General features: G+C 34.0%; 8 protein-coding genes across 10 annotated transcripts in view; 5 read left to right on the forward strand and 3 right to left on the reverse strand.

Annotated features, from left to right (window-relative positions):
• The first annotated feature begins 6,014 nt into the window (after positions 1-6,014).
• Positions 6,015-12,070, forward strand: LOC132312291 (probable amino acid permease 7). Of its 2 annotated transcripts, XM_059810599.1 has the most exons (8): positions 6,015-6,223; positions 6,481-6,591; positions 6,998-7,234; positions 8,504-8,597; positions 9,690-9,904; positions 10,081-10,214; positions 10,331-10,558; positions 11,521-12,070. In XM_059810599.1, the coding sequence occupies exons 3-8, from the start codon at positions 7,015-7,017 to the stop codon at positions 11,920-11,922; spliced, it is 1,293 nt and encodes a 430-aa protein (XP_059666582.1). In that variant the 5' UTR covers positions 6,015-6,223; positions 6,481-6,591; positions 6,998-7,014; the 3' UTR covers positions 11,923-12,070. The 2 variants fall into 2 exon arrangements, with proteins under 2 accessions (XP_059666582.1, XP_059666581.1); XM_059810598.1 differs by lacking the exon at positions 6,481-6,591.
• Positions 12,071-14,054: 1,984 nt separating this feature from the next.
• Positions 14,055-18,924, forward strand: LOC132312292 (probable amino acid permease 7). Its single transcript, XM_059810600.1, has 7 exons — positions 14,055-14,277; positions 14,505-14,741; positions 16,335-16,428; positions 16,554-16,768; positions 16,900-17,033; positions 17,124-17,351; positions 18,284-18,924. The coding sequence occupies exons 1-7, from the start codon at positions 14,172-14,174 to the stop codon at positions 18,683-18,685; spliced, it is 1,416 nt and encodes a 471-aa protein (XP_059666583.1). The 5' UTR covers positions 14,055-14,171; the 3' UTR covers positions 18,686-18,924.
• Positions 18,925-26,033: 7,109 nt separating this feature from the next.
• On the forward strand, positions 26,034-30,790 carry LOC132312293 (probable amino acid permease 7). The gene is made up of 7 exons (XM_059810601.1): positions 26,034-26,246; positions 27,128-27,352; positions 28,084-28,177; positions 28,813-29,027; positions 29,192-29,325; positions 29,421-29,645; positions 30,021-30,790. Exons 1-7 carry the CDS (start codon positions 26,165-26,167, stop codon positions 30,420-30,422), a joined length of 1,377 nt encoding a protein of 458 aa, XP_059666584.1. The 5' UTR covers positions 26,034-26,164; the 3' UTR covers positions 30,423-30,790.
• A 1,968-nt stretch (positions 30,791-32,758) lies between these two features.
• Positions 32,759-34,831, forward strand: LOC132312295 (uncharacterized). Its single transcript, XM_059810603.1, has 3 exons — positions 32,759-33,646; positions 33,820-33,890; positions 33,977-34,831. Exon 1 carries the CDS (start codon positions 32,948-32,950, stop codon positions 33,608-33,610), a length of 663 nt encoding a protein of 220 aa, XP_059666586.1. The 5' UTR covers positions 32,759-32,947; the 3' UTR covers positions 33,611-33,646; positions 33,820-33,890; positions 33,977-34,831.
• On the reverse strand, positions 34,618-42,761 carry LOC132312294 (THO complex subunit 3). The gene is made up of 11 exons (XM_059810602.1): positions 42,550-42,761; positions 42,232-42,327; positions 40,312-40,441; positions 38,667-38,758; positions 38,444-38,512; positions 37,852-37,909; positions 37,616-37,715; positions 35,789-35,875; positions 35,554-35,632; positions 35,105-35,237; positions 34,618-34,916 (listed from the first exon to the last, which is right to left on the reverse strand). Exons 1-11 carry the CDS (start codon positions 42,610-42,612, stop codon positions 34,882-34,884), a joined length of 942 nt encoding a protein of 313 aa, XP_059666585.1. The 5' UTR covers positions 42,613-42,761; the 3' UTR covers positions 34,618-34,881.
• Positions 42,762-51,524: 8,763 nt separating this feature from the next.
• On the reverse strand, positions 51,525-53,477 carry LOC132314427 (uncharacterized). Its single transcript, XM_059813295.1, has one exon. The coding sequence runs from the start codon at positions 53,475-53,477 to the stop codon at positions 51,792-51,794; it is 1,686 nt and encodes a 561-aa protein (XP_059669278.1). The 3' UTR covers positions 51,525-51,791.
• Positions 53,478-57,024: 3,547 nt separating this feature from the next.
• On the forward strand, positions 57,025-67,160 carry LOC132312296 (KH domain-containing protein At5g56140). The gene is made up of 7 exons (XM_059810604.1): positions 57,025-57,282; positions 59,671-59,756; positions 61,721-61,866; positions 62,751-62,870; positions 62,963-63,079; positions 66,279-66,422; positions 66,518-67,160. The coding sequence occupies exons 1-7, from the start codon at positions 57,173-57,175 to the stop codon at positions 66,665-66,667; spliced, it is 873 nt and encodes a 290-aa protein (XP_059666587.1). The 5' UTR covers positions 57,025-57,172; the 3' UTR covers positions 66,668-67,160.
• A 624-nt stretch (positions 67,161-67,784) lies between these two features.
• The window catches only part of LOC132312297 (probable calcium-binding protein CML21), a 9,935-nt gene continuing 6,641 nt past the window's right edge, over positions 67,785-71,078 (reverse strand). Inside the window, exons 2-5 of one of the 2 annotated variants that reach the window (XM_059810606.1) lie at positions 70,744-70,976; positions 70,176-70,387; positions 69,268-69,442; positions 67,785-68,416 (exon numbers count right to left, since the gene is read on the reverse strand). In XM_059810606.1, coding sequence (XP_059666589.1) covers positions 68,301-68,416; positions 69,268-69,442; positions 70,176-70,387; positions 70,744-70,933 — 693 coding nt within the window. In that variant the 5' untranslated portion in view covers positions 70,934-70,976 and the 3' untranslated portion in view covers positions 67,785-68,300. Of the gene's footprint in view, positions 68,417-69,267; positions 69,443-70,175; positions 70,388-70,743; positions 70,983-71,078 lie in introns of both variants that reach the window. The other variant, XM_059810605.1, reaches the window with a different exon arrangement.

Raw genomic sequence — 71,078 nt, forward strand, 5'->3', positions numbered from 1 at the left:
ACCTAAAAACATGATTCTGTCGAATTGGATGATAATCCTCCCACTACATCAATGTACCGATGCAAGAATCTGTGTAATAGATGATGCTAACGCATCAATAGGGAATTCATATATTATTCTCAATCTCTATAATAAGTGTGTTCACATGTGGTACATCTGGTACTCATACCAAATTCTCTAACATTATGCTACTAAGTATGTGATTCATAATATGATTCTCCTATAGATAAACAGTGAGTCAAAACAATTAACTTTTATCTTTGAGATCATAAAATAATCCATCCTAGTGACATTTAGAGTAGCTATCAAATCTAGCATGCCTATGATCTGCTTCCAACTTACTTGTCCATATCAAGCGCACATGTGCAAGACTACCCCATATGTGCATATGATTCAAACTAATATTTAGTCAAAAACACAGCTCAACGGTATCCTTGAGACAGACTAAGATGGAATGCAGTTCATAATGCGCATCGATGTCATTAACGCTAAACTCTTAAATGAAAGAGATAATGTAGCATAACTGATCATAGATCTACCCATGTTAAGTGGAATTCTGTTATTCCTATTTGACACCTAAATTAATTTAGCGTCAATTGCGGAAAACTGGTACACAACACCCTCATTGACCATATAGTCTTTGCACTATCCCAAGAAATACTCAAATACTCGATCAGATCGAAGTGTCTTGATAAGTTTACCTAATCTGTGCTCCACATCAGTCTTGACCCTCTCGGAATATACCAAAAGTATAAGACTTGTGTCGCAACAGGTAAATTTATCCAAAACGTGAGTAATCTTGATTGGATGTTCATAAGACTACACGTGTACGTGTGTACCGACTCCAATTGTTCTTTATGTCTATTTCATTTGGCTGATTAAGCCCTTAGAGTTATCTATCCTTCAAAACAAGATTCACAAGTTTGGTTTAGGCTCCTCTGCCTCACTAGGTAATAAACCTTCTTTAACCAATCTTTAAATCTCATTTTGATTGATTACAACCCAAAAATAGACACCAAAAATACAATGAGTCAGGAATAACAAATGTTCTCTTAACATTCAATCTAGAAGATGCAACATTAGTTTCTACATCCTGCAAATCTTAAGAGCTTGTGATTATAGTATATTAACCATCTTTCAATGCACCAGAAGCAATCGCATATCTATTCAATTTTATAAAACCAGTTTTAGAAAATAACAACACAGTTTTTATAAACCACAAGTGAAACAAAAATTAGATAGCGTCTAACCTCTGTGCATAAAGATAATTCTCTAATACTAATATCCTCATACTCTCTAATTTCAGATGTAATACTCCCACTGACTTAGTTACAACATTGACATCAGGTCAAGTACAAATATATTCCATATCATCGAGACTTCTGGATTCCTGAAATCCGTGCAATGAATTGCAAACATGTTTAGTGGCTCCAGAATCTATTCATCAGAAATTAATAGATACAACCACAGAACCTGGCTCAATGATTAAATATATATTTTCCTATGCCACGTCATTGCTTAGACAGTTTGTCCTTTAGTGTCTTAGTTAGCGACAAAAGAAACAGTTTTCTTTGCCCTCAACATACACTGCCTTATTCCCTTTAACCTTTTTGATACCTATGTTTTGTGCTAGCCTAGTCCTATTATCATCCTTCTTCTTTGCTTTGCCCGTCCACTTGGGCCTAGAAGAAGATGGTATAGACTAGGTTAGATTGATAGAAACGCCCATACTCTTGATTATCCCTTTATCTGTTACCAATTCTATAAGAATATCAGCGACTGTGAACTCAAACTGATTCCTTATTTAGTTCACTATAACAGAATCGAACGAGTTTGGTAACAAGACAATAATCATGTCAACTTGAAACTTACCACCCAAGTCAGCTCTATTGATCTCCAGCTAATTTTAAATAATAAACAATCATTTTTCAAAATTTGGTTTCATCCTGGAGTTCCTTAGGCTATCTTGATGCTATTCAAGTCTGACATAGTACTTTGGCATACTCTCTATCTAATCTCACCAAAACATTTTATTGACATTTAACATGATGCTTGAAAAAAAATAAAATAATACAAATGTTAGCTTTGGAGTATATTCGAGCTAAACTCTAGAATATTGCACCAAGTCATATCATTTGCCTTATCTAATTTATTAAAAGCATTAATGTCAAATTTGGTATCTCAAAGTAAAAGAGATAGGTATAGGAGTAATAAACACATTTTGTACCCTTACGTTGTGAATAAAATATCTAAGTTCATTTTCCAGTCATTATAAATAAGGTCCAATATCATAGAATATGTAAGCAAGCAGATAAACTGGATTAGACATAATTAATCTGAATATAAATGCATTCATACAATATGCAAGGTGAACTATTAATAATGTCATGCATATTTAAAATTAAAATGAGTTTGTTAACCACATAATATAATAAATCTCAATCGAACAAGAGATCATTATCATTATTGACAAACAATCCCTTTTAATTAATGCGGGTACCTCAACTCTGTAGCATAATAAATCAACCAATCAATATGTCAATAACTTATCCCATTGGAGGAGTTCATTATTACTATTGTTGAGATTCATTTACTATTTAGGTGAGCACTTCCATTAAAATAATAATATGTGGGTCCCTTAACCACTGCATGAAAAATCGAATAACCAATACGCCAATAACTTATTCGGTTGGCGAAGTTCATTATTGCTATTGGCGGGCAAATCCCATCATTTCCATATCTCTTAAGACAATGCCTTGTCTATCATATGAAATGATTCCTGATTTAATTTAGCCTTTCTAAAATCACCTAGTATAGACCACTTCGTTGGGAAGCTAACACTATTGATTTTAGATTGAGTGTATAACGTTATTAAAACTCTAACGAAAAATTAAACATTAAATATGTTGTCATTATAATCTAGACTCTTTAAATCATGCGTAGGGCCTTATTTTTAAAGATCTAATTACAATGAATATTTAATATTTGTATTTTCATGAGACAACCATTCTTGTAATATTAAGACTCTTCAAATCATGCGTGGGGCCTTATTTTTGAAGATCTAATTACAATGGTGTTAATAACAAAGGTCATGGGGCAATGTATAAAAATCCCCGCTCCCACTCAATTTTTAATCATTCATAATTAGGGTTTTCATCTTATTCATTTACATGATATAATGCATGCAAAACGTCTTGATTTTAATCCAATTAAATTTAGAAAATATTTGGACTTTCAACGATTCACTAATATTTAATTTGAAGTACACTTTAAAAATAATTTACAAAAACAATTTTTCGTTTCCCAATAAGTGCCCTCAAATTAATTAGTAATCTAATCCAATTAATTTTCATAATTTAATTAATATAAATCAAGCCATTTAAATAAATATCATGGATCCAATGCATGAACAATAATAATTAGCAATTAATTATTTCATGCATCACATACAACAATAAATGACAGATAAAGCAAATTAAATGGCCAATGGATTCAGCTTTTAACATTTAACTACTCTAACTATCACGGGAAGATCATCCATCGGCTTGCAAACACCCACATAAGGCTGGTACGCACCAGGAGAAGCAAAACGGCGGTCCGAATGCGCTTGAATGGTCTTACACGCACCAACACGCGCTTACCACGCGCCTTCCAACCTCTTCACGCGCCTGGACGCGTCTCTAGAGGTCTCCAGCGCGTGCCACGCGCTCCCACGCGCCTGCACGCGCTGGGAGAATGCTGAAGCGCGTGCCACGCGCTCCCACGCGCGGGCACGCGCGTGTGCGAATAGCCAGCGCGTTCCACGCGCTGGCACGCGCCATGCGCGCTGATGTGGTTCCGGCGCGTGTCATGCACGCGCCTTGCTACTGCTGGTGCATGGGGCAACTTCCAGCCGTGTTCCACTGGATCTTTGCCCTGCTGAACTTTGATCCGACGGTTGCTGATGCGTGCTCATGTATACTGCACCACACCGGATCATCCGTCCACCTTCCGGAGCTGTCCCTTGTCGCCGGCCATACTCCGGTGGCCGGAAAATCGCCGAAAAATCCAGAAAAATTAATAAAAATTTTCAGAAATTAAATTAGGCCTTAAAAAAAATTCCAGAAAAATTCCGAAAAATTTCTAAAAAATCCCAGAAAATTCCTGAAGCCTAATTTAACCCTCTTGGACCTTCTTGAAGCTTCATAGCACCCTTTGATGAAGATTACATGGCTTTAAAAATATTTACAATTTGAAATACAATGGAAAAAATTTAATTACATCATTGAACTTTCAAACGGCTAAATCAAAGCCTTAATTACATTCATCCAAAGATAAAATTACATTAATTTAACCTATAAGCTTCATCCATGGCCCAACCATACATCATCATTCATTCACAATCATTCATACATCATTATGTATCAATATGTATCAACATATTAAATCATATATCAACATACATCAATAAAAATATATATGAATATAATTTTGGATCCATGAATGATGATTTTCATAAAATCATGATCTCTAGTAATGAATCAAACCATGCTCTGATACCACTGTTGGGAAACGTGCTAATTTTAAAACCTTTTCGAGGGATTTAAATTCATAGATCTTGATTCATCACATAGAGACAAGTTTTATGCAAAAAAAAAATAAAATATGATGTATTATTCAACTAAAAGATTGAATACTTACATCAAGGTTTGAGTAAACCTCAGATCTCTCCTCTAAAGTGAATGTTCTCACTTATTGTAGATCCCTTTTGCTAGACATCTTTTCCATGGATCTCCATCTTCTTGGTAATGGTTTTGCCTTTAGGAATCACTCATAAGCCTCCATGAATGACCTTGGAAAACTAGGCTTGTGGGAGCCTCCATTAGATGAGAACATAAACCCTAATTTTCTAGAGAGAGAAAATTTATTCTTTTTTCCTTCTCATAAAAATCACCACCTAAAATATACATAGACCATGTATATTTATAGGCAACATAAAAATAAAGAAAAGGAAACAACAAATCCTTCTCCATCTCTAATTCATATGTCTCAAATCTAATATGATTCCAATATCAAGTTGGGCTATGAGTGAGAATCCATTAGGCCTATTATTTTATTGGCTACAATGAATTAATAATTGGCCCGGTCCATGGACCCAATTCAATTAATTTATAAATTAATTTCTACTCCACTAAAAGAAATTAATTGAACTCCAATTAAATAATAAATAACCTCTAAGTCAATATTGCACTTTGACCCCTCTATGCATAATTAGTTATCGGATAAATATAGCCATCAATCCGACTGCTAAATTAATATATTTATTTTGGTACCTTTGATTATTTCTGGCTCGATCACAATAAAACATTTGTTTGACAAAAATAATAATTTAAATAAATAAATATATAATAAATCATTTTGTCTAAAACCACACGAAGGCCTTCGAATTTACTTTGTGATCAACCATAATCAATACAAAATAAATACAAGTAGCAATGATGCAAATATTGAAAATATAACCCTCTAACTATTAATTACATAACTACCCAAAGTGTCGGTCTAAGGATCCCGAAGAATCCGCCGAACAAATCAAAGTAATTATTAATTAATAAAAGAGTCTATACTTTTCTCATGCTTAAGAGTCAAATGCCATGACGGTAATAGGGAGTAATTGCATACGACGGCTCTCGCAATATATCTCAACCTAACGCGGATCCAGTTCAAGTCTTAATTAATTATGAGTCCATCCATAATTACTGACTATGAATAATTTATAATTATTATTTATATATCATGCATTGATTGTCATCACATACATATATATAAATATTTCTTGTAATTAAATGGACACTATCAATTTCATAGTGAATCGAAACATAATACATTGAATTCACCAATTATATAAATCATAAATATTTCAGATATGTCAGGAACATATGTGAATACAATCCAGATAAGAATTTGCTATGCCAGGGCATATAAATCCCAACAGTACGACCAGTTTATATGCATATAATTGTTTAAAATGATGAACCTAGTTACCCAACAACTTACTTACAGAAACTGAACGTTTGACACTGAGAGAGACCAACTACTTATAGCAATTGACACACACACAAACACACACGCACGCACGCAGAGAGCTAGAGAACCATGGGTGGCGAAGATAAAGAAGATCAGGAGGGCCCATTACTGAGAAGAATCCAGTCATCTGATGATTCTCAAGAACCTCTCAAAAGAACTGGTTAGCTCCTCTTTAAAGCTGTTCGATCAACACCCAATTCTTCTACTTATATATATATATATATGGTTCTTATTTAATTTCTTGCTTTCTCCATTAATTAGCTTAAAAAAACATTTTTAATTACACAATTTTCTTATCATCGACTAAGAATATTTACTCTAGAAATATAATATATAGACTATTTATATATAAATATATGATGGTTTACTCCAAATGTTATATCGTGGTATACCTATGGTGGGATTGTTCTGGTTCAGAAATCCAACAAATTTGATTCGAATGTGAGAAGGGTTGGTGGGCTGGTGAGCACGAGCCCCTCACATTCAAGATCGGATTTTCATTATTTTCATGAAAATAATGATACAGAGGTAACATTATTTTTATGATTTTGACTACAGTTAATTTACTATGATTAAAGTGACTGATTACCTTGTTATTTTTATTTTCAAGAGATTTGCAATAGATTGAGGTACTGATAAAATAAATACAGATCTAATTTTTGCTGTTTCGAATTTAATAAAAAGGGCGTTTCGTCCATATTTATTTTTTCAACATCCATATATAATATTTAGTCGGAGAAGCGCTAAAATCATAAAATTGTACAGAAAGCTGTTTTACAGATAGTTTCAGCAAAATGTTTTTTAAAATATCAGTTAACAAAAAACATTTTCTGTAGTTATCGGAATACAATTTATAATTTGAAGCGCTTTTTAAATGGTAGATTGTTTAACAATTTTATTTAATTTAATTCATATTAACTATCTATATATATAGGGAACTTATGGACTGCAATGGCGCATATAATAACTGGAGTGATAGGAGCAGGTGTGCTTTCTCTTGCGTGGAGCACGGCTCAGCTAGGGTGGATCGCAGGTCCAGTGGCTATCATAGCCTTCGCGTTAACCACCATTGTTTCCACAAACCTCCTGTGTGATTGTTACAGATCTCCTGATCCAGACATTGGGCCCACCAGAAACAGGTCCTACATAGAAGCTGTCAAGTTCTATTTGGGTGAGAGAATTTTGTTTCTTCACTCCATAATCCTCCACATAGAGAGAGTCTAATAATCAGAGAGTCCCTTTCAACTAATTTTCGCCGTTCAATTTTTCCAACATAGCGGTCCATTTTACACCGGTGATTGGGCCAAGAATGTGGGCCCATTTGAAATATTGCCTGGTAACAACGCGGTTTGGTGTTGCGTGCAAGTCCGTCTTTGTTGCTATTCAAAACCAGTAAAGTCATCCATTGAATTTTTTTCTTAACGACTCTAACAGTGAAATTGAAATTGTGGATGCACAATAATAATAATAATAATAATAATAATAAATCAAAATTTTATTAACTATAAATTTTTTGATAATTCTCAATGCCTATATAGTAAATAATTATGTGCATAATCAGGGAGAGCCAGCATAAGCCCAGGGGGACACATGCTGGCCCATTAGTTTTAATTATAAATTGGCTTATAATTTATAAAAGTTTTCAAAATGCCCCCGTAAAATAATTTTTTTTTAGAAAATGGCCATTAATTTTTATTACACATAGGCCAAAATTTATATAAAAAATAAAAAAAAAAAAAGGTGAAAAATTACCCTTGGAAAAATTAATTTTTATTGCAAATAGGCCTATAATTTATAAAATTTTACAAAAATGCCCACTAAAATAATTATTTTTTAAAAATATCTTTAATTTTTTCTTTCTTTTCATTCTTACTCCTCTTCCTCTTCTTCTTATTTTTTTTTATTTGCTCTTATAAAAAAAGGTTGCATTCATTTATTCAAACAATTTTTTTTTTTTCTCTTCAAAGTTTGGTAATTAAATTTGTTGCCAAAAGGACTCTTAAGGTTGATATTTTATGTTTCCATTTTTTTATAAATAATTATTTTTCAAATTATTAAATGTTATTATTCCACTATTATTACAGTTTTATTTTTTGACTTATTGTCTTGCATCACTATTTGTTTGAAAAAAATATATCATCTTATAATAACAGTTTAGGGAGTGTTGTGGTTATTATTGCAAAAAAGATTATATATAGAGAGAGAGTTATTATGTGAGCGTTAAAAGTTAATGAATTCTTTTTGAAAATGGAAACAAGTAAATTTTTAAGAATCACACTTATATTATATTTGAGAGTGTCGAATAGGTGCTTTGGAATTCATGAAAATTTAGTTTAAAACTTTAATTTCCTCTAATTTGGGGGTAATGTGGCCACAATTCATTGTTATATGATGTTGTAATTAATTAAAAGGTGAAAATGGGTGTTAATATATATTTCAGGAGAGAAGAACAAAAAAATGTGTGCAATATTTGTGAATGAGAGCTTATATGGTTGTGGAATCGCATATACCATCACATCTGCTGCCAGTATGAGGTACATGTTTAACTTCTTCGAATGTTGCAAAAATTCCAACAGTACAATGTTTATTCATATTTATAGTTTGTTTTAAATGTTTAAAGAATTTTTGTGTAATATGAAATTGTAATCCTTATCAGTAATTGGGAGTTAGCACTCTATATGTATATATATATGCACATACACTTATTAGAGTTTTAGTTTATACTTTGAGAAAATGAGATTGATAGTGATGTAGTATTGTGAAGTAGTGTTGGAGCTAGAAATATTTATTTAGGAGGGCAAACTAGTAATATGAAATTAAGATTTTAAAAATTATAAATTTAATATAATATACACATATATATTAACAATAAAATTCTTACAATATAGTTTTAAGAGAGTGTCTATCATACTCGAGCTTGCCTCTTTATAACAAGTAGACTAATAATTGACCTCATAACCTCACCATCCAATGGTTGGTTATAAGGGAGATGAAGGAGGTCAGCTTAAGGAGACTCATTATTATCTTTTTTTTATTCTTAGTATAACCTAAAAAAGAATAATACAATTAAATAAACATAGACTCAAAATTGATATGACAATAAAGGAAAAAATCGAGAGAAGAAATTGTCATGTCAAGTGTCCAGAATTTTTTTTTTTTCTTTCTTTTGAATACATATAAATAACAAATAATGTATATGTGTATATATATGTATATATATATATATGGAGTTTGATATATTATAGCAAGAACTACGACAATAATGGATACTCTTTTTTTCACTAGATTTGAATTTTAAAAGCAACATTATTGTGTTGTGTGAATTGAGCTGAATTATATAAAATGCTGTGTGTTGTGTGATCAGTTTCTTTTTGTAATTTAAATCTGTATTTGTATGTAATCATACAACACTATGCACATAGTCTTAGCCGTGTAGTTACAATCATCTCAAATATATTGTTATTTTTTATTTTATTTTTACTTTATTTTGGAGGTACAAATCTTTCCAAAAGGAGGTTTTTTTTTTTTTTTTTTTTTCCCCTTCTTCCTGATAGATAAAGGAGAGTTCAAATTGATGGTTTTCTTTATATTTATTGTAACTATTTTTTCTTGTATTAATGATGCAGAGCAATTCAGAAATCAAATTGTTACCATAGAGAAGGGCATGATGCAGCATGTGACTATGGGGAAACTATATATATGCTTATATTTGGAGTCACTCAGATTGTGGTGTCCCAGATACCAGATTTCCATAACATGGCATGGCTCTCTATTGTTGCTGCTACCATGTCCTTCACCTACTCTATCATTGGATTTGCCCTCGGCTTTGCAAAAGTCATCGGTATATATGCCTTCGATTTATTTTTCTTTTTCTTTTTTTAAATCCGAAAGTTCAAGCAAACGCACATAAACTCGCAATATTACCCCTAATAGGGCTCGAACGCTTAACCTTTCCTATGGAGAATAGAGACCATACCATCTGAACTAATGTCAATTACTACGATTTTCCAATTTTAGAAAATGGGGAGATTAAAGGGAGCATTGGAGGAGTCCCAACTGACAGTATAATTGAGAAGTTATGGTTGGCGTTTCAAGCTCTTGGAGATATTGCTTTTGCCTATCCATATACAATTATCCTTCTAGAGATACAAGTATGGATTCATTTCCACTTTTCATTAACACTACATCTTTCAAAACAAAATATATATATATATATATATATATCAAACTCATTTTCAAAATTGAATTATGATTCTTGAACATGAAGGATACTTTGAAGTCATCTCCACCAGTAATCCAGACCATGAAGAAGGCCTCAGTGTCTGCAATCTTTGTTACCACTGCCTTCTACCTCCTCTGTGGAGGCTTTGGTTATGCAGCCTTTGGGAATGATACACCCGGGAACCTCTTGACGGGATTCGGATTCTATGAGCCCTACTGGCTCGTGGACTTCGCCAACGCTTGCATTGTTCTACATCTAGTTGGAGGATATCAGGTAACTTCTTATTTCACATCAATTAAGCTTCTCTAGTACCTAATTTAATTTGCACAACTTAACCTCCTAACAACACATTAGCAGCATAAAGCTAGTAACAGTTGTTATACTTGAACTTGTTATTTCACACTTTTACCATTAGAGATGCTAAATACACAGGGGTTTATATAGGAGACAACATGTGTGGAGAGCAAGTAATTAAGCTTAAATCATATATGCATAGTAGACCTAAACGCTATATGGTTAACTTATACATGTAGGGATAACAATTTGCCCCGTGGGACGGATACCCGCCCCACCCCGCCCCTTTTATAGCGGTTTTGGGGGATCGTTTAGCTTGGGCGGGGATGGTTTTTATTAATGAAAACTCGCCGACCCCGTCCCGTTTAAGTAGGTAAATTACTAAATTATTCTTATTTGATTAGTATATATAGTTAGCTCTAGAAACCCTACGTCACATTCACTCACTTTCTCAGCCGTTTTAGAGAACGGCAAAGCCCTACGAACTAAGAATGTTCATACCCTTGAATTTTATGTTAAATTATTGATTGTCTATTTTTTATGATTTTTTTCAGTAGTTGTATAATTGTATTTGAGGAAAAACATTTAAAAAGGAAGATAAATTTTATAACTAAACGAGGTTGGGCGGGGGTAAAAAAGTTAAACGGGCGGGAATGGGTTGAAAAGACTCCCGTTTCAGCGGTTTTGGGCGGGGACGGGGCGGGGTTTCTAAACTGTTGTGGGGGCGGGGGAGGGTACACCTGCCCAAAATAGCCCCGTTGCCATCCCTATATACATGGTAACAATATATATTCTAACAAGCAGTATAAAGCTAGTAACACTTGTTAACTTAAACTTTGTTCTTTCACGCTTCTTGTCAGTTTGAGCTTTTACCATTAGAGATGCTGAATATTGTTGTTGTTGTTAAATTTGCTTCTAATCACTAGCAATTTCTTGGTTAGGTATATAGTCAGCCACTGTTTGCATTGACAGAGAAATGGTTTGCTGAGAAGTTCCCGGACAGCGGATTCGTGAATAATTTCTACGCCTTCAAACTCCCATTGTTGCCGGTTCTTCAGCTAAATCCCATGAGGCTATGTTTCCGAACTGCATACGTTGTGTCAACGACCGGAATTGCCATGATCTTTCCTTACTTCAACCAAGTTTTGGGTGTGTTGGGGGCTCTTAACTTTTGGTCCATGGCTATATATTTCCCAGTGGAAATGTACTTTGTGCAAAAGAAGATAGTGGCTTGGACAAGAAAGTGGATTGTTCTTCAAATTTTTAGCATAGTTTGCTTTCTTGTATCAGTAGTGGCCTTAATTGGATCAATTGAGGGTCTTATAAGTGCAAAACTCAGCTAAAATTAAAAATGCAGGGTGATGCTCTTCAATTTTTTTCACTATTAATAGTAGTATTTGCAAATGCCAAGACTCGAGCCCAAGCTCCCAAAGACAACATTGCTCTTCATTAATTGATTATAGAATGAAATACATATTAGCGTTTTTTTTTCTTTTTCTTTTTCTTTTTTTATGGACAAGAAATTCACACATCCACTTTGGATAAAGGAGATACCACACTTAAAATATTCTTATTATTATTATAATAATTATCATCATCATTAAAGCCGTTTCTTTCTCTCCTAAATTATCCAAAAGACGTACTAAACACGCACTTTCATCTCCGTCCATTTTTTTTTTTTAGGTGCCATCTTGATATGATCCAATCACAAAAATACACATCATTTTTTATTACAAAATTTAAAAACATTAACAGGAAAACTTATTTATGGATAAATCACATTCTACATTCACCCATCTTCTTTATTTTCTTTATTTATTATTTTTTTATTGTGTAATTTAAGACTATGGGTATATTTGTAATTAGACTATGATTATGGAGAGTACCTTCTCATCAGCGAGTAGGTAGAAAAAAAAATTATTTTTTTCCTAACATAACTAATGTTACTTTACGTATTCGGATGAAAGTAACAATTTATTTATTCCTCCAATTTTTTATTTTTTACTTTTCCATAATTGGTGGGTCAACAAGGCATTCATTAAATTACATTAAGCACCAATGTTTTGTTACATTAAGCACTAATGGAAGAAAAGAAAACAAACGGATGGCTTACTGTATTCGTTAAGGAAAAAATATATATAAAATTTTAAATTATATTTATCATAATTTTGTAATTTAAAAATTTTTATGATAGTTTCAGATATCTTTTCACATTAAAATTTATAAAATAAGAAGAATGACTCATCCATCCTATTTATTATTCATACTTCCTTCTTTTCTCTCATTCATTTTTCGTTCCTCTTCTTTCCTCCAACCTAGCAGTTTCATATGCACACAAGACCATGACAATTCCTTTTCTTAGTCAGATAAATGATCCTCAATTAAAAATAGATTCAGAGTTGTACGTTCAATTTCGTGTACGACATCATCCACCCATAGAATTTGTAGCACGTATGTGTGTCTCTGTGTGTGAGAGAGAGCTTTGATATCAATATAACAAACATTTACGTAGACAAAGACAATGAAAAAGAAATGGCGTCCTTGGACTTTCCACTCTGCATAATAATTGTTGAATAAATAATTGAGGCAAGTTGAGTGTTCAATAGGCTATAAATTTTGTTAAGAAGCACCAATTTAAATATTTTTGTGTACTTTTAACTTTGTTAATTCAATCCTTGATTAATTTGTTACGTAAATAATCCAACTCAAACGAATTCATATATATTAAGATCGTGTTCGGTTAACTTCATAAAAAACACTTTATTAATTATTTGATTCAAAATATAAAAACTTATGTTTTCTTTGAAACAAACAAGTCATTCAAAAGGTCCAACCAAAATATGAATATTTAACTACTTACAATAAACTGCACATCTCAATATTTCCAAATTTAGAAATGATGTGAACCATTCAGCTCTTTTATTTAGGTGTTTTTGTCAAAACTAAGAACATCAATATTTTATAGCCACCTAAAAACCTAGAGCTCTACCAAATTTTGCTGTTGAGAATTGGGACCATCCATAATTCTAGAGGGGGACTTTTCTAACTTCCATTTTTGGGTTACCCAACCGAACTAACTTTATGGTATGAAGGGGTGTATTTGTCATTTCAATTAAAATCAAAACACCTTATATACTATCAAATTCATTCAATTTATATCTCAAATCAGCCTGTTTGTTAGAGAAATATAGGGAGATTAAATTTATGTTTAAAACTTTTTTAATCAATTAGTTGACTTCGAACGAGTTATTACAATCATGCTAAAGCTTGTAATCATTTTTACTTGTTATATTATTTCAACAAATAAAAATTAACAAAATAGAGAAGAAAAAGAAGGAAGACATAAGCACATAACCCAACTAAGATATGGTATCATATTTTGAAAAGTAACGCACTCCTAGAATATAAAAAAAAGCCACCAACCAGACTCTACCAAACATTCAAGCCGGCACTTATATAAATACGTTGTATACTTGTATCTCTCTCTTTTTCTCTCCACATATGTACACGTGCATATACATATATTATACAATCGTGTATCACATATTCTCTGAGTATTCAGGTGCCAAACTGGGAAACACTTTTGAAAACCATGGGAGAAACAGGAGGAGATGATCACCAGACCCCTCTATTGCATCCAGGGGAATCCTCACCTGATGAAGCAGTCCAAACACCACCCCTCACTCTCAAGAGAACTGGTTTGTTTCTCTTTTCCTTTCCTTTCTGATCAAAACCCAACTTGATTTTTCATTTTCCTGCTGTATTTTCTTCTTAGACAAACAAAATCTCCATCCAATGTTCCGATTCTTTAATGGGTTTCGGTTAATTTGATCATATATATATATATATATATATATATATATATATAAGTGTGTGTGTGTGTGTAGTTTGTACTGATGTTTAGAGTAATTGAAATGATGTGAAGGGAATCTATGGACGGCAGTGGCACATATAATAACGGGAGTGATAGGTTCAGGGGTACTGTCATTGGCTTGGAGTATGGCTCAGCTAGGGTGGATTGCAGGTCCATTGTCCATGCTGTTCTTTGCATTCATCACCCTTGTTTCTACGTTCCTTCTTTGCAACTGCTACAGATCACCTGACCCTGAGTATGGTCCCACCAGACATCGATCATACGTGGATGCTGTTGACTTTAGTTTAGGTAAGTATCAATTTAGATTAGCGCGCGCAAACTTAATTTTCAGAGTTGTTTTTCAAGTTGAACCAACACACACAAAGCATCATGTGAAAACTATAAATGCTCCACAATATGACAAATCAATAGTTGTTTTTCAATTTAGTTTTGTGTGTAATTGGTGCGTAGTGGTCCATTTTTGGTACAAATTAAATGGAATCAAAATGTAATGCTTGGTTTGGTTTGGTTTGGTTTTAATTGTCCGATTTTAATGAATCAGTAGGATGGATACATTTAAGGGTCATTTTTGGTGCAATAGTAAAGACTCGAGTTTACAAACTTAAGCAGCCATTTAGTGCAAAACAAGGTTCATTGTCTCTAATTTTCTCCTCATGGTACACCCTGTATAGATGGAAAATTTGTTGCGTGATGCACTTTTACTAGGATAGGTACATTTCTCGGTTTAGGGTGTAAAGAACCTAAAAAGTTCAAATCCAATTGTGATGTATACTTGTCTAGATTTGATTGATTGCAATATTTGTTATCGGATGTTTGCATACCCCAAATCAAAATTCCATTAGTATTGAATAAAGGCTTGAATTTGGGTTAGCCTGGTTATTGTTGGGTTCTGTTTTTAGGTAAATCCGATCCATGAATTGAACTGATAAAAAACCGGTCTATCCAGATTGAATTGATTATGTTTGAGGGGTTGTGTCAGTTCAATTAGCTTCTACCATCCCATTAGGGGTTGAAGCCTTCTTTCTTTAGTTACTAAAAGTAAATAAAAGAATTCTCTGCTTGTAATCCTTCAATAATGATGAATTGGATTTTGTTCAAATACTCATGAAATTGTAACAATCAGTACGGTTGTAATTGATTATGTGAAATGAAACAAACCAATCTGTGTCTTGCCCTTATATTAGTACAGTCATGATCTAGCATCATGGTTCACTAACTAGTGAGTCCTTTAAGAATATCAGGTTAAAAGAGTCCAACTCACTCACTTGAACTCAATTGATGTATATTTAATATATTAACAACCTCAATTATAATGTAAGATTCGGGTGTTTATTGTTAAAGAAACAGTAATTATTCTCAAAGTAATGTTTAGAATCGAATCAAATTAAAGCAACGTATTGCACCTCCCTCTGTGACACACATATTACATTTAATATATGGAGTTCATACACAAGGAAGTTAAGGAACTGTTTTTTGTTGAGCATGTCACATTTGAATCTCTAGGACCAGTCCTTTTTCCTCATCTATCAAGAGCGGAAGGGACAAAAGTGTATGGGCGGCATGGAGTACTGTTTCATATTGTCCTTAGACAAATTTTTTTCAGCCAAATAACAAATTATAAGGGTCACACCATAACCTCTCTCTTTCAAATGCCATGCTTATATGGCTACGCACTACTAATGTGATACAGTAGCTTTGTTGCGTCTTTTAAGTTAAGAAGCATAGTTCTATGAGTTTGAGCTCGGAAAAATCTACAATCATAATGTGCAAACATTTGTTTATTGGAAGGTTCTATAGTTAAATGCCTTTATGTTTATTTATATTTTAAGAGAATTTGTTACATAGTTCTATGAAAAGTTATGAACTTTAGGATTATTTCAGGAAAAAGAAGTGCTTGGGTGTGTGGACTTGTTATACAAATAAGCTTGTACGGAATCGGAATTGCATATGTCATTACTTCTGCAACCAGCATGAGGTAATATTACACAGTACCATAGATTTCTTTTACAAATAAGCTTGTATGGGATTTGAAGCTTTTTCCATTAATTACAAACTCAAGCATTCTTTCTCGTGATCTTTTTGTTCCTTTAATGGATGCAGAGCGATACAGAAATCAAACTGTTACCACCAGTACGGACATGATGCTGCTTGTGAATATGGAGATACTTTTTATATGCTACTATTTGGAGCTGTCCAAATTGTAATGTCTCAGATACCTGGTTTTCATGATATGGATTGGCTCTCGATTGTAGCTGCAATCATGTCTTTCACTTATTCTTTCATTGGATTTGGACTGGGCGTTGCAAAAGTGATTGGTATGGTTGTGAATTTTCTCTTTTATCTTGCTAACCATATGATGAATTTACATTCAAACACGAAAAAAAAAAATGAAAAAAGGAAAGCAACATCTTCAATGACATTCATCTTCTTGTGCCTATAATTTCAGAAAACGGAGTAATTATGGGAAACGTTGGAGGAATCTCAACTTCTACTACAATTGAAAAAGTCTGGTTGGTTTCTCAAGCTCTTGGGGACATTGCTTTTGCCTATCCATATGCCATAATTCTCATTGAGATACAAGTATGCCATTTTCACTTTTCACTAGACAAAGTCGAATAATTCTAGCCATGTAGAATCTAAAGTATATAATACAATTTGCAAAACATGAAGGATACTTTGAAGTCGCCCCCTCCAGAAAACGAGACCATGAAGAAGGGCTCAACTATTGCAATATGTATTACCACCTTCTTCTACCTCTGCTGTGGAGGATTTGGTTATGCAGCCTTTGGTGATTCTACTCCTGGGAATCTTTTGACGGGATTCGGATTCTACGAACCATATTGGCTTATTGATTTTGCCAACGCTTGCATTGTTCTTCATTTAGTTGGAGGATACCAGGTACCACTACTCTCTGTTGAACTATCACACACCTTAATCGTCTTGTTCGCGTTATGCATTGATGTCGTATCGTGACACTCATAACTTTGTTTCCTTGAATTCAATAGTCAAAATCATGTTAACCGTTGCCTCCTCTGCTTCTAGTAGGAGATCCTAATCTCTGAATTTGCTTAAACTACAATATATGTTTTGCTAAAGCTTGTTGGATGAAATCAGTTGTTGTGCAATATAGTCCAAACATTGATATGAATTTTGGTGCAGTCAGCCTTCGAAGAATTACAGAATCATACAAACAGAGATGCAATGACCAACAATGGTTAAAAACAAAGGCGCACATTCGGTGCTCCCAAATGCACATAAGTAATTTCACTCTAATTATAATGAAATCATCTCTCATAAATGGATGCAGGCATGGTATTGTTGGACCATGATAAATATAGTGCTCCTTATGCGTGCTTGTTTATTTAGTTCAAAGTTTGAACTAAATTTACTCCAATTCCAATATGTCAATTCGGTGCTCCCAAACATAGCTTCAGGGTAGAGTAGAAACAGCCCTAGAACCCAAACAAGCCCATGGCCGGTGATGGAGCCCTGCTTTTTCCTGATGTTCTCACACTTGCGCCACTTGACAAAACCGTGTGAGGAGTGATGAGCTCTCTCTAACAATACTGCACACCTCTCCCATGCATTTCAAACCAATAATGTCTATTTAGAAAATCCTAACCTGAATTCCTTGTTGATTCAAAAGGAATTGTAGCTTTTCATATAAAAAAGTAGCAATTTTTAAAGTAGAAACTCGATCATACTATAAGTAAGACATAGTTCAACAGCATAGATTATGCCCAAAATGAAAATGGTTCTGATCGATTAATCAATGTAAATTTAGAGTGCAAGGAATTTCATTAATCCCTTGCATATTTGTTTCTTGGCAGGTTTACAGTCAGCCACTTTTCGCACTTGTGGATAAATGGTTTGCCGAGAAGTACCCCAACAGTGAATTTGTGAATAGAGAGTACACTTTGAAACTACCATTGTTACCGAGCCTCAGATTAAATCTTCTCAGGCTGTGTTTTCGAACGGCGTACGTTGCGTCAGCAACCGGAATTGCAATGATCTTCCCTTACTTCAACGATGTTTTGGGAGTGTTGGGAGCAATCAACTTTTGGCCATTGTCTATTTATTTTCCTGTGGAAATGTACTTTATCCAGAAGAACATTGGATCCTGGACAACAAAGTGGATTGTTCTTCAAGTTTTTAGCATTTTTTGCTTGCTTGTGACAATGTTTGCCTTGGTTGGATCATTTGAAGGGCTAATAACTGCAAAGTTGAGCTAGGAAATACTGCTACTTATATCCAAATGACAAGGGGGTTACTATATACATTGATTTTTTTTTTTTTTTTTTAAACCATAAACGATTATATGCAGAATCAGTTATGATGATAAAGGTCTAGATGTTTTTGTTTTTTTTCATTACCGAGAAGTAGTTTTTTTTCATTACCGAGAACCCTCAAATTTTCAGGGATTATAAGGACCCTACCACTGTATATTATATAAATGGAACTATTTGATTAATGCATTTGATTACCGTGTTTCCTCATTTTTTTTATTTTTTCCTTTATCATAAATTTATTAATTGATGATACATCCTACGGTTCAAAAAATGCGGAATAGAAATTATATGAGTAGGGGAATAGAACTCATCACATAATATCATGTGATTCACATCCCACTCAAAATATCCACATTTAGCAACCTTTGAATTCTGTATCATTTTCCTAAACCCTTTTTTTTCTTTAATTTAATCCTCCAAACCAAAAAATATTAAATATCTTATGTACCTACTGTGTAGTAGCTGGGCCTGCAAATTGGGCAGGCCCAACCCAGCCCGGTTCCACCCGATCTCAACCCGAAGTCGGATTGGGTTGGGCTGACCCGATGTCAAAAAAATTGGGCTTTGACAATAATCCGAACCCAAATGTGTTCGGGTCAGACGAGCTGACCCGTTCAACCCCTTCTTTCTTTTTCTTTGTTTTTTTTGCCCTTTCCAACAAATATGCAAATTACTTTTCTTTCTTTTTTCATGTTTGAAACATCAATTTTTTTAGAAATTTTTAATTCATTAATATATATATTTTAATCTGATCAAACTATTAATATTGTGACTGAAGTATTCAATTATTAATATTTATGTTTTTTCAACTCTAATTTTATTTTTATTAATGCAAAAAAATAAAACTTACCTTATTTTATTACATTTTCCTCCCTTAAAAAATGTCCAAATAATAAAAAACATTCAATACTAACATGAGAGGTCGTTATTGAAACTTTAGTGGAGGTCCAAGTTATTAGAAATTATTACTTTATTCCATTTCATAATGAATTGAGTGGTACAGGTAACATGTTACCACCAGTGATCTCATGATGAGTCTCGGGACTGAAAATTGGATGACTACTTGATGGTATTAAGGTCCACCCTCCACTATCAAGGGTCTCAGTCGACATTAGGCTCGACAAGAACAGATTCCTTCTTTTAGGTACACATTCTTATACTTTACTTTTACTTTTCCAGAGAATGCAACTTGATCCTTTTATAGTGATTTGAAAAGAAAAAGGAATACTCTTAACATAAGTCGTAGAATTATTTTAAACAAGGATAGCTCTTGTGCTCCTCGTGAATTTTTGTTTTTATGCTTCGCACTCATTCTTATTCTGTAATTTAAATTTTGTTAATTTTGCATTCTTACTCTAACTCTTACTTCTTCTCGCTTACATTCTGTTTGACTTAACCCGCCTTTGGTAGGATTCACCAAAAGTGATGATCTATTACAAACTCCAAATTAAATTAAAGAACATTACTATTTATTGCCATAGGTGATTGTCCTATTGTTTACTTAGAGATACAAATTTAGTGCAAAATATTCAAGTCAAACTAAGTCAAAGTAATTCCAAAAGTAAGCTACCTAAATTTAGTTAAACTCCTAGTTCAAACTTGAGCTCATTTAGCTTAGCTCTAAAACGCGGATTGGGATCATCTGATGTAAACAGGTCGTGTTGTGCCCATACTGTTGTGAAAAAAGAAATTGTTTTTAAATTAGTAACTGTAGAGTCCAACTGAAAAAGGAACGAGGTTAAAAATATATATATAGAAAGTAAAAAAGTAAAAGAAAAAAAGGAAAACAAAATATAAAAAAAGGAAAATAAAATATCCTTTCTGCCGCATCCCTGCCAAAAAAAACAAACAGAAAAAAAAAAAAAGAAAACAAACTTCAGAGCCTCCCTCCCTTGTCACCGTACGCCATCTCCCTCTCTCGTCACGATATATCTCAAAATAGCATACTGGGTACTGGGTTTTTCAGGCGGCTGTTTTTTCAAATACTCACCCTTTCTTTCTCTTTTCCTCCTCATAAACCCTAACTCTCTCCCTAAAAATCACACTTATTTCTGCACAGTATATATATACTAGAAAAAACAAATCATTTAGAATCAAAAATTCAAGATATAAATTTTGTATGCTGATTTTTCCTTTTTGAATTTTCACGCTATTTTGGAAAGAAAACTCGGTTCTTCTGTATAAACCTCTTTTTTGTTGTCGAAAAAGCAAAGGAGAATGATAGAAAACCAAATTTTGGGTTATTCTAATCTAAATTTAATTTCCTCCCATATATCAATTTACAATGTATAATATTCACACTAAAAATAAAGCAAAAGCAAATATAGATAATTGATAATCCATAACCTAAAGTAATAGGTGGAATATGAATAATTTGTATTTAAGTATGACCAACGATCATTCACAAATCATGACTCCATTTAGATTCTCATTTATTTATTTATTTTTATTTCGAGATATATATATTAGTTGTCATACGTTTATCATCGTTATGTTTCATGCAATTGTAGTGACAAAACTCATGCAACTTAAGTGTAATGAGAATTAGAGAAATTAGGTAATTAACAATTAGCACTTGTACTTGAGAAGATTTGTCTTAATATCATAGAACTAGGGATTAAACAAAACTAAAATTAACAAAACTAAAATTAGAATTAACGTTCAGTTTGATTGCCGGTAAAACGTGGGAAGAGAAAACAAAATCTGAATTTGAATCAATTAGAATTTCATTGTATAATACCTTCCAGAATTAACATATCTTAATTCACGCTTCTGGCTTGAATGGAGTGAACTAGAGATTAAACAAAACTAAAATTAGAATTAACGTTCAGTTTGATTGCCGGTAAAACGTGGGAAGAGAAAACAAAATCTGAATCTGAATCAATTGGAATTTCATTGTTTAATACCTTCCAGAATTAACATATTTTAATTCACGCTTCTGGCTTGAATGGAGTGAAGTTATTCAAATACTGGTTACCCAATCGACATCAGAATGAAATTTTTAATTCATTTTCCCCTCCATTTTCTCGACAAACAAATGATAGTAAAAGTATTCAGTTATAGATTAGTCTAAATTATAAAAAAACACAACACATAACTTAAAAAAAAAAAACTCGTACCTTCACCAAAAATGAAGTTCCATAAATTTCTAATTGGCTCGATTATTCCCGTCAAATTCAAATACTGGAAAAGGCAAATCATTTAGAATAAAAAATTTAACATATAAATTTTGTATGCTGATTTTTCCTTCGTAATTTTCATGCTATCTCGAAAAGAAAACTCGGTTCTTCCTTATAAACCTCTTTTTTGTTGTCGAAGAGGTAGAGGAGAAAGATAGGAAACCAAAATTTGGGGCAAGTTTTTTGTATAAATTGTTGTTTTATCAAAAGAAATACTTCTTTTTTGTTCTTCTATTAGGGTAAGTCTTTTGTATAAAATTTAATTTTATCAATGATTCAGGCATTTGTTGATGATGATTTGTACGTGTGTAGTCATCAATTTTAAAGGCTCATGAGCTTGTTGGAAGTATACGGAGAGGTTTCTTGAAAGATGTATGGAGGAATAGCTTGGCGTTGTTTAAATTAAATAAAGATGAAATTTTAAAATGTAGACAGGTATGTATGATTCATTTAATTATTCATGTTTCATTCTATTTTTTATATTTATAATTATGATGTGTTCCAATTCTTTTTCCCTACGTCAAATGACAACCATTGGCTCCTTTACGTTGTTGATATTGACAAATTAACAATTTATTACCTGGTCTCCCTTGACAACAAGATTAGAAGAAAACATGCTTACTTATTGGTAATGAGGTTTTAATGAACTCCTGATTAGAAGTATCATTGTGTTTTTTTATGTTAGTTTTGAAGTTTCAATGTTATTTACTAACGTGTATGAATATCATTTATAATTGCAGAAGGAATTCATGGAAGTTTTATTTAACAAAAAATTCAAAAAATTCAAAATTGTTGATGTGAAAGTCCCAAAACAATCCGATGGGTATAAGTTTGTTTTTTTATTTATTTTATTTATTTTTTTAAAGAAAATTAACTAATTTTATCACGAAATTTTTTTAGTATGTTAAAATGTTATTTAAGATCTCAATTTGCCATAAAATTTTTGTCCATGTTATTGAATATTAGGGATAGTTGTGGAGTATTCATGACGAGGTACATGCAACTTTTTAATGGCGAATTGGAGCTCAAGTTCGACACAGTATGTTAAAAAAATTTATATCCGTAGTGGCTTCATCTTATAAATTTCAAAATTCATATGTCTAAATGTAATTTGGTGTGGTTGCTTTGTTTGCAGGTAGACCCATATGAAATGAGATGCAAGCTTGGATTGGAGCTACTTTTAGATAAAGATAAAAAAAAACACATTCAAAAGTTGAGGGATATTATGCAAAAGATATGTAAATGATTTTTCAAATAAGATAGTGTTGCAACGTGTATATTTGATTATCCATTGGTTTTATCTGGTTGACTTATAAGTTCATTTTTTTAATTTGATTGAATTAAGCAAATTAATTAGAAATGCATCAAGAAATATTGTTTCCTTTGTTTATAAGTGAATTAAACAAAGTTCATCTTTTGATTGATTTGTTCCCTTTCTTTATCTTCTTTAAAGAAAAAAAAAATTATCAACCTCAAAATTAACAAAGTTAATCTTTTTATTGATTTGTTCGGTGGTGAATGCATCATATTGCATTCTTGTCTACATAAGAATGAAACTTATTAAATATTTCATCAAATTAAAGCAGATGCCAGTATGATTAGATTTGTACACACACCATTCTTGATTAAAAGAATCGCATTTAATCTAAAATTATGAAATTGCTTTTTGAACAAGAATTTAATTTTATATGTTATATATATAGGATAAGGATCCTCTCCAGGAAAAAAGAAATCCTGCATACTCACCAACCATTGATATGACATCATTACTAGTGTTGACAATAAAATTAAAAGTGTTGAAAATAAGATTTAAAGTGTTCACAACAAGAATAAAAAGTGTTGAGAACAAGATTAAAAGTGTTGAAAATAAGATTTAAGGTGTTGAGAATAAGATTAAAAAGTGTTGAGTTAGAAATTAAAAAGTGTTGAGAACATGATTAAAAGTGTTGATAACAAGATTAAAAGTTGTTGAGAATAAGATTAAAAAGTGTTGAGAACAAGATTAAAAAGCGTTGAGTTAAAGATTAAAAAATGTTGAGAACAAGATTAAAATTAAAAATGTTGAGAATAAAATTAAAAGTTGCTGTGAAAATGTTGTGAATAATAAAAAATAAGCATAATTCTAAATAATAATAAAAATAAAAAAATAAAAATGAGTGTCAAATTTATGAAGTCAAAGTCAATATTTCTAAAAACATGGAATTTGTTTTGATTACCAAATTGCCCCTTTTACTCTTTTGGAAAATAATCATATTACCCTTTTACCAAATTTACTAATTAACCAAAACCCGGATCATTGGAGAAGCCACCCTGTTCGCCGGCAGCAGGCGTCTTCATCCTCGCGCCGCTCTCTCTGTTTCTCCTCCCTCCTTCTGTAGAATAAAGTTTGAATATAAATCTAAATCCCATGACATGTCAATCCAAACACATCAATATCATTGTTAATTAAATTATTATATTTTAAACCACTTCCATATATGCAATGTCCTTTTCTATGTTGATATCAGGCACTGTGATAACGAGGAGTCACTTTAATGACGATGAGAGAACCAAGAGGTAGAGGCCTGCATGGAGCGCTGAACTGTCACACAGGGTCGCTTGGAGGAACGAGGAAGAAGTGGTGAGGCTAAAGCTTTGGTGATTTCTCTTGAGACAAAACCATGAGAAACAAGGACTGAAGCCATGGTTGAACCCCTTGATTGAACCAAGCCATGGTTGAACCCCTTGATTGAACCAAAATCTTGATATATATGCCAACTTGAAGGTTAATAGAGTAGGGTTTGGTTGAAGGGCACTATCCCAGCCGACCACATCTCCACTGCAGCCGGAACCATTCCCCGTATCGTCATCTCCTCAGTCGGTTTCGGCCTCCCAATTGATGTGTTCTTGTAGGTTGGACTTGTGCCACACATAGCCTGTGGGAATCGAGCTCCCCGGCACATGCCGTTCGCGGCTTTGTTGTTCCAACCGGTGATGGAGTAGTAGAAACAGCAGGAAGACCCGGTTCAACAGGAAAAGGGGCAGTTTGGGAATAAAAATTCAATGTACAGTAGATTTCCATGTTTTTGGCAATCAGCCTCCGTAAATCCTTTTTTTTTGGGGAAAGGGTAAATTTGACTCTATAAATTTGGCAATTCACCTCCAAAAATTTAATTTTTTTGAAATTATCCCTAATTCTCTCAATTACACGGAGTGTTTGTTCAATTAATCAAATATTTTTTCATTTTCCTCTTTATCCAAGAATGCCTTTGTTGTTCCACCTTTCGTGGAGTTTTTTTGTACAATTAATTCAATAGTGTTTCATTTTTCCTCTCTATCCAAGGGTGTCTTTGTCCTTCCACCTTTTATGGAGTGTTTTGTGCAATTAATTCAATATTATTGTATTTTCCTCTTTATTCAAAGTTGTCTTTGTCCTTCTAGGCTTCTACAGTTCTACTTTATTCCACATTGACTAGAGAGAGAGATTTTTTTTTTTTCTTCTAGGCTTCTACAGTTCTACTTTATTCCACATTGACTAGAGAGAGAGATTTTTTTTTTTTTTTTTTTTTTTTTTTGGACTAGAGTCTGTCTAAAGCAATAGAACCATCACTTGCTTTCATAGTTTTATTTGAAAGTAAAAAAATAATAATAATAATAATAATAATAAATTAAAAATATATATAAAAATCCTTCTTGCATAACCTACTTGTTTGTTTCTTACGAGCCATATTCTCTATTATCTATTATTCGACAGTGATCCATGGGAAAATTTATTACTTATATATTAAATAAAGATTACACAATTTTAATTTTTGGAAAGATACAATTTTAATATATTTATTGGCGTGTCAAAGTGTTAAAAAAAAAATTGGTATGAAATCAGTGGTCCAAGAGAACAATTTCTCAGTCCGTGCATGGAAATTTTTATTTTTCCATTCAAAGGTGCCAGCTAATTACAATTCTGTCACTAAAGTTGTGAGTTGTAATTGATCAAAACTATTTAATAATTTTTTAATTTAAATAAAAAAAATTTGATTTTTTCTTTCTGTGCGGGCCAATTACAACTCAGTCACTAAAATTTGTGAGTTGTGATTGACTGTGACCATATAATAATTTATGCCGGGGACTGCCTCCCTTTCAAGTCAAAACACCGTGTGTTTTTGGTCTGATGAGATCAGAGTAACTGCTCTCGAAATATTGAACCCTTGTTTGTGTGTGTGTTTGGAAACTGAGAAATACTTGCGAAGGTTATGAGCTTAGAAGAATGTCGGACACTCTGACCCCTTTAAATCATCAACCTTCATCTATTCAAACAGACACAGCGACGCCTTCCCTCAAGAGAACTGGTTCGTCTATCTATCTTTTACTCTTTCTATTTTTCTCTGTCCTCTTTATCTCTTAAATTCCCCACATAATGATCCAAGTCAACGACCTTCCGATTAATAAGAACAGTATTAAAAAAGAAAATCCCAATTTCAGTCCACGATATCCCACCTTTTTGTTCAGAAATATCAAAAATCTGCATCCTACGGATATAAAAAATGATATTATCTTTATGGGTATTCTTTCTTTTTTCCCAATTTTAATTTTTAACTTGTAAAAGTTTGGAAAAGTAAGGTTATTTTATTACATGATTACTGTATTTTTCCAATGTCATCTTCTTCTTCTTTTTTAAAACATTTTTGATAGTATATGGTCCTGGATAATCACATGTTTAGCAAGAGAGAGTTATATTTACAGACCAAGCTAAAATTTTGCATTGCAGCATGATTAAACTTTTTTGGGGGGAAAAAACAAGGTTCTCTTATATTTATACTATTGTGTACTCGATACATAGCAGTATATAATTTGAATATTGGTTCTTGTAAATAAATACTATTGGGTCAAAAAATCCCCCAATTTCAGAAGTATCAAATGAGAAATTATCCAAATACTATTATCAAATGGGTCAAAAATACTATTATCTTTATGGATTTTTTTTTTTTTTTTTTTCTCTCTTTTTAATTTTGAACTTCTATAAGTTGGGAAGAGTAAGATTATCCAAATACAAGGTCACTATATTTTTCTAATTTCACCTTTGTTTTTGTAACATTTTTTATAGCTTGTGTTCCAAATATAGGATAATCATATGTTTAGTAAATATATAGATATATGTGTTTGTATATATACTATTGATGTCTGCTATTATATGCATGTTAATTTGGCATATGTATTTATTGTGATGAAGGGAACATATGGACTGCTGTGGCACATATAATAACAGCAGTAATAGGGTCAGGGGTACTATCTCTGGCATGGAGCATGGCTCAGCTAGGGTGGATTGCAGGTCCATTGACCATGCTGTCCTTTGCATCAATCACCTTTGTTTCAGCATCTCTTCTATGCAATTGCTACATGTCTAAATCTGACTCCAGAAATCGCTCTTACCTTGATGCTGCTAAGAATATTTTAGGTAAGAAGATATATAGCTACATTCTTTATTCTACTTAGTTGAAACAACTCCCATCTATATAGCATAAAAGCCGATAAAGATACGACATCATATGGACATGGCAATACGATAAATTCTATAAAAAGAAAAACAGGATTTACGAATATGGTGTTACTTCCTCCCTTCCGAGGGTTCATGTCCCCGTAGATGGGTATATGGGAATGGTGCTTAAAATTCCCACGAGAGCATGAGAATACCTTATCTTGATACATTTCTAAACATTTAAGGTATTCCCACGAGGGCACGAGAATAACTTATCTTGATACCTTATCTTTGTAGTGTTAAATGCTTAGAAATGTATCAAGATAAGGTATTCTCATGCCCTCGTGGACCATTCCCATATATGCAACATTGTGGACAGGTTGATCTAAACTGTAGTTAGTCACCATAAAAGTGGGAGTAAAAAACGTTGTTTTTCATGATACACTGAGTTTATTTTTCATAAGGTGAGAACAATCCTTAAGCATAGGCCATTAACATCCCAACATCAAAGGAAGTTCTGTTTGTTTTGGCGGCAAAACACTGAAATTTTTCGCCTAGTAAAATCATCATTTGTAGATAACCAGTAGGTAGACATGTTTCCTAATTCCAAGGACATGATTCAGCCATCACAGGAACTACATTTTGGCAAATCATTTTTGTTATTAGAAAGTAAGTAGGTATGGCAGTTCATGATGAAACCGGCGTTTCAGGAAATAAGAGCGCGTGGCTGTGTGGTATTTTTGTAAATATAAATTTTGTCAAGGTTGGAATCGTCTATACCATTACGTCTGCAATCAGCATGAGGTATGTTACTAAGCTTCTCTTGTCCCACCGTGATTTTTTCTTGTTCACATTATTCATATGATAAAAAGAAAAAAAGATAAATGGTCCTTGAACTGCTATGTTATCTCAAGAGCATCTGAGAAAATAATCCATAGTCTTGTGGCCCTAAAGGAATGCAACGATGTAATTTAATTCAATGGCATGTAACCTCTCGCAGAAAATTCAACTGACTATATACACAGGCAGTTCCAAATGGAGGCCATGGACACTCAAAAAGTGTATCCTCAAGCTGGTAAAGTATTTGTAAATTCAACTAAGCATAACTACACGGCCTTGGCAAAACAAATGAAAGAAGAAATTGTGAATAAATAGGAAGTAAGATACTGAGTTAATACATAATCTTATTACTGATTCAATTTAATTCATGAAAATATATTATCAATGAATCATATATGCATACAGAAGCTCTTTTTATCCCTACTGATGTTTGTACTGATTTTGAAATTGGTCTGGTCTATAATTTTAAAAATGTTTGGTTTTGTCGTAACATTCTCAGTTGAATATGCCTGCAGACACATTATCAGTGCTTTTCTTTGATTTCAACTTGTCGCAATTCCTTAATTATTATCTTCTTTTTCTTTTAATAATGTGTGCAGAGCGATTATGAAATCAAACTGTTACCATAAAGAAGGGCATAAGGCTTCTTGTAATTATGGAATTACTTTTTACATGCTTCTATTTGGAATTATTCAAAGTGTAGTGTCTCAGATACCTGATTTCCATGGTACAAAATGGCTCTCGATTGTTGCTGCAGTAATGTCCTTCACCTATTCTATCATCGGATCAGCACTTGGCTTAGCAAAAGTGATAGGTATGGTTGAGTATACGGTCTGTTGTTCTGTCACCACAATAATTGTGGAGGTTGAAATGAGGTGAAAGTTGTAAGAAACCTGAAACCTATATGAGTCCGTCGAAACCAATAAGAATGCAGAACTTCTCAGTTTAAAATTTAGCTTCTTGAACCTGAAACTGCAGGAAATGGAAAAATTAAAGGTAGCATTGGAGGAGTGCCAACTTCTACTGTGGCTGAAAAAGTATGGTTGGTTTCTCAATCACTTGGCGACATTGCTTTTGCCTTTCCATTCACCATAGTTCTGCTTGAGATACAGGTGCAACAATTTTGCATTTCTATAAACAAATTTCACTGTAAAAACAACATTAATAATGGGAAAATACTGAATGGTGAAACTCCCAAAATATGAAGGATACGTTGAAGCCACCATCAGAAATGATCACCATGCAGAAGGCCTCCACGATGGCAATCTGTATTACAACCTTTTTCTACCTTTGCTGTGGAGGATTTGGCTATGCAGCTTTTGGGAATTCTACACCAGGGAACCTCTTGACAGGATTCGGATTCTACGAGCCATACTGGCTCATTGACTTTGCGAACGCATGCATCGTTCTTCATTTAATTGGAGGATATCAGGTACTACCCAATGGATATTAAAATGTCACTGCTTATTTTATGCAGTCCTTATGATTAATATATTATAATTCTTACCACTAACAGACACTATATTGTATAATAATTCTATTATTTACCACAAGTGGAGGTTGGTTTTCTCTCTTTCAATGGCCATATATTTGACTGATTGGCACTGCTACCTTTGGTACTGTTAGTACGTGTGACTACCATATAACCAGCTCTTAGAAGCTTTAAAATGCTCAAATATAGCCTATTGTTGTCCTCCTCCACCCACCCCACAACACCAAAATAAAATAAAATAAAATAGAAATACATATTGTTGATATTTATGTAAATTTAGATTGCGACTGATTAAATTTTCCTTATCTTTGCCAGGTATTTAGTCAGCCATTGTTTGCAATTGCAGAAAGATTGATTGCTCAGAAGTTCCCAAACAATGGATTTATAAATCGTAATTATACCTTGAAATTCCCACATTTGCCAGCTTTGAGATTAAGCCTCTTAAGATTGTGTTTCCGGACTGCTTATGTTGCATTTACAACTGGAATCGCAATTGTTTTCCCATACTTCAACCAAGTTGTTGGAGTGGCTGGAGCCTTGACCTTTTGGCCTATAGTTATATTTTTCCCTGCGGAAATGTACTTAGCGCATAAAAATGTTGAAGCTTGGACAACCAAGTTCATTGTCCTTCGTACCTATACCACTGTTTGCTTGTTCGTGTTAATGTTTGCATTGGTTGGATCAATTGAAGGTGTAATAACTGCCAAGTTTGGGTAAGATATACTTTCTTCTCTTCCTCAATGAAATAAGAGGCCTTAGAAAAAGATGAGGAGAAAGAGTGGAAAATATATCTGTAATTTTACAGGAAATGATTCTGGCTCAGTTGAATAAAAATGTTATAATTTGGAGCTTCCCTACTGCTGTAACTGTAAGCCTCCTAACACATCCTGCTGTTGCACCTGATGCTAGTCTGTATACTGGATGTTTTGATACCTTTATAGTGTATTGTATGTGGCTTTTATATCTATAATTATTTTGTAATTTTTTTTGTCATTTTGATGTCGCTGTTAGTCAGCTGAAAGTAGTCCCCTTGTACTTTGTACAATTTTTTTTTTTTTAATAAATAAATTTATTAGCTTCATGAAGTTAGGTGTATAAATTCTTGTTGGGATTACAGGCACCCCAGCGTTGTAAATTATTTGAGAAAGGAATGATATGCAATTTTTAATGTATCTTTCACTTAATTTATTTAGTTCTTTCTTTCTGCTGGATATTTTGTAGATGATTATTGCATTTCGGGCTAACTAGCAAGAGGATATGAGTTTGTCTCAGATGATTCATTTCATATGTAATAATAGTGTGAAATGTTAAATTTGACTCATATCTTCCTGTCTCAGCATAGCATCTATGCAGGTGGACATTGGAACTTATTTCCTAGCTCTGTCTCTATCCCGTCAAGTTTCTCATAATACTCAAAAGGGCAGAGTGCAGCTCTGAACAGGACTATATTAAGGGTTGGCAAGATGTTTTGCAGAGCCTGCATGAGAAGCTCAGAGTCTAATTTCAGCTCTGTAAGAGAGGAAGAAGCCATCTGCCAAATGTGCGGTTCAGATGTCGAAACAGTTGATCATACTCTCTGCAGGTTTCATGTGGCTCAGGCTGATTTGTGGTGCTTAAGCCCTTTGAGATTGGACTTCGCAAATTCAGGTTCTCTGTCGTGGCAAAAAAGAAGGTGGGATCAGTCTCTCCCGTGGTAGGAAAAAGGAGAATAATTGAGCTGCATGTTCAAGTCTGGCCTCCTTTATTTGCTGGAATTTGTGGAAGAATAGAAATGATTGTCTTTAATAAAAAAGACTCTTGCAAGATTATATTGAATTTTCATAAGTCAAGAGACGAAACAAGTTCTGGCTCCATCCACAAGTAAGGGCAGTTGAAACTGAATTTTGACGCTGCTTTTGACGATTTGAAGAAACAAGCTGGTGGTGGCTTTGTTCTTCCAACTCACTCTGGTTTTCCTATTAGAGTTGCTTCAGTATTTTTTTACCTTTCGTCGGTTTGGCAATAGTAGCAGAAGCTCTTTCTCTCAGAGAAGCTTTGAAGCTGATTCTTTCTTGGGGTCTCTCTGATGTCCAAGTAGAGGGGATGGTCTGTCAGTCAGTCAGTATTGAATTTGTAGATTTCAGAGGAAGCTCAGGTCTCCATCTTTGATGATGTTAAGGTTTAAAAAAATGCTTGGTTTTGGAATAAAATAGTGAAATTATCCAATGATGAATAAATGATTAGTGCAAAGCAAACAACCAGTGTGCAGGTTCTGGAATGAGAAACTGCAATGTTCAGACCACACAATATTATATGCATCGAGTTTGTTCAAATGAGCGTTAGAATGTATATTTTTGTCTATGATATTCATAAGAGGGGAAATTTAAAAAATTAGTGTAATTTTTTAAAATGTTTTATACAACGGAAAAGAAAAGAAATGATAACATTAGTTAGAAAAAAGAGAAGAAATGGAAAATTGGGTTAACAACGGTTTGGTTTATTAATAAAAGATAATAATGGTAATCATGTTTTGGGAAAGAGTGTTTTAATGAATTTACTATTATATTATTTTTTATAAATTTATTCTGAAAAATAAGTAAAAATTTTATACTATTAAAATCAGAGTAATGATAATGATACCGAATACTTATAGAGTAATGAGTAATGATAATCACACCCAATACTTACAGTGAATTGTAAATTCAATAATTTTTAATTGATTATTTATACTAAATACAACTAAATAAAGGGTTTTATTTCTTTATTTATTATATAATTAACCAATTAAAAGAGTAAATAAGATAATTCACTACAACTGGTCCGTGAAAGTTTTCTTCCTTTTCCTTCCTAACAAACCATGAAACCAACTCACTAAGTTTTTTTTTTGTTTTTTTCAGTCAAATTTTTATAACTTGATTTTTAAAATAAAACAATTGAATTATACGTTTTCGCTAACAGTGGAAATCTGACCGTTGGGGACAGCGAAAAGAAAATGTGACCGTTGCGAATCTCAGGCGTTTCGCAACGCTTTATATATCCGAGACACAATCTATCTCCGGCATCAAAGCCAACGATTCACACTTGCGATAACTGCAATCTTCAAGCTCTCATTCTTTCTACTAACCACTATTTCCATTTATTGTTCTGTGTTCAAAGAAACCACCAAATCACACACACAAACACACACATTTCACATTTGATCACTCATTCATATCTTACCATTTCTGCAAATCTTTTTGAATTTCCACAAGATTTCTCAATCAATGGCAGAAATGAAAGATGCCCATGTCGTCGAAATCCCTGTCGACGAGGAGCATCAACAGAAACTAATATCTGCCATGAACACACTCTCTGCAATCCAACACCACCCACTAATGGAAATCTCAGAGAGCCCAGGGCATCTCTTGCTTCTCAAGCTCTGGCAGAGAGAAGAAGATCTCTTTGGGCGACGAATCGCCATGAAAGAAACCCGAATGGACTCAATCAAGAGAGAGATTTTCCAATCCTGTTGCTTCTTCTTCCTCTTCCATGTCTTTTTCTTAACCATGTTGTTCATATCTTCCATGAATTCGGGAAAAAACAAGTGCCATCAATGGTGGGTACCGGCGTTTTTGTCAGTGTCCACTTCGCTTGTTCTGATCTTCCTGGTTCAGGTGAAGCTTTGCAGGTACTGGAAAGTGGCTAACCAGTTGCAGAGAGAGAGGAGCGATGGCCGGGCCGTCACGCGGTGCATTCAGGAACTGAGGATGAAAGGGGCGAGCTTTGATCTGTCGAAGGAGCCATCTAATGGGAGGAGGATGAAGAGCTCGAGTGTTGAGATTAAATGGAAACCAATCACTTGGTGTTCTCAGAATCTAATTACTCTGTTTCTTGTTTGCTTTGCAGGTTTGGTCTTCCCTGCTAACAAGTTCATCCTTTGCTATTAGTACTACTACAAATTTGGGAGTCTAATCAGTTTCAAGGTAAATTTTGAATTATTGTTTTCAAGTTTTAGTTTTTCAATTGATGTCAGCTATAGTTTGTAATTTTATTTTTGGGTATCATGTTTTTTTTATTATTACTATTGGGAATGTGGATTTGGGTTGTAAATTTCAACATTTATTTTATTTTATTTTTTTTTGGTCATTTTTTGTAGTCTATGTTGCATAAAAAGGATTTGGGGGGAGAGTTAGAAAGCAGTCAACAGAACATTCTATCAGGCCCAAGGTAAAATTGAATTTAGTTTAGAGCTTCTGTAATTGTCAATCAATCAATCAATCTTGTTACAATTTGTAATTTTTTTTGTTTTTCAGATTCTATCACTTGGTGTTATAGTGACAGCTTAGACGACAAATACATGTTGCATGCTCAAGTTTGAAAGCAGCCAATTTGTCCGAAAGGAGATGAATTCGAGTTTGAAAGACTTTAATCCCTACAAATACATGTTGCATTCTCGAGTTTGAAAGCAGTCAATTTGTTCGAAAGTAGGGGGGATGAAAGGAGATGAATTCGAGTTTGAAAGCAGTCAATTTGTTCGAAAGGAGGGGGGATGAAGCATCTTGGTCCGATCGTTGCTTGAATTCACCACCATAAGCAGCGAATCCTGTAACCTTAAGTAGTGTTTTTTTTGCCAAATTATGCTGTTGATGAGAGGGTTTGTCGTATAGATTAGACATGGAAGACCGGTCCATTTTGCTGTTGATGATATTCTCTTATTGCAGTGTGAAATCAATCAAAAGAAACACTCCTTGTGTTCTATGAGTTTGTCTTGTGTAGAAAGTCATTGAACTATCACTCCTTTGTGTTCTCTGAGTTGTCTATGTTATTGAGGCAATCAAATTTCTGGAAACTAGGTCTTTTTTAATAATAAATTGAATCTTTCTCATTTTTGCAGAATTTCAACCTTTCTCATTTTTGCAGAATTTCTCTTGTTCATCATTTAAATAGAGAAATGTAGAATACAACAGAATTGTAATAATAAGTACACATTTGTCACATTTTGTCACAAATAGCGAGCATACAAGGCATGGAGTTGCATAAGACGGACACGATCATAAGACAGACACGAGCACACGCACTGAAGGCGCAGATTAACTTTTTCCCCATTGTGCCCAGGAAGAAGTTATGGAAGTCGACAAAAAACCCAAAAATAAAAATTAAATAAACAATTAAAAAGAGCCTCCACTATCATTATATCGAACCATAGCCCTGTCAGATCTTATGCAGTCTCAAAGCCAAATATTCGGAAAACACCTGCAACAATCATTAAAATCTTTTAGAATAAGCATCAGCAACTTAAAAGACCCAAAGAAACAAACTACTTGAGAATTGAAATAAATTGTGATCCGTATAATGTTTCCATTTTCTCTTGCTCAGGATCTGTTCCTTGCAGCATTAGACTGAATGACCATTACCAATAATTGAGCAAGAAGCAGAAATACCTTCATCAGCTTGATATTTGTTTTTATCATCTCCGGCATACACAAGTAAATTGTGTACAGGATTCCATTCCACGCTGTTCATGGCAGCCCGACATGGAATTTGGTGGACGGATCTTCCAGTTTGGACATTTGACTGTTTCAAAAGGCAGCAGTGGCATTTTTAGCTGACTGGTTTCTAATTATTAGGATCAAAACATAATGATGACCTTAGCCATCTACTTAGTTTCTTGTTTATGTTACTTAAGCCATCTAGGACAGAGATATCTTTTATCTCCCAAAGGAAGATATAACTATATTGCAATTCCAATCCATCATATTATAACGATGTAGCACAAGAGACGATAAGCACAATCTCCTGGCTTTCCATAATAAGCCTACTATTTCAAATGAGTGAAGACTCTTCAGAGGGGATGAAAAAACTGATATAAAGAAGCTTCGCGAATACATACTATATCAATGAACAAGTCTTCACTGGCTGAAGCAATATATTCTCCTGTGTGATTGAAGCTAATTGTCCTGACTGGCCATCTGAGAATAAGCAAGAAAAGGTCATTCCCTGCCCAGGGACTGAGGAAATCAAAAGCTTGATAAGATTTTTTTTAAAAGAAAAATCCCAGAGTGAAATAGGTGGAGTCATAGATGCTTATATCACAAGCACGTCAAAAGGGTTTGGGAGAAACTTACTCAAGTTTTGTAAATGTTCGCACACAGAGCATCTGTGAAATATCCCAAAGGCTGACTAACGAATCAGCACTTCCAACAGCGAGATATCTGCCATGGTATAAAGAGGCAGCTGTAGAGGTTAAGAGGATTTTACAACATGATATTCCTGTCAGTACAGGAATATCATTGCATCACATTGCACACTTCTCTATATAGATATGCCGTAATAAATGTGAGAACCATAGCATCACATTGCACACTTCCATAAAACTATAGCTTTCAGAATGTGCCAAACCCGTCTAACCATCGTATTTTAGGAGAAAACAAGCTCAATTTAGAAGGTTTATACAAAGCATATGGAATACAAACATATTATTTGTTTATTTTGGATGTAACTTAGCTAACCTAAAATCAAAGCAACCATAATAAAATAAACAAAAGTTTGAAGCCCAGGTGTAAGACGTAACTATACAAAACTATACAAGAGAAGGTCCTACCATCCGTATAACAACTTGAACATGGACCATTTTAAGGTAACTTATAGTATCTCAGCAAGTTGTGCCCAGAAAGAGAGAGAAATTTGTTACCCACAAAACCGGCGATGAAGTGTTAAAGAAAAGAGAAAAATCAGAGATAATCAAACATAAATATTATAGGTTTTGTGGCGACCTATGTCGGCGGGTGTGATGTGGGCGGGTGCAAGAGACACTAGGCGAGCTACAGGTTGCACAATCCCACTTCTCCTAGGTAAGGTGAAGCTGAAGTGCTTGTATGTGCTAGTGCTATCTGCAAATGGTATGAGGCCTTTTGGAATAAAACCCAAGAACAAAACCGTGTAAGCTCAGGCGCAAAGTAGACAATATCATTCCATGTGGAGGAGTGGGTCGTTACAGGTTTGCATCTAATTCTTCGTCCAATGACGCCATCAAACATACATATATATATATATATATATGGAATTAGACAATATGGATTGATACCTCTATCCCCACCAAAAAAAAGCCCATTTGACTTCCTAACTATACTGTTTTCGTTAGCGGTTCCAAATTTGTTATCTTTCTCATTCACTCTATTCTTACACAAACAGATCCGATCAGAAATGTTTTTATAGGTCTTGTGATATATAAGATACAAGTAAGCAAACCACCATGAATGGGGATAGAATCATTATTTTGTTCATAATTAATCTATCACCTTGAAAGTTTTAACAGCTTCATTTTGATATAGAGGAATCTAGTACATACTAGAAATTGGCTCGGGCTAGGTTGTTATGTCAGAATTAAAATTTTGTCAGTGGTTTGGAAGGTCTAATGTTTCAGATATGGATTGCTAAGATTGGTATGGACTCTGTTAGGTGGTTACTACAAAGGCTGAGTTTACTCTTTGTCATTGAAGCATGTTCAACGTTTAGAGTGGTTGTTGCACTAGTATAAACTCAGTGAGGTTGCTGTTTTATTATGTGTATTCATGTGTTTCTTTGAACATTTATTGTCATGTGGCTCTGTTGTTGGTCGGATTGTATTACACGTTTTATTTCATTTAGCCTCACCCATTTTTGCACCTTATTTGAGACTGCAAAGGGAACATGCACCTTGGCTGACCCTGCGCTCATGTAGATGGGCTCTCTTTTTGTATATTCTTGGTCTTTCACCTAAATCCCTCTTATCTACAAATAGCTAAAAAAAAATGGTTCTGAAGCACAAGATTGTATGTTTACATCAAAACAATGTATAAACAAAAAGTTTTAAAAAATAAATAAATAAAATAATTGATTCTGAAGCACAAGGTTGTATTTTTACATCAAAACAATGTATAAGCAAAAATAGATAAGAATGATATAAAGCACACCTCCCTAATGGGTCGATTGCAATGCAATAGCAACCAGCTGTATGAGCTTGAAGGGTATCAACCAGTCTAAGAGATGGATATGCCAGTACTTCAACAGTGCCTGGAAAGGGAGTACAAACAACTCAAGAATGATTTTTCAGTACATGTAGAGGGCATAATGTCCAAATTGTAATGAAACGAGACCTATTTTGCAACACTGAAGGAAAAGAAATTCCCTTTTCAGTAACTGTTCTCACCATTGCCAGTTGTCAAAAAGAACATATCTCCCGTCATGTTCCAAGCAATTTCATTTACCTGACAAGAAAGAATGCAAGAACATTCAGTATATATAAATGTTTTAACATAAATTTGATTTGGAGATATCCTGCAACTAGGGTCAACCATCTACTCCATTTCAGTATTTCACAAACAATAGTCTCGACGTGATTTGTATATGGAAAATCACAAGCACACATCACTCAAATGTTTAAAAAAATGAGACAGTTTCTGCAAGGGCACAACACTTGCATTAAAAACCACCTTAATTTGGAGAGCAACACAGCGTGTGGTTTAAAAATAGTTTTCTAGGGGAGATGGTTCAATTCAAAAGGTCAAAAGAACCTAAAAGCAAAGAAAAGACACAATGCTAAGCTGCGATATTATGTGCAACACAACACTAAAGTTTACATCCAGATGAAAGTCAGGTTTGAAACTTCAGTCTCTAAAATCTGGACCTCAGATTGTTTCACTGGACTGAAACCTTGCCTTGAAAAGTAATTTGAAGTGGACGTCTTTGACTCCCAGACAATTGATAGGATAAAACCAGCACTAGTTTGAACAAGATATTACCTCGTAACTGAACTTGCGCCGGTGTATGGGCTTAAATTTCCGAACATCCAGTATTGTTAATTCATCGTCCTACAATAAATGAGAACAACAGAATGAGATAAAAAGGCGAAAGTGTAGCAGAAAATACTGAGACTCAGATCTGGACGTAATTGGAAAATTAAGCAAAACACCAGTCACAGAGATTGAATATTGTTAACCAGTGACAAGACACTGTCTAATGTACCCTGTTCCCGACGGCTATGTGTGTTCCATCAGGCTTGTAGGTGATGTTGATATTCTCCCCGCTAAGTTCTGCTTGCTGTGAGCATTTTCCACCTACAAAAGCCAAAGAAGACAGAAATGAGCATCTCCTGGACTCCTATAGTACCATATTAGTATTTCAAGATATTCCTGATTAGGGCTGGCAAATTGGCAATGCACTTTCATATTTGGGACAGATTTGGAAGGAAAAGTTAATACCGACCCTGGGTTCAGGGCAGGGATGGAATTAAAATAAATCAGTCCCTCCCACCCTGCCCTAACTACATAATCGATTTGTAAGACTATTCCATTGGCAATGCCTTAGGTACCCTTTTATATGTTAGTAATTTTAGGGTTTCTCTCACATAATCTCCCAAACCTCCCTTTTATCACATTGTTTGTGCCTCGCAAATCATTACTGCCACCAATTACAGTTGATCAATCACATCAAAGCCGCCTCATTTCCGTTTCTCGACTACATGTTTCTGCTGAAATTTTTTATATTAGTCCTGAAACTAATTTTTTGGTTTTTCACCAGGTTTTATCAGAATCTATTAACAAAGAATAAAATCAATCCTCATCTTCACATGTGAAACTCAAGAATTTGCATTCTAATATGATCTTCTTTACTCAGAAATCTCTTTCTGAAATCCCCAATTATGTTCTTTAATGAGAAATCTCTCTGTCTCTCTCTCACTCTCTCTATATATGCGTGTGTGTGTGTGTGTGTGTGTGTGTGTACACATACACACAAAAACACATGATATATAGATACATACACAGCATATCATGTAAAATTATGTGATTTTGTTGTGTTCTTATTAACTTTTCCATATATTGATCCAACCATTTGAACTTTAAGTCCCAAATTTATATTTTGTTTATATTTGTTTGCATCGCAAAGTAAAGTGAATATCACCCAGAGGCAGGGTGGGTGGGGGGTGGGGGGTGGGGTTGGGGAATGTAATCTAAAACGGGTATCGAATAGATGTAAGGAACCCATCATGGGTTAGGGACAGGGATGGGGCAGCCTGCTTCTTTGGTAAGGAGGATGCAGATAGTGGCACTCCATCCCATGCCCACCTCATTGACATCCCTGTTCCTGATTCAATAATCCCTTAGTTCTACAACTATTCTGATTAAGGAATAAAACACAAGAGAAGAGGAATTACCAGTCTAATTTCCTTAAAATTCAGTGCAAAAAAAGTATGTTTTTCTTATCACACCTATTTCTTCTACTTCATTCTTCACTTATAAATTATTTCATTGTCTGTCCTTCCAACATAGGAAATATACATCAATCATCCCAAATCCTAAAAAACATGCCTCATTTCTAAAGTCAATCTTGTATAATCTCTTTCAAGTTTTGTTATAACAACCAATCATCCTAACAAGAACTTACAATATAGCATAGAGATAATACATCGATCATCCTAGGTATTTTTAAAGCCTTTCTAGTAAAATCTCTTTCAAATTCTGTTATAAAAACCAATGAAGAATACAGCACATCTTTACACAAGTAGTAGCTTCTGAAATTCTAAAAAAAAAAAAACTTAATGCCTAAATTACTATGCCATTTCATTTTTCTCAAAGTCAAGCACATTTATACAATAATAGCATTCACTTACTGCGAGCATCCCACAGACGAACTGTCTTGTCCCCAGATGCAGTTGCAATTAAATCGGCATGTTTAGGGTCCCAACATAACTGATCAACACTATCAGTATGCCCCTTTAGCTCAATATCTTTTGCCTTACCCTGCAACAAACATATCCAAATGGCATAGGAAATATGAAATGACAAGTGAAAACCGAAAAAAAAAACCCTCATGAAACAACGAAACACTGAGACATTCACATAGTGAAGGAAAAGTCAACGAGAAAATGAAAGAGACTATAAAAGAAAATATGAGAAAATTTTTAAGTATGTAGATATTAAAGCCATTGATTTTATATTATTTTTCTTCTAGTAAACCAAGAGTTCCTCAGTTATATATCCCAAAGGGTAGAGAATATTTGAAAATGCTACCAACTCCTTGAGAACTTAAACCGGTCTTGAATATTAAATTAATCTTTACAATCTTAGTAGGCCAAAAAAGTGAATAAATCATTAATGAAACAGATTCAACAGAATGCTTGGGCATAAAGGGAGAAAGATTCTAGGTTGGTCTCCTCGCTTGCACTTTCCTCCTCTCTTACTAAATTAACTCGAGGTGAAACCCCAAACCTTAATCACCGTAGTAACATATCTTCATAGTTTCATTCGTTCGTGACCATGGAAATGTAGGAATGATTGCAACACAATCTTCGTAGGCAAAAGAGATTTTGTATGATGAAACAGATATAACAGATTGCTTTGGCTATAACGTAATGGAATTTACGGAATGCATCCTCCCTTGCAGTCAGTTGTATTCTTCTACAATAACTTTTGGTGAAATCCAAATTTTGACCATCTCAGTAAAGTGCCATTACTGATCTTGTATGGGAGAGACCATGGAAGCGAGGCACAAATGCAGCAAAACAACATAATGTGATGAAATAATAGCTTTGAGAATCACTGGGTTATGTGTGAAAAAGTTTGATCAGTCTCAATAGGTTATGAGAAGTTATTGTTCCTAATGTATTCATTCAGCCGCCTCTTCAATCAACGTGCCTTTCCTATATGCATTTAGAATGTGCCCACATTGTATCCTTTTCCAAATCTTTGGATTGTCTACTTATTTCACTTTTTTCATTCCACTGCATCAAATATGCTATGGTACAACATCGTCGTCACCATTGTCTTGGTCCAATTACCTTTTGTCATTCTTTTCTTTTATAAGCCGAGTCTCCTATTATATCTAGCTTTTGAGATCTTTTTTTTTTTTCATCATGGGTTAGTTTGGTCTACCTTTTTAACTTCTACCTTGTATTTTAACCACTATTTCTCTTGTATATGTTCAAACTATTAATCAACTTCCTCTTATTCTAACATCAATATATGTAAGTCCTAATTTTTGTGTAACATGTTGATTGTTAATCCTATAATAGTGTTATCAAAGGCCCAAGCCGCACTAAGGCACTAGAGGTCCTCTGGAGCCCAAGCGCAAGGCAAGGTGCGCGCCTGAGTGAAGTGAGGCGCACTATGAAAAAATTAAATTACTATTAAAGCATTCCTATTCGATATTAAAGGTGCAAATGTTGTCAAGGGCGCAATAAATTAATAGAATTTTTTTTTTTTTCAATGCTATTGTATAATTTATAAGATCAATTTGCAGGTTACCCAAAAATGAAAACAATTTAAAAGACTATTAACGGCAAACTGATTTAACTTGGCAGTGATCCCACCAGTTCAACAAATAGTACTAGAGCTTGCAGGATCCACTACAAGAAAGTTGAGAAACCCCCAAATATATATATATATATATATATATATATATATATATATATTTGGGGGTTTCTCAACTTTCACAAAAAATAAAAATAGCTGTGGAAAAAAAGTATTTCAATGAACTGCGAATATAAAGAGAGATGGAAAAAATAAATAAAAAGGGGTTCCAAGAAGATTACATGTCCGTGGGACTCGATGTGCCAAACGCGAGCCGTTTGATCGACAGAACCAGAGGCGAGCTTCGTGCCAGTGCAATTCCAAGCCACCGAATGCACCTTTTTTTATGAGAAAAATTAAAATCAAAAATCAGAAAAGACATAAATTTCCCGGAATTTTTACACAGATATTCCAGAAATTGAAGAAGAAGAGCAAAGAAGCAGATACACGAAGCTAGGGCTTTTACATGTTGAGAATTGATTACAAATTTATTTAAAGAACAGAAAGCAAATAAGAAGATAGTGGGTTGAGAGAGAGAGAGAGAGAGAGAAAGAGAGAACCTTCTTCTTGTGGCCTTGATAGTCTCGGCTGTGGAGGTTTTTGAAAGCTATGGTTTCCTCCATCTCTCTTCTCTGCAATGCAATCCCTACTCCTTTCTGTATGACTAAACTACGCTCACCGTCGTCTTCGCGCAATCCCTACTCCTTTCTCTGTGTATAGACGCGTTTTGATAAAAAATATATATTTATTCCTTATATTTGAGGATGCCTGTTTAGATTGAAATCGGACACTAAAGCGGTGACATTTGATATTTTACCAATTGTTGGATTGGATTCTGAAAGCTTGTAAATTAAATACCAAAAAAAAAATTTTAATTTTCTGTCATTTAGCTGTTATCATAATAATAAAATTACATAATTGCCTTTACAAAGTAGAATGAAAATTTTGATGAAGAAAATGATTTTGAAATACAAAAATTGTTCTAACATTAAATAAGTTAAAATTATAAGGGTCCGTTTAGTTAGACGGAAATATATGGTAAAAAGTGAAGTGAAGAAAAAGAAAATTAAGTTTTCATGGTGCATTTGGTTATGATGAAAAAATTTCATAGAAGTTGTGAGAAAATATTGTGTTGTTAGTTTAGATAGAATGCAAGATAATTAGAAAATGATTGCACTCGTCAAAATTGTCCTTATAATTTAAAATACTAAAAACATGAATTAATTTGGGTAATATTAATTCATACATCAAATTTTGTTGTTGATAATATTCAGAACTTATATGAGACAACAAGTCACTTGAATTTCTTTACTTAAAAATATTTTAATATATATTTGGGACATTACAATTTATATAGTGATTGGAAGGACTTTGATGAAATTGAATAGGATTAACATTGTTAAACTTATGTTTGTTTACATTGTAATAACCAAAACTAATAGAATTTTAAATATCACAACCAAATTTATGGGGGGTTTTCTTTTTGAATTCAACTACAATTATATAATTATAGAATATTTTGTATTATTTTTTTTTAAGGAACGTGTCTAATATCCAAATTCTAAAACCCAGATATATACATATTGTATATTAATGTAATGCACTTAAAACATACCCACCATATGTTATATGTACATGAGCGTCAAGGTTGTATGCAAGATAAAAATAGGAGAAAAAAAAATTGCTAAAATTATATCTCTGTTATGTGTATATATATAATGGAAGTGGGGCCCACAATGAAGTATGTTATCCATGACATCACAATTTAAAGCTTACATAGGAAGATTTTAGTAGTGGCTTCTTAGGGAAGCCAATTCCTGCGCCTATATATATGGCCATACATATGTACTGCTGGTGTGTTTTGGAATAACAAATTTTCATTCTCTGTCTCTCTTTCGTTCTCTCTCTCTCCATCTCTTTATATTACTCTTTATATATATATATATACACACACACATATATATTTATCACACGTTATCAGCACGAGCTCCATCTATCTCAGATTTGAAGAAAAAGCTTTCTCTCCCTCTTTCTATCCCAACTATATATCTATTTTGTGATATTAGTTTTGATAAATTATTGGGTTAGTTTGTTTCATCGAAGAAAATAGTATTTCTAACTTCAAATGGTAAGAAAATTTTAATTATAGATTATTGTTTATAAAATAAATTTGTTCACTTAAATGATATATGTGCTTACACTATGGCCGATTCTATTACCTTTATTATTTACTGATCCACTAATTATGATCGGTCTTACCACCTTTATTATTTAATGTTTTATGGCTGGTTTTACCGCCTTTATTGTTTAATAGTTTATTTACTATGACCGGATTGACCATTTTTGTTATTTAAATAATTTATATTATGTTATTATTTCATTTAATGTCATTTTAGTTTATATACTATCCTAAATTATATTTTTATATTGTTGTCACATCTAGTTATTCTGAAAATGTCAAATCTGACAAAGCTGGAATTCGTGGCCCTGAATATTTCTGGCAAAAATTATTTATCTTGGATTCTGGATGCTCAAATCCATTTTGATGCCATGGGCCTTGGAGACACAATCAAAGAAAAAAATGATGCATCATTGCAAGATAAAGCAAAGGCCATGATTTTCCTCCGGCGCCATATTAGTGAAGAACTGAAAACTGAATACCTCACTGAAAGAGATCCACTTTGTTTGCGGAATAATTTGAAAGAAAGATATGATCATCAAAAAACAGTCATCCTCCCAAAGGTCAGGGCTGATTGGCTGTAACTGAGGTTGCCAGATTTTAAAACTGTGACTGAATATAACTCTGCTCTATTCAAAATCAGCTCTACATTGAAATTATGTGGTGATACTATTACTGATGAACTTTTGCTAGAACAAACATTCACCACATTTCACGCCTCGAATGTACTCCTGCAACAACAATACTGAGAGCATAGATTTAAAAAATATTCAGAGCTGATATCATGTTTGCTTGTGGCAGAGCAAAATAATGAACTTCTATTGAGAAACCACCAGTCCCGTCCAACTGAATTGACACCGATCCCTGAAACATATGTTGCCTCATCCCGTGGTCGTGGACGCGGACGTGGATGTGGTCGTGGTGGTAGAAATGAATATGGTCGTGGCAAAAATAACTACCACAATAATGAATATGGTCGTGGTAGAAATCATTCTTATTATCATGAAGGATATCAGTCATCACATTTTTGCAATCAGAGATCCACACCATATCCTCAAATGAGAGATCATCATGAAATGAAATAGGGAAAAGGGAAGGATGTGGCTCAACCTTCCAAGGCACACAATAATACTTGTTATCGGTGTGGCATGACAAAGCATTGGCAAAGTATTTGTCGTACACCTAACCATCTGACTGAACTTTACCAAGCCTCAATGAAAGAGAAGGGAAAACAAAAGGAAATGAATTTCCTTGATCATGATGAGCCAGTTGACATCACAAATCTAGAAATGAATTTCATTGATCGTAATGAGCCAGTTAACATCACAAATTTGGATGTATCATATTTCTTTGAGGACCGTGATGAAAAAATAGACTTCCTGATTGGTGATGGAAATATCCACACCAATTAATCTTATTTTCTTTTCATATTCTATCTACTATGTTTTTATTTTCCTTGTATTTTCCTTATATTAAAGTTTTTATTTTCTAATTTGTATTAAAGTTTCTTTTGTTATAAAAGTTTCTTTTCTGATAAAGAAATTTGCATGAATAAGAATGGATCTGAGTAGTTCCAAAATAAATGGTGAAGACATATGTCTTGCAGATAATGGAACAACACATACAATCCTTCGAGATCAAAAATATTTTTCCCACTTAACTCTGACAGACGCCAGTGTCAGTACCATATCAGGTCCCACCGACTTGATTGAAGGCTCCGGACTAGCCAACATCATTTTACCATATGGAATAAGATTACAAATCAATGATACCTTATATTCTACAAGATCTTGGAGAAATCTATTAAGTTTTAAAGACTTACGTCATAATAGGTATCATATTGAGACTGCAAATGAAAGAAATGTGAAATATCTCTACATTACTTCTATTACCTCAGGCAAGAAACTGATATTAGAAAAATTCCCTGTTTTCTCTTCTGGGTTATACTATACAACCATTAGAACAATTGAGTCAAATGTTGTGATTCATAAGAAATCTTGTGACCCAAAACTTTTTATACTTTGGCATGATCGACTTGGTCACCCAGGGAGTACAATGATGCGTCGAATTATTGAAAATTCACATGGACACCCACTAAAGGATCAAAAAATTATCTTACCAAATAATCATTTATGCACCGCCTGCTCACAAGGTAAGTTGATTATCAGACCATCCCCTTCAAAAGTTATTGTTGAGTCTTCCCCATTTTTACAACGAATTCACGGGGTTATATGTGGGCCAATTCATCCACCCTGTGGACCATTTCGCTATTTTATGGTCTTAATTGATGCCTCAACAAGATGGTCGCATGTTTGTCTGCTTTCTACCCGTAATGTTGCATTTACTAGACTCCTTGCTCAAATCATCAAATTACCGGCACACTTTCCTAATTACCCAATTAAGACAATCCGTCTTGATAATGCCGCTGAATTTTCTTCTCCAGCTTTTGATGATTATTGCATGTCAGTTGGAATTAATGTTGAACACCCTGTTGCACACACTCACATTCAAAATGGTATGGCTGAATCTTTTATTAAAAGATTTCAGCTAATTGGTAGTCCTTTACTTATGCGAACAAAATTACCTGTTTCTGCCTAGGGTCATGCCATATTGCATGCTGCATCACTAGTTTGTATAAGACCAACTGCTTATCATAAGTAATTACCAGTGCAACTTGTTTTTGGTCAACAACCAAATATCTCCCACATACGAGTTTTTGGTTATGCTGTATATGTTTCAATTGCACCACCCCAACGCACTAAAATGGGTCCCTAACGTAGACTTGGAATTTATGTTGGTTTTGATTCTCTATCTATTATTAGATATCTTGAACCCTTGACAGGTGATGCCTTTAAAGCATGATTTGCCGACTGTCATTTTGATGAGACTGTTTTCCCACCATTAGGGGGAGAAAAGGCACAACAGCAACGTGATTTTACTTAGAATGCCCTGGAATTGTCTCATTTTGATCATCGTACAAACCAATGTGAACGAGGAGTTCAGAGGATCATTCACTTACAAAATGTTGCAAATCAATTACATGATGCATTTACTGATACAAAGAAAGTGATAAAATCACATATACCAACTGCAAATGTGCCAGCACGAATTACTGTCCCTGAAGGACCTTCTGTCAGTAATGCAGCAAATGCATCTAAAATACGCCTGAAGCGTGGCAGACCAGTTGGCATAAAAGATACCGCTCCTCGTAAGAGGAAATCACAAAGAAAGCGGGCACTCCTGAAGAGCCCACAAAGGGAGCAATAGATATTATTGATCAATATAAGATAATAGCCTTTGATAAGGTAGAGGCTCTTGATGAATCTCAGGTACTTAAAAATGATGAAATAATAAATATTGATGAGCCAAAAGCAACAGATGATGATATGACCCTTGATGAGGCACATGCCCTTGATGAGGCAAAGGTACCTGAAAATGATGAGATCTCATTAAATTATGAAACGAGATGGAATAAAAATGAAATTGTTGTCGACAACATATTCTCATATCTCGTTGCTCTTGATATTGAAAATGAGGATCCGGAACCTCAAAACGTTGAAGAATGTCGACGAAGAAATGATGGGCCAAAATGGAAAGAAGCGATACAAGCAGAGCTAAATTCATTAGCTAAACGTGAAGTATTTGGACCAGTAGTCCAGACACCTGAGGGTGTTAATCCTGTTGGATACAAATGGGTGTTTGTACGAAAACGTAATGAGAAAAATGAAATTATGATATACAAAGCTCGACTAGTAACTCAAGGTTTCTCACAGAGACCTGGTGTTGATTATGAGGAAACATACTCCCCTGTGATTGATGCACCTACTTTTAGATTCATAATACATTTGGCAGTCACAGAAAGATTGCATATGCATCTAATGGATGTGGTTACAGCATATTTATATGGATCACTAGATAGTGATATTTATATGAAAATTCCAGAAGGATTTAAAATGTTTGAAACAAAACCACGTAATATGGACTCGATAAAATTACAACGATCTTTGTATGGATTGAAGCAATCTGGACGAATGTGGTATAATCGCCTTAACGATTACTTACTCAAGGAAGGGTATGTGAACAGTCATATTTGTCCATGCATTTTTATTAACAAATTAGAATCTGGTTTTGTTATTGTTGCAGTATATGTTGATGATCTGAATCTTGTGGGAACATTGGGTGAAATCAAAAAGACGGCCACTTATTTAAAGAAAGAATTCGAGCTGAAAGATTTCGGAAAGACAAAATTTTGCCTTGGGTTGCAGGTTGAACATTTTTCGAACAGTATTCTCATCCATCAATTAACATATATAGAAAAGATTCTGAAACGTTTTCATATGGATAAAGCCTATCCATTGAGCTCCCCAATGATTGTCCGATCACTTGACATCAAGAAAGATCCTTTTCGTCCTCGAGAGGATGATGAAAAACCCCTTGGTCCTGAAGTGCCTTATCTTAGTGCGATTGGTGCTCTTTTGTATCTTGCAAATTGCACAAGACCTGACATAATTTTTCCAGTCAATTTATTAGTAAGGTACAGTTCTGCACCAACTCGCAGACATTGGAATGGAATCAAACACATATTGCGATATCTTCGTGGTACAACTGATATGGGATTATTTTATTCAAAAGCATCAAATTCTCAATTAGTTGGATATGCTGATGCCGGCTATCTCTCTGACCCACATAAAACCTATTCACAAACAGGATATGTGTTTACCTGTGGTAGCACTGCTATATCATAGCGATCAATGAAACAGACAATGATTGCAACTTCTTCAAATCATTCTGAGATACTCGCAATTCATGAGGCAAGCAGGGAATGCATTTGGTTGAGATCAATGATCCAACATATTCAAACAACATGTGGTCTCTCATCAATAAAAGATAGCTCAACAATATTATATGAAGATAATGAGGCATGCATTGCACAGATGAAAAAAATGATATATTAAAAGCGACAGGACCAAGCACATTTCACAAAAATTCTTTTATGCACATGAACTCCAGAAAAAGGGTGATATTGATATTCAGAAGATACGTTCATGTGAAAATCTAGCAGATCTATTCACTAAAACGCTTCCAACTACAACATTCAAGAAGCTGGTGCATAATATTGGAATGCGTCGATGAAAGGATCTTCAGGATTGATTTAATGAGGAGGAGCAATTGATCGAAGAGGTATTAACATACTGTACTCTTTTTCCTTCGTCCATGTTTTGTCCCACTAGGTTTTCCTGGCAAGGTTTTAATGAGGCAATTTTAATTTATACAATACCATTTTTAGATACATAAGAATACTGTACTCTTTTTCCTTTGCTAGGGTTTTGTCCCACTGGAATTCCTTAACAATGTTTTTAGCGAGGCATATTCTTAATGTAGTATTGTGAACCCCAAGGGGGAGTGTTATGTATATATATATAATGGAAGTGGGGCCCACAATGAAGTATGTCATCCATGACATCACAATTTAAAGCTTACAGAGGAAGATTTTAGTAGTGGCTTCTTAGGGAAGCCAATTCATCCGACTATATATATGGCCATACATATGTACTGCTGGTGTGTTTTGGAATAACAAATTTTCATTCTCTCTGTCTCTCTTCCATTGTCTCTCTCTCTATCTCTTTATACTACTCTTTTTATATATATATATATATGCACACACAATATATTTATTACAATCTCACTAGTTTCACGAGTTCATTTATGTTTGGAAAAAATATGTACATCTGCGAAAAAGGGAGAAAAATAACGAAAACCAACGTATGGCTATTATAGGAATTTAAAATATAAGTTAACCACTTCGTGAGAAAATAAATAAAAAAAAAAAATACACGTGTGTGTTTTATACTGGAGGAATCTCAATTTCCTTAAAAACTTTTAGCTTCATCCCGAACAAACGCAAATAAAATTTAAATATTTTCTAATCCTTTCCCTTTCTTACTGGTTCTATTTAACCAAACACACCCTAAAATGCACTGTAATACAACATAACATTTGTCTCGCCACTCCTAAAAATGATCCCTGCATATATTTATATTCAAAATTAATTCAGTCTATAGAAAAAAGAGAGATCGACTGAAATATAACATTGATATATCATGCGAGGAGGCTCGCATGATTTTTTCATCCATTTTTAGCGAGATATATATATATATATATATATATATATATCCTTATAAAACAGATTGAATGTGTTGCACAACTCAATCTTGAATAACAATAATAATATACTTTTCAAGATATTAGTAACCCATTATTCTAAGCCCCCAACCCAACTTTACCTTAGAAATTTGACACACCAACTTGTGTACTCCTATAGTACAGGACATCAATGTGAGTTTGATATTAGGCATTCCTATTCCTAACCAATCACATGAAAAATCCTTTTAACTGGATTCAACGTGTTCCACAATTTTGAAAAAGCTCATTTCTAAAAAAGGTTCAAAAGATTCTTTAGAAAATATATATTAATATAATTTAAACAATATTATATGCATAAAAAATTATTATATGCATAAAATTTAGATCTTGACGAACTGACAAATGACAATTCATTGGTAAGCTAATGCCCCAATACCCATAAAGAGTCCTTTTGGCACCATTGGACCAACACGTGTACCAAAATGAAAGGAAGGTACTGTTCAGCCTTCAGGTTGTTCCCCTTGAATATTTATTTAGCTTAATTTATATACAGAAAAGTTAATTGTATAAAATCCCATGAACTCTCAAAAAAACTCACATATCACTCCTTGTACTAAATTTTTAAGTAAATAACCACCTCAAACAATCAAAAAAAAAAAATTTGCAAAACACCCCATCCGTCAACAGTAAGTTGAGAAATACTACAAAACTAAAGCATTGAGCCTTTTGAACATAAAAATATATATATATATATATATTGCTTATTATATCCTATTTGAAGGATAATTTGTAGATATCTTATAGCTTAAGAGGTTTGTTGCAACTAAGTTAAAAAGCAAATTTAGTTTTTATCAATACACATTTAAAGGCCCAAATGATAATAATTAAGGGTTTTGCAGATATCTTATAGCTTAAGAGGTTTGCGGAAGCTAGAGGCCTGAGTTCCCAGTTATGTTACATTTGAGTAACAAGTGTTCTAATGATTCTGGAGCTAGCTTCTCCGGGTCTCGAGCTGTATGAGCTTCTTCAACAGCTATGGTATTGTGACAACAATTCCATATAAAATGACTATGTATGGTACATGACAATGAAACCTACATTTGTTCTTCAACTAGGAAGCAATACACTTCACAGAGAGTATACAATCCATGCATCTTGGCCTTTCATGCCACACTGACATGTCATTGTTGTACAAATTAATGTTGGGGGAAAAAGGTTTTGCAAAAGCAAAACTACAAAGAACTCATGTGTACATCAATACTGTGAAATTAAAAGCCTATGTGAAGTTCCTTTACATTTTGTTAGAGAAAACAAAAAGGAACCAAGTTTGGTTCCTCAATCCTATCTAAGCCACTGCCTTTCCACTACAAAACTCAACAGGTGAAGCATCACAAGGTAGAATTAGAGGAACTGACCTCTCAGTAGCTCAGTTCCTTTAGAAGCTGCAAAAAACTGAAATATTCAACTAGCTCATAATCATCACCATTCTTCATCCTCCATGGGAGGAAGCTCATTGAGATCAAACCCTAAAATTTTACGAACCGTTTGACTGGCTTCCCCTGGCGAAGCTGCTAGGCTCGATGGAGCTTCAACCGGACTACTGCTCAGGGGACAGAACCTCTTGTGACCCCCAAGAGCCTGACCTGTAAGGAAAGGTCCGTTACAAATCTCACATTGGTGTGTGTTCTGCACAAGCTCTCCGTCCACTCGTGAGGCGGGATTGTGATGGTGTTTATCCTCAGCAGCTGCAGATGAAGGGTCATCAATGGTGTTATGAAAGTTCTTGTCTCTCTTGTGGTAGGACATGTGACCACCTAATGCTTGTTTGATAGAATAGCCCCTATCACAATTGCTGCATTGGTACTTATTGGGAGTACTCCTCCTCACAATTGGCTTATTTCTCTTGATCTTCTTGCTACTAATCATCACCGACCTAGGACTAGTTCTCTCCCATTTGTAATTCGTGAGCTGTCCTTCGCACAAGTCTTCGGTGTCTTTGATATCAGAGTACTCATCGTCTGTACAATTCATGTAATCTTCAACTTCTCTGTTCCAATCTTTTGCATCAACCCATTCACAATTCTGAGTCTCCAATATAGCCTTTCCTTTGCCTTTATCCATATATGTAGGTACCACACCAATGTGTCCACCATTAGTATTGAACCCTCCTTCTTCAATTCTCAGCTTCTTCACAGGATAATCCCTTCTGTATCCAACAGGCGACGCCTCAATTCTTCGTTTATTCGATTCAGAAACCCGATGTTTGTCCTCAATTTCAGCCTCATTTGTCAGAGCATTGCAGTTTGAAACCTCATATTCCTCAATTTTATCATTATGGACTAGGCCAGAGTCAAAAGAATTATCTTGAGCTAGCCTAAGGAATTCATCCACCGCGTCACAGAATCGCTTCTTCTCCACCTCCACCTCCTCTGAGCTCGAATTCTCCAATGTGTCGGCCACGACTCTCGGGACTCTCGGGGTTCGCCTGCCTGTCCCAGGCCACATTCGCCTGCCTGTCACCGGCCACATTGGTAATGACTCCATCAAATCAATCACTGGGTTGTCCACAGTTGCACCATCTGAATCAACGTGATCATCAATTTTCCTAGGCTTGGATTCAGATACAGAGGAAGATTGACTGTTCTTAACCGCCATAGGCGACTCAATTCCCCTCCGTTCCTTCTCATGATGGCACCTCATGTGCCCAAACAAGGCCTTCGGCGAGGAAAATTTCTTTCTGCAAATAAAACAAACAGTTGGCTTTCCATTTCCCTCCGAGCTCTCATTGGTGACTTCATTAGAATCTCTTTTCTTGGAAGAATAGATGGCCCATTGTAGATTTTGTTTCTTCAACTTTTTGGGTTTTTTATTACCGATTTTGAGCTGCTTGAGAAGTTGTTCTTTGTTGTGATCCTGAAAGTGAACTTTAACGTGACCTCCGAGAGCTTTACCAGAGATAAACTCTTTTTTGCACACAGTGCAGACCTTACTCTGAGAGTTCTTCCCTTGACGTCTAATCGGATTTTCTTCAACCCCCTTTTCCACATTCCTAATCTTGAACTTTATCGTCAGCTTCCGTTCTCCGGAAACTGGAGTTTCCGGCACCGGCAATTTCTCATTGTCTTTCTTGATCGATTGATACTGATTTTCTAAATTATCGCTCATTGTAGAATCAATTAAACACGATAACCAAAATTCTGCTGATATATATATATATATATATATATATGTATGTATCTCTACATCTATATAAGATAGCAAATCAAAAAAAGATCTCCATATCTTCAGGGTAGAGAGAGAGTAAAGATTAATTTTACTGACCCAATAAAAAAAGAACTACTCAAATCAATAACAGGTAGGTTTCTTAGCTGACAAGGAAACAAAGAAGAAAAATCAACTGCAAAACAGAGATTGATAGAGAGAGAAAGAAAGAGTAAGAAAGAGGCAAGAACAAGGAAATTCTTGCAAACCCAAATGGAAAAATCAGGTCAACAATGAGTCGTATAATGACCGCCTCAATAGGTATATAAATCCAATCTAGATGAGCGATGGGATCAAGAAACGAATCTTGCAAAAAAAATAGCCAGATGAGAGAAAACTCTGAATTTCGAAGAAGTCTTGGAAAGGAAGCTAGAGATGATATGAGATGAGAAGGGTCAGTGTAATTAAGTGGTGTTTGTGGGAATTGACTGTCAAAGTTCTTCGTTTCGTTCCCCTTTGCCTCTTATTCCGGTTTCTCTCTCTCTCTTACTTTCTCTCTCTACAACTCCCCAGGTCCAAAACAGTAGATTACAGTAAGTAAACAGTAGATTACAGTAAGAAAACAGAATAATAATAATAATAATAATATTCTTCTTTTTTTATATATATAAATTATAAAATATTTTCTAAAAAATATTTTTTTATTTTTTTAGTGTTTGGTTGTTGTAAAATATTTACAAAAAAAATATATATATATATATATATATTAAAATTTAACAAAAATAACTTATTCATCAATTTTCAGACAAGTTATTTTATATACCTGCATGAATCGCTCGATGGACTTGATCTCAATCTAAAAGTAGATTTTTACCAAATATCGACAAAATAAAAATAAAAAAATATTTTAATTGAAAAAAAATATTTTACGTTGAAACAAACAAAACCTTAATGTAAAAACAAATTTATTTTTTATCAAAACACATTAAAAAGCCACCTAATGATAATAGGGATACTGTTATCTTTTGGTAAGTGTAGTTGGACAACCCAATTCAACATTTAATTGTAAAATTATTAGACTTTTATTCAAGTAAGTGCATTATAAATTCAATCTGAACAATATTTTAAAATGTAAACATTACTTAAATGAGTTAAATTTTAATTGATGGTAGTACCAAATTACCAATACCATTTTACTAATAAAAAGTATAATAAGATGGAAAAACTTGGAACGAATATTTAGCCCCAAAATTAAAGTTGATATTGACGCGGCACTATATTTGCATTACACTTAAAAAGATAAAAATTTTCTAAAAACCCCAATTACCAATAATACCTGTCATCGTCAATCTCAATCCCATTGTCAAGTCACTCTTTGTTGTCTTCTCACCCTTTTCCCATTACCATCATTGACTCCCGACATTACATATTTGCTAGCATTTCGTATATGCATTTACTGTGTCACACGCACCACTAGTTACCTCTCTATCTCTATCTCTACCTCTATCTCTCAAGGGAAATTTACATATTCTTATACATCTATACATAGAGAGAGAGAGCTCTCGTGAAATTTTAAAAACAAAATTATGGGATTTTTAAAAAATTTATTACCATTTTTTTTTTTTTTAAAAAAAGAAATTTACATATTCTTATACACAGAGAGAGAGAGAGAGAGTGTTCGGATGAAATTTAAAAAACGAATTTAAGGGTTTTGAATTGCAATATCACGCCTGTTTTGAGAGACTCCATTATTTATGTCAACTTGTCTTTTTGTGCCACATAAATTTTGCCTAACACATTCGTTTTATCTTTCTCTTTATGTTATCACGACTCTAATAAGAAAGGAGTGAGATAGGGCAGAGGTAGTTTGCTTCTAGTCCACAACGAGAAATAAAGAGATCTTCTTCTACGATGACTTGGATGATAAGGTGGTCGCTTTAGGGGTGACCATGGATCGGGTCCAAGCGGATTCAGTTTTTCGTGAGATATTGAATCGGATTGGATTCGTGAAATAATCGATTGGGTTGGATTGAATCCAAGAATTATTTCCCAAATACCTTAATATTGTTATTTTTTTAAGACAAAACTTCAATTTATCAATATTAATTTATATATTTAAATAATTATTAGCTAATAATTTTTTTGAGGCCATTAAATAATCATTAGCTAATTTTAATTTAAAAGAAAATTAATTAATATTTATATATATATCATGGATCATATCAAATCGGATTACAAAATAGATAGTATCGAATCGGATTTTTAATAGTCTAATTCATAATTTGATCTATAAACTACGGATTCCATATTATTGAATTCATCACCTATCCATAAGTCTAATAATCTGATCTGATCTGATCTATTGGGCTCACATATTGGCGGATTAAATACCAACTCCTAATTGCTTCAAAAGGCGGTCAGAAGCGACGAATGCTAAACAGTTAAAATTAAAAAGGATATTAAATTATGGACAATATTTAAAATTATCAGTTAAAAAGTTCGAAACTTAAAATTCAATTATTAAAATTTTAATATTTAACTTTTAATTTTATCAAGGGTAAAGTGTAAAAAAAAAAAACGCTTAAACTATTGCCTTTTTGCATATACCCCTTAAACTATTGATTTGCTGCAATTAAGGACAAACCTATCACAAAAGATTATTTTACCCTTTATAAATACATTTATCATTTATTATTAAACTACTTTAATTATCTTTTCTCCTATCTAAATATTAATTATACCATTTATCTTTATTTTATTATTAGAATCAATTTATTATAAAAAAAAAAAGGAATGTGACTATCATTTTCTAAAATGATTAACTTATTATTAAAAATTTACTATTATAATAAAAGTTATTATAATCATTTCAAACTTTTTTACCATAAAAATACCTTCTTTTCCATACCACATATTCATAAGAATTTAATAAATTACTTAAATAACCTTTTTTATGTATTCATGAAAAATAAAAAAATTACTTAAACTGTTTTAAAAAAATTTACTTAAGCTATTTATTTAAAAAATAATTAAAAATTTTAAAGATAAATTTATGCAAATTTAATGCATTGTCATCAAATTAGTATGCATTTTTTTCAAATTTTATTTTAATAACAAAAAATTGATTAAGTGTAATTCAATAAAAAATAACAATACTCTTATTTAAAGAAATATAATCAAGACATTGGAACATTTTACAACTAAATGTGATAATTTATTAGTATACTTAAAGTGGTTTGTTTACAAATTCTGACATAGTCCAGAATTTTTTTTTTGGTTCCACTTTATCATTTTATCAAATAATAAATCCGATTTAATTTTGTTTAAAAAGGCAATGTTGAAATTTTTCATAATATATATGTATAATTATCAATTCGCCTTTACTATTGGTCTATTACCAGCTTACTTTGCAGTTACTACTGTATAAATCTCTCATCGCACGCTAAATCCGTGCCTTGGGAGACTGTGAAGTGTGACCCTCAATAAATACAAGCAAGCTTACATTTGCTTTTCACCGACGCTATTTTTGAGAGAGAGAGAGAGAGAGAGAGGCATATAATATATAGTGTGTATATATATATATTGGGAGGGAGAGAGTGTGTGTGGTGGTCGACCAGCGGTCAATCTGGCCGGGATCTGACGCCGATTTCGCCGGAAAGATGTCTTCCGGCAGGTACATGGCCTACTCACCCTCTCCCTCCACTGCCCCTCACTCTCCTCACCTCGGCGGTCTTCGCTCCGCCACCACCGCCCTAGTCGAGCAAGAGAAGTATGCTCCAAGTGCTCTTCTCTGTAATTTTTTTTTTTTTTGTTCTTTCTCTTATTCTATTGTATACAGAAATACATATATCATATATGCATGTGTATATGTAGATCTTGCACATTTTACTACTCGTTTTGCAAATCGACTGGTCGAAACCTCACTGGTTCAGTTGTATTTCAAAGTTTTGACTTATTATCGGTGATAAGAATTGATATTTTTGTGTTCTAAAATTTGTATAATTTTTGAGATCTAATTTGCCTTTTTTCTGCCTTGGTATGGATCTGAACAAACTGTTTGTACCAGATTTTCCCTGAGTTCCCCTGCTAGTTGATTAAGTTTTCTCTGACCAATTATTTTTCAAGTCTGTTTGTATCCGATTTGCATTGAGTTGATTTGATTGTTGACTATATCAAGGGCTGTTCAATAAATGTGAGGCCTTTGGGGAAATATATAAAAGTGGCTTTTTTATATATATTATATTAATAATACAAAAAAAAAAAAAAAAAAGAAAGAAAGTTATATAATACAAAAAAAAATTTGAAGTTGTAACCTATTAATAATGAAATAATAGTTAATAATATTTATATAAAATTCTCTAATTAGATTATTGTATTTAAGTTTTGTAAATAGTTTTTTTTCAATAGATAATATAATCAATCCATTTAATCTTTCTCATGGCATACTTTATATATATATATATTTGGGTTATCCATTATAACGATTTTTCTAATCACACATTAATTATCATTATAACTCAAGTCACTAATATTTTTTCTTTCACTATTGTATGATATTATTCTTTTAGATGACTTAGTTGTTCATTTGTTTAGTTTTCACCATTTTATTTTTTTTTGTTATGTTTTGATTATTAGTTGTCACAAATTTATCGATAGCAAAAATTATTAAAACTACAAAATAATTTTTAGTTAAAAACAATCGATCTGGTCCAATGCTCCAACAAATTCTTCAATAAAATAAAAGTGTTTTAAAAACATTCAAACGGAGTGAGTTAATGAGATTGTAATGAGTATTGAGTAGAGGAGAAAAAAAGTTGTAATGAGAGAGGAGAGAGACAAAATAATGAGTGGGGAAAAATATGCGAGGAACAAAGGAAAAAAATAAGATAGAAGTTAAAGGTGAATATGAAAAGTTTCACAAATATATACCAACCTTTGTCCCATATTAGTTGTCCATCTTTGATTTTATAATTTTTTAAGGGGACATGTAATTAATACATTGTCCCATTTTCAAATTACTAAGTTGTTCTTTTAACTTTAAATATATATAAACTGGAAGATTTTTGACAAGTTAGAAGGGTAATTATGAAAAAATGGCATTTATTTTGTCTAACTTCTCAAAGAATAATGATAAGTAGTTAGAAAGTCAATATGTATTCCATTGATTGTTTTATCATTTTATGTGAGTGGGGGAATGACGTCATCACGACATCCTCACTAATTCACATAAATTTAGTTACTTCTTTTCAAAATGGACAACTAATTTTGGATACCCTAAAAAGGAAGAATAGACTTCTAAGATGGGACATAGTGTCCCATATTAGAATTTCACTCTGTCTTTAGGGTGTCCCAAATTAGTTGTCTATTTTGAAAGTTAAACAAAATAAATACAACTTTCCATAATTACCCTTTTAACTTTTCAAAAATCTCCCAACTATGAATTATATATATTTAAATTTAAAAGGACAATTTAGTAATTTGAAAATGGGACAATGCATTGGTAAGTTCCCTTAAAAAAAAGTTATAAACCTAAAGATGGACAACTAATATGCGGATGAAACAAAAGGGGTTAGGGGTAAGATAAGGATATTATAAATCTTTTAGGCCTACTATTGAATCTATATTATTTGGGATCTAATAATGTAAGGAAATAAACATTTTGGAGAGGTTTTTTTTGGGCCTTTCTATTGGTTGTGGTCTAATAATAGAAGAAAATAAAATATAAAAAATAAAAATAAAAATTGGGGCCTTCCTATTGGCTAGGCGACCGGCCGGGATTATATTATATTTGTGTGTATATATTCTTATTTGGTATATTTTATATAGTTTATTCCATATTGATTGATGAACTAGTACATCATTTAATTTTATCTTGTTTCATACTTATTTTAAAAAAAAAAAAATTATGTTGTTCCACTTCTCATTAATGATGTTCTATTATTAAAGAAATGTATTTGCAGTTGATGCTTCGGTTTTTTGTTTTATTCTTAGGTTGAAATTTTGATCAACTGCTTTTAGTGGCAGTGAAAGCAGCCAGTTTTATAAAATTTTACCCTATTTTACTATCATGATACTTTCCATGTTTAGGCGCTTGTGTGCGTAGTTACTACTAATAACTACACAGTTGAATTTAACCGGTTCAATTGCTTGTTGTCAGGTATCTCTCTGAGTTACTGGCTGAGCGCCACAAGCTTAGTCCATTTGTGCCTGTGCTTCCTCATTGCTATCGATTGTTGAATCAGGGTGAGTTTGCAAATGCATACATTATTAGTAGGTAGAAAAATCTACAAGTTCTGGATCATTTGCTATATTTAGTTGGTGAACATCATATGGTAAGTAAAAAGGAGGTGACTTCCATTGCCACTATAAAGAATTAGCTGTAAAAATATTGCGATTACAAATTTTCATGATAAAAATATCAAGAACGTCATTCCATCTTCCATCCCTGGCTAGTTGGGTCTCAACATAATGGAAGCATTGATATATGAAAAAGAGGAGAGTTTAGCTTATTTTTTAAAAAACTGTAGGTGCACCACCTGTAGGACCACATTTTACAGACGTGATGTTTTGGTTTGCAAAAGTCTCATGAATGGTGGTTTGGGTGTTGACAGTGTTATGGTCAATATAAGACGGGGGTGATGTGACATTGTTAACCCCTTCCCTCTCGGGTCTGAGTTAAGTTACTATTATTTTTTCTAATTAAGCTTGATGGGTTGTGTTTGGTATTAGTTATCAACGAGTTCAGTTATTAAAGTATCACTTGGTTGATGTAGGATTTTCTCAGATTCTTTGAGTTCTATTAGATATAATTTTATGCATATTTGTTAAATTAGTGGCTGTGAAGGTGAAATGTCTACATTCTACAATATTTGGATTAGAGGTGTTATGCTGTATTTAAAATATTCCTCAGATACGCTATCACTTTGGTTCCCTCTCTCCCCCCCCCCCCTATTTTTAGGGAACCAGAATGTGGTCTTGCAGTTCCATATATGGGTGCGGAATGAATAACAATATTTTGGATAGAGTTTAAATTTTCATTTAGCTGTAACAACAAGCCTTATAAATCCTACAAATAATCTAAGTTATGTAAGTCTATGTATCTCCGTTGCCTTTCCACCTTTTCTTCTTTTTTCTTCATCACTCTTATGAGTGATACTAAGGCTTACTCAGATTGAGTGACCACTAAGAAGATGACATCTACTTCAAGATTGAGATTAAGGCAAGGGCCACACTTCCTAGGGGCCTCTCATCATGCTAAATGAGGGAAATGATCAATTCAATGAAAGTAGCCAATTGGATTTCCAAAAAACGTGTATTGCATAATGGTCAAAACAATAGTTAGGATGCCAGAAGGATAGGCTTTTTAAGCCTTGTCGTGCAGGATTTCTCTCCAATGTCATCACATTAGCATTAAATGGTTTGGCTGGAATAAAGAAATGCTTCTTTGTTTAAGGAAAATTTTGACGTATCTGGATTTTTTGGCCTGATAGTCCAATGGACTTGTGGGCAGAGGTTCTACAGTCGAGATCTGAGCAGGAAGATTTCTTGAACTGGCTAGGTCTGTTGGGGGTTCCAAGTTTGCTAGTTTGGACACTAACTTCCTAGTTCAAAGCAGATCTTCTACTGAAGATGCATATTTTGGTTCATAATTGCTTCAGGTCCTTGATTTTTGTTTTTTGTTTTTTGTGTTTTGTTGTTGTTTATTGCTGTTCCTTCTTCTCGTCTTCTCTTTTTCTGGAAGAAAACTCTTGTTTCCCAGTTTTAAAATTGATTTTAAATTTTAGTAAATAAAGATTTATCTACATGTTTCAAATACTTGGTGGTAAGATAAATAAGATTTTGTTTGCTTTAAAATGGCAGCTTTTTTATCAGACATGAAATATTCTTTGTGAACCTCCTCTTGTGACTTATATTTCCCGTGTTCAGTTATGTCAAGATGCAAACTAATAAATATAGCCATTTCTTTGTGGATGCTCATGGACCATTTAGTTGAAACAGAAGATAACTTAGATAGACCTTCTTTTCCGATACTTCCTAGAGTACATTCTTCTGAAATATTAAGTTTGTTACACCGGAAGTTTTGCTTTTAACTAACCGAGTGAACAGTCCGTGTTGTCTGTCCATTTTTGTGGTGACTGCTAACTGATTTCTTAACAAAAATGCTAACTGGTACATCTTATTCTTGAAAATTGACATTTTTGGAGCAGAAATATTGCGTGTAACTACACTGTTGGGGAATGCATCAGTTTTAGATCAAAGTGGGTTTGAACATGCTAGCCCCCTGGCTTCAGGAGGATTTTTTTCAAATGCAGGAGCGAATGTGAACAGATGGGCATCACCGTTTCCATCAGAAGTACGGATACTAACCATTAACATAACCTTTTTCCATCTAATTTACTGTTTTCAGAAGCATTTCTGACTCTTTTTTTAAAATTTCATGCTAACCTAATTGTTGAGTGCTTATGTTCTGAAATTCTGCATGTATCATCACGGCTAGTTTGAGGCTAACATCAAAGGAACAATATGTAGGTTTAAATTAGTATCCTCACCCAGAAACTCTAGTGTGATTAAGATAGTCTCATACCTTCTTTTTGTCTAACTGGCAACTGTAACACGACATATTTAAAAGCTGAATAATATCTGGTATATAACTGCATTCCAGGCAAGACCTTAATGTGTGAGATACTTGGTAAGGACTTGACCAATACCTAGGAAAGCAGAGCCTAGAGGAGGAGTCCTGTTTTCTTGTGAAATTATTGCTGACTTTTGTTAAACTAAATAGTGTTGTTTAATTATCTCTACTGGAAGAGACTTTTTGCAAGAAACGACTTTATTAGTTTTGGGTTCTAAAAAATGACTTAATTTATTGTGTTGCTGAAATGGCTGTTAAAAGTGGTTTGATCTGATTCAAGAAGATCTTCATGACACCTTCTCTTCTAGTAGTTGCAAATAGATTGAACATCTGGTTTCAGTGCTCTGGTTTCAAATCTTTAGGAGCTCAATCACCTAAAGATTTTCTATGATTATGCCCAAATATCTGCATTATGTTTTTGGTTCTCCATTGCTTTATCAGTTGAGGTGCACCTACTACTGTTGTGGGTTTCTCATATTTATACATGTAAGATTATAGCTGCTTTAAGTTTTCTTTTCCTTCTTCTTTTGCAGTTTTTTTGGAATCATGGGAGTCTCTATTATGTTTAGTTCATTTTTGACAGTGCTTTAAATTTTACCATTCAGATGTCAGGGTTGTTACAGACCTCGTCCACACAAAACTGGCTTAGTTCTCAAGGTAGCTCATCTGGTCTCATAGTGAAAAGAACGATCAGGGTGGATATTCCTGTAGATCAATATCCAAGTGTATGAATTAAATTCTTGCTTCAATGTGCTTTTCCATTTTTTTAATTTGCTGCATTTGATGTTGAATTTCCTGTTTCCAACTTGATGTGCAGTACAATTTTGTTGGGCGCCTTCTTGGTCCCAGAGGGAACTCTTTGAAGCGAGTGGAAGCAAGTACTGACTGCCGTGTTCTGATCAGAGGACGTGGCAGCATCAAGGATCCTGCTAAGGTAATAATGAGAATGTCTTTCCAAAATTGCTTACCAAAGAAAGAGTGCTTTTTTCAATGTTGAAGATTGTGCAAGATGCCACCATTTTTAGTGCTTACAAATTCATATGTGAAAGATGTGTCAGGATAGTTGTAATACCTAAACAATAACTTTTGCATTCTGGCATAACAAACCTCCTCTTTAAAAATAAAAAAAAAAAGGATCTGTCAAACAGGGAGATTTGGATGCTCCCCCACTGCCCCTTTTGGTTCTTTAACCAAGAAAATATATTCTTTAATGGTAAAGAGACATGTCATCTATTTGAGCTTTTCAACTTTTTTGTATCTTGATTGAAACATATATTTGGAGCACAAGATAGTGTACAGATGATTAATTTGATTTACTGCAAGGAATGCCCTTCCAATTTAACTAATCACTAAATGCTGACATTAGGTTGTAAATGACTAATATCTTGTCAGACTGTAGATTTAACATAGTTCAGCAACTTTGCCGTAGAATAACAGAAACTGATATGGGGCACTTCAGCAACTTTGATATATAATAAAAGTTGATATAGGGTAGTGCTGTAAATCAATAATTTAACTCATGTGATTGATCTTATTGTGGACTTAAACCTTTTTAAGTTTGGGATTTTAATGCCTTAAGAAGTTTGTAGGCCTAAGGGATGAGAAGGGGTTGGCATTAGCTATATTTGTGAGGATGTTTGGCTTCTGAGAATTGATAATGTCTATGCTGGAAATATATCAAAAAAAGAAGAAGAGAAATGATAGAGCCTCCGATCAAAACTTCCGTATCCTCCGAATCCAATGTGGTCTATCCACGTAAGATGAACAACTCCGCTTTATTTTTTTTCTCTCTCTCTCTAATTTTGGCTTTCTCAGAATAGCTGCTATTCATAACACCAAATACAACAAACTTCTCCATTAAACCCAAATCAGGAAATTTCCGGCCGAATTTCGCCGGAAACCACCATAGATTCTCCACTCTCATGCTTCTCATTTCCAATAATCCGTCGTGGGAGCCCCTCCAACCCAGCAAAAAAGATCAAAACCATAGACTCAGATCACAAGACCTCCTTCAACTCCGTCCAACACCCTCGCATATGGCTTGTCATCTCCATTTTCTCTCTCCAGATCTTCCTCCTCATGGCTCGCTCCCTCCCCGTCTCCATCTCCATCCCCCATAGCACCCAACAATTTCGATCTCCACTCACACCGAACTTGAACCAGTCCAACCTCTATGACAATTTCAATAAAAGTTCCTAGCATTTCTCAGCTCCGGATACTCCCGACGTCTCTGTTGGCGGCTTAAATAAATCTTCTGAGAATATCCGAATTCCGTTCACTTCCACCGTCTCCGTTCTCCGTGAACCCAAATGTACGTCTGGTAAGGTCTACGTCTATGATCTCACCTTTCTTCAATACCAAATTCTTACGGAAATGCAACGATTTGATTCCTTGGGGTTCTCGCTGCCATGTGTTTTCGAATCATGGGTTTGGTTGGAGAGCCACTAGATTCGCAGGAATCGTGTCTAATAATCGGACGCATGCGTGGTACTGGACGGACCAGTTCGTGTCGGAGATCTTATACCATAATCAGATATTGAATTATGGGTGTAGAACATAGAGCCACAAAATTTTAAAAAGTAAACCCACCAAAATATAGAAACATACCCCCCGTGAAAGGAATCGTGCAGAGAATCGAGGGGAGAGAGAAAAAGCTGTGTCGGGAAAATCTTGAGAAGCTGAGCTCTTATGTTTCACATGCACAGATCTCTTTATCTCTCAATTCCCTTCAATTTCACGTTTCTCTTTCACAAAAAGCGAAATTCGGCTGAAATTTTCCTTATTTGGGTTTAATGGAGAAGTTTGTTGTATTGGGGGGTATGAATAGCGGCTATTCCTAGAAAGTCAAAAGTAGAGAGAGAGAAAATAAAGCGGAGTTGTTCGTCTGACGTGGATAGACCACGTTGGATTCGGAGGATAATTCGGAAGTTTTGATCGGAGGCTCTATCATTTCTCAAAAAAAAAAAGTCCTATGCTGGAAATTCTGGTTAAACCTTTGTAGGTTTGGGGTTTTAATGTCTTGAGAAGTTTGTAGGCCTAAGGGATGAGAAGGGGTTGGCATTAGCTATATTTGTGGGGGTGTTTGGCTTCTGAGAATTGATAATGTCTATGCTGGAAATATATTTAAAAAAAAAAAAAAAATTGTTTATGCTAGAAATTCTGGGCAGCAGTTATGTTATGCCTGTGGGTGAGATTGAAGTCCAGAAGGTTATGGAAGGGCTTAAGGTTGATCAGCACGATGGAGTTTTTGGAGGAAAAAGAAGGGAAAAAAGAGAGAAGGTTTTCAAGGGTTGTACGGAGGCTTTAACTGCACTGTGAAAAATAGTCTAAAAAAATTGACTCAATTTATATTGTTTTGAGCTTGCTAGTATTGAATATTAAAGAGTGAATGATTAGGCTTGTTAAAATAAGCTTGAATCACAGAATCCCAAAATGGCTTCAAAAGCTCTGAAATTTAAATCTCACACACGTATACCGCTGGCCTTTTCCACTCCCACAATGGCTTTGACTGAACATTATAAACTTATGAAGTTTCACAAATAAAGCATGTTTAATTCAATTAAGACCTTTTTAAATGAACCCAATGACTTGACCCTGAATCCCTTGGAGCCTACTGCAGCCGCATGGTGCAACAACTCAATAAATTATCAAAATACCATAGCCAAAAATTTAATAAATATAAAGAAGAATAATCCATCAGCAAACTAAGCTAGAGAAAGAAGGCCCAACACATCCTAAATGTTTACTCTTAAGAAGTTTTGAAGGGATGTGTGGATGATTTGTAAAAAAGAATATTGTGTTGACATTATATTGGATTTTTTTTTTAAATGTCACTATAGATGTATAGCTACAGTAGTAAAAACAATTGAGAACATCTTTTTCTTGTTCTAGATTTGTTTTTTTTTCTTTTCTTCTGAAACAGATGCGGTACCGTGCAAAATATAACAAGCATCACCAAACATGTTTTCTCCATTTGCTCATGTTTTTCGCCGATTTGATAACAAAAACATAATATGCACTTAATTTTTGCCTGAATCATTGTTTTAAAAAAATTAATCTATTTTTTATTTTTTTTTTGATAAATTAATCTATTTTTTTATTTTATTTTTAAGAAGATTATTTTTTAATTGAAGGAAGAGATGATGAGAGGAAAACCTGGGTATGAGCATCTGAATGAACCTCTCCACATACTTGTTGAGGCAGAATTGCCAGTCGAGATAGTTGATGCTCGTCTAATGCAAGCACGTGAGATTCTTGACGATCTGCTGAGGCCTATGGTGATTTTTATTCTCTCCCACCTTAATGACCCATATAATGTCTTGGGGACCATTGTTTACTTGATTTTAATCATTACCCGTTTTTCTGTATGCAGGATGAATCTCAGGATTTCTATAAGAAACAGCAACTACGAGAGCTTGCAATGCTTAATGGTACACTCCGTGAGGAAGGTTCTCAAATGTCTGGTTCGGTGTCCCCCTTCCACAACAGCCTCGGTATGAAGAGGGCCAAGACTAGGGGGTAATGAAATCCCTTTATTAGTGGGCTTTTGGAGCTTGTGTTTGTCTCTGCCTTGCAACAGTTGTTCCCATGCTACAGGTGCCACTGGCAGCTTATTCCTCCAACTGCCATCGGGGCACTGGCACTGTCATAGTGTCGGTTCTGACTTCAGTTCTATATGATATGACGTGTGTTGTTTATCTTTATGGGGAGGCTTAGTGACTGTGTACCATAGTAAAGGACCATCCGAGTTCGGGAGTTTGCTCTTCTATGTTGCTTTAGACAGTTTGGTTAGAAAATTCTTTCTCCAAAGCTGTCCTATTGTTGTTTTTGTTGTAAGTTTGTGATGGAAGTTTTGATATATGGTAGAGATATCTATGAGAGTTTAGAAATGGTTGTATACAAGTGAGGCGAACAGTGCAAATCATCATGATTGGAGTGCTCTGTACTACTAAAGTGTAGACGGTATTTAGATTTGTTAAAAGGCGTTATATATCTATTGTGGTTTGTTAATGCAATTGTAAGTTTTTTCAGCTCTCCTTTTTTTCTTTCTCCAAATTTTATTGTCTTATTTTATTTTATTTTATTTTATAGGGCATTAATTTCTTAGTAGAAATGACTCTGGCATCTTGTGATTCCACGATTGTCTAACAGATGAAGTTGGATGGACAGTTGCATTTATTTAAATCAAGATTCCTAATTGGGTTATTCTTTTAATATATGGTACATGGAACGGTATTACAGTCTGAGCAGTAGCTGAAGCTTGGGATCTTTCTCTGCACTTCAACCAGTGGATCTGGATGCTAGGTAGCTGAAGGTTGGGTTCTTGCTCTCCACTTCAGCTACCTAGCATCTGGCATGTATTTGTCAAAAATTATAATATAACTTATTATTATTATTATTATTATATATATATATATTGCCATTTTATTCACATATATAATCATAGATAAAATCACTAACTTGGAGCTTAAAACTAGATGTTTGTTATTTTTGTTTTCTTAAAATTTATATATTTTTAATTAATCTATAATATGTTTAAAATTGCATTAAATATTATTTTTTCCCAAAAAAAAAAAAAAATTACAAAACCACCAGCTGTATTCTAAAAGTGTACAAAACGTATCCATACCACTGTCATATTGTATCCCAACCATGTCTAATTAGAAAATAAAATATTCAATTTTCAGGATACTTCTAGCCGTATCCAACAAGTATCTGCCACAGCACCAACAAGTATCTGCCACAGCACTCTAATGCTTGCAAGTTGAAGTTCTCCTATCAAGCAATATTGTAGCTGTGAACAAATGTGGCCTTTTGCCATCACTTGCGATTCTCTCTAGGACATTTTGCTGAATAGACACTATAAAGGCATGGAATTAAGAATAAACTACAGAACATTACACAATATCAGGAATGCAAATAAGTGTGTTCTGTCTTATTAATAGTAACCCACACTATTTACATTACAAACTTCTTCCATTTTTTTTTTTTTTTTTTGGAGGGGAAGTGGAAGTATGATTTGATCCTGCAGGTTTATATTAACTTCACCATTATTGCAGAAGCAGGAATGTATCTGCTATCAGAAAGTTAGCTGCCGTTTTATCCCAAGCACAGCTGGAGATGGGAGATGGATGAAGATGCCCGAAAAATCTGATTCAAATGTTCTCCTCCCCTTCTTCATCCTCAATGTCATCGATTCCAACCCAACGAGTGAAAGCAAAAAGAAATTCCTTGAAGTTCACCATTCCATTCTTATCCCAGTCCATCTCTTCTGCAACAATAGAAAAAAAGACTGGTGATCTAGAACATATCATGGAAGACGTCTCAGTTAATCAAAACTAGAATTGAACACCAGTGGTTTTATTATGCTTGGGGAATCAAATAAGCTTGTAAAACTGCTGGCTTCCAAGGAGTGCCCTGATACACATGAATACATTGACACATATGTAACAGCTTGGATGCACCAAATTTTAGTTTAACTGCAGGTATAAACCCGATATGACAATGTAACAGATGCATCTAACTATCGCTCACTAGTGAAAAAGAATCTAAAAGACAAAAATGATTGAGAAAATTTTTTTAGATAATTATGTCATCTATAAAGCATGGACACAGACTGTACCAACGACCTTAAGAAAGTACTATACAAAACTCACCAAGGAACACAATAACAAAGAAAAGGTCTTTAATTATAAAAACTGTATTATGCTGTGCAAACCTTATTTTATATATTCCTCTCTCATACTTCCCGTATTTAAAATATGGTTAGGCTTTTCATGGAATCTACGTAGATATTTATTTTGATATTTTCTTAATAAATCTTTGAGGATTTATCAATCACATGCTGGTGTACATGCATCTGAACATACAATTTTAGTTCTAATTTATGGCATGTTCAAATTATGTCAGGCAACCAACAAGGTCTGTGGCATAGTCATATCTCCTCTTGTTTCAAAGTGAGAGAGTATTGTGGGACTTCGCTTAGTGATCTCTCTCTCTTCTTTTTATTTTATTATTATTTTTTTTTCGTGCATATATTCATGCCTATACATTTTGCATGCCGTATTTTGTCATTATACATGTTCTGTTTGTGTGTGTGTGAGAGAGAGAGAGAGAGCTAACCAAATCGTTTCATGGCTATCCGTCCAGATGAACGTTCCCCTGAAGTTGTTTCATTTATTGCTTGGATCATCTCACTCTTGCTTACATAGCCGTCTTTGTTCTTGTCCAGGAACACAAATGTGTCAACCAACGTTTCGAATGTAGCCTCCAAATTTGGCATCCCCATCCGTGATTTCTACAAATGTCATTGAAAATAACAAATGAAGGAAAGGAGTTAAGAATAGATAAATAAATAAACATCCTACTGATGCTACTTAGGGATGCTGGGATGGCAAGATGGCAGCCCTTTTTGTGCCTCAGACATTGCTTGCTCGTATAGAGGTTAAAACTGCCTTCCAGCTCACCCCTGGAATTAATATGAAAGTTTGGGTCTAAGAATTGAAAACATTCACTTTAAAGATAACTTTTGATGGTCCTTTGAGTCTATCATTGACATAAACTGGACCATCCTAGAAACAAGTTCTAGGAGAATGATGAGACAGGACCCACCAAATAGTTAAAAGTCAATATGGTAGTATGAGAGAAGGGTGTAACATAAATATGAGACTAAGACGGGCCAAACCAAAAAATCTACAAGTGACTGTGACATCATACCGGAGTAAGCAACAAATTCATCCCATTTTTTAATTTTTTTAATTATTTTTTGAATGAATAATTGTCTACATTAAGATTTGTTAAAAATTCTGGAATCAAGACATAGGGCGAGATCTTACAAAGCGGAAAATAAAACCTCAGATTAATTGATAGACCTGTCACATTAGTATGACATATGAGGTATTACCTCCTTGAAGATGAAAGGACATAAATATCAAATTCATAAAATAAGGCACAACTCGATCATGATATGTTTGTATGAATCAGGTAAAACGATAAAAGCAATGAACTCAAGCTTAGACAAAGCAAAGTACTTTGGATACAGCAGGAGTGGCAGTGGGATCCTCCTTCAGAAGATAGACAAGGCAGAGAAGCACAATGAACTCACTGAATTTCATTCCCATATCCTCATTGATATCACATGCCTCAAAGAGATCATTGATTTCCTCCTCTGAAAAATTAATCTCCAGTTTACGAAAACAGCACTTTAATTCTTGGGGATCTATTGCTCCATTTTTATCCTCATCTACGAAGAAAAACAGTGAACTTAGCAGGTGAAAAAAAAAAAAAAAAAACACATATCACAGAAAGCAAACACTTATTGCACCACTAGAAGTCTAGAATCACCAAACTAATTTGCACATCATAATACCAAATGGGGTCAGGTTGTTGGAGATGAAAAGGCAGTTCATTCCCAAAAGAAGAATCTCTTTGTAAATCTAAGAATAGAGATCTTCAAAGTCTACAGAGGTATTGTGAGATAATTATAATTTATTTTTAGCGGTAGAAGTCTGTCTTTGACGTGTACAAGACAAAGTGACTTTGATGCTTAATTTTCAGCATCTAACGTTACAACATGTGAAACTAAATTTGAGTACCTACCGAATTGCTCGAATATAGCTTTGCATTTTCTGAAGCTCTCATCAATCTTGGGGAATTTCAATATTATGCTGTTAAACGATTTCATGTGAGTTCCTTCTGATGCTCTCCGTTGCATAGCTTCAACTATTTTGGTCCCGAGCTTTGATTCTGTTATATGAGCTGAACCATCCTTTCCCATTACACCTCCCATTGTCAATAAGTAGGACAAAGTCAGACACGGGGTGTAAGTCAAACTGTGCCTGGCCAAAAGTGCGCGCAATGAAAGGTGTTAGGAAGAGTCCATGCAATGGCAGCACAAAAATATAAGATAGAGCAGATTGTGAAGCCTAAAATAA

Source organism: Cornus florida, unplaced genomic scaffold (genome assembly GCF_030987335.1).
Source record: "Cornus florida cultivar Cherokee Brave unplaced genomic scaffold, ASM3098733v1 CherokeeBrave_3.0.0_Hap2_Chr06, whole genome shotgun sequence".
NCBI classification, from domain to species: domain Eukaryota; kingdom Viridiplantae; phylum Streptophyta; class Magnoliopsida; order Cornales; family Cornaceae; genus Cornus; species Cornus florida.

Bases quoted from the DNA above. Each gene is read 5' to 3' on its own strand.
- LOC132312291 (XM_059810598.1), top strand. From the start codon at position 6,133: ATGGGTGGCGAAGATAAAGAAGATCAGGAGGGCCCATTACTGAGAAGA. The intron at 10,215-10,330 runs GTATGGATTCAT...TTGAACATGAAG, and splicing joins TTATCCTTCTAGAGATACAA to GATACTTTGAAGTCATCTCC. The intron at 10,559-11,520 runs GTAACTTCTTAT...TTTCTTGGTTAG, and splicing joins ATCTAGTTGGAGGATATCAG to GTATATAGTCAGCCACTGTT.
- LOC132312296 (XM_059810604.1), top strand. From the start codon at position 57,173: ATGTCTTCCGGCAGGTACATGGCCTACTCACCCTCTCCCTCCACTGCC. The intron at 59,757-61,720 runs GTGAGTTTGCAA...TTTTTGGAGCAG, and splicing joins CTATCGATTGTTGAATCAGG to AAATATTGCGTGTAACTACA. The intron at 62,871-62,962 runs GTATGAATTAAA...CTTGATGTGCAG, and splicing joins CTGTAGATCAATATCCAAGT to TACAATTTTGTTGGGCGCCT.
- LOC132312292 (XM_059810600.1), top strand. From the start codon at position 14,172: ATGGGAGAAACAGGAGGAGATGATCACCAGACCCCTCTATTGCATCCA. The intron at 14,742-16,334 runs GTAAGTATCAAT...GGATTATTTCAG, and splicing joins TGCTGTTGACTTTAGTTTAG to GAAAAAGAAGTGCTTGGGTG. The intron at 17,352-18,283 runs GTACCACTACTC...GTTTCTTGGCAG, and splicing joins ATTTAGTTGGAGGATACCAG to GTTTACAGTCAGCCACTTTT.
- LOC132314427 (XM_059813295.1), bottom strand. From the start codon at position 53,477: ATGAGCGATAATTTAGAAAATCAGTATCAATCGATCAAGAAAGACAAT.
- LOC132312294 (XM_059810602.1), bottom strand. From the start codon at position 42,612: ATGGAGGAAACCATAGCTTTCAAAAACCTCCACAGCCGAGACTATCAA. The intron at 42,328-42,549 runs GTTCTCTCTTTC...TCATAAAAAAAG, and splicing joins ATCAAGGCCACAAGAAGAAG to GTGCATTCGGTGGCTTGGAA. The intron at 37,910-38,443 runs GTAATATCTTGT...CTTTCTTGTCAG, and splicing joins GGCGCAAGTTCAGTTACGAG to GTAAATGAAATTGCTTGGAA.
- LOC132312293 (XM_059810601.1), top strand. From the start codon at position 26,165: ATGTCGGACACTCTGACCCCTTTAAATCATCAACCTTCATCTATTCAA. The intron at 27,353-28,083 runs GTAAGAAGATAT...CCGGCGTTTCAG, and splicing joins TGCTGCTAAGAATATTTTAG to GAAATAAGAGCGCGTGGCTG. The intron at 29,028-29,191 runs GTATGGTTGAGT...CTGAAACTGCAG, and splicing joins TGGCTTAGCAAAAGTGATAG to GAAATGGAAAAATTAAAGGT.
- LOC132312295 (XM_059810603.1), top strand. From the start codon at position 32,948: ATGGCAGAAATGAAAGATGCCCATGTCGTCGAAATCCCTGTCGACGAG.